A 72,089-nucleotide genomic window follows, 5' to 3' on the forward strand; every position below is an offset into this window, starting at 1 on the left:
ATTTTGAAAAAAAAAAAAAAATATTATTGCAATTTTCAAGTATCGGTATAGGTAGAAATCGGTTAGAGTATCGGCTCAAAGTACAATATGCTCAGTCCTAATAAATGTTATTGAATATTTTAGTTGAAAGCCTACAAATCTGATCACGAGTTGTAGTTGTTGTTGTAGGTCCACTTTATGCACAGGCTAATCAGGACTGGACCTACAGTTTAAAGTGGGATCCGAACCACTATGGCCCTCCACCAGATATCGAACCATGCAATGAAAGGACGTTACCACTACGCCACCGGGGAGGTCCCAATCTGTTCACAAGAACAAAATTCGGTAAATATCCGGGCTCTAATTATGATATGTCTCCATTTGTTACTTTTGGTTCCTATATTTTCCCAGGTTTTCACTTAGTCAAAATTGTACTTTTAGAAAACCTGAGAAAATGGGACTATAACAGCTTTAAAAAAATCTCGCTGGGCACGCCACTGTTCAAAACACCTTCTGCCTCTCACCTATTTGGGTTTTTGATCTGCTTTCCCCTGTCGCTTTTGAAATTAGAAGTACCATTTTTTAAGTGCAGTTGGTAACGTTGTCAGTACATTATTATTGACATCTAGTGGTAAGATGTCAAACTACCTGTCAATAATAATAAAAACCGATAAAAACAAATGAGTGAAAAGAAGTAGCGTAATCTGTCTGTGTTGTAGCTTGTAGACATGTTGTAGACAAATGGTTGACGGTTGAAAGTGTGTATTATTTAGGAGGAAGATGAAATGCAAATATTGTAAAATCTTCTATTTGTTTTCGAAACGTAATTCTATCAATATATTGAAAAAAAAAAAACTCATAAAGAAAGACGATCTGACCAACTTAAATGTATACAAATTCTGCTTATCACTGGTGCTTATCCTCAGTACATACGCATCATTAAGAAAAATAGACAGCTGAAATTAGAATTGCTGTTGTTTCACACACAGATGTAAACAAATTGGATTTGTTCGTTAGAATAAATATGCGAACGCCTGAAAAGCATGTTGCCGCGTTTTGGTAACCTATTTCATATTTTTCCTTCAACCTTCTCTTTGATGCCTACGATGTGTGTGGGGGATATCTGCACTGACTAAGTTGTCTGTGATATCTGTGTAGGCCTATCGGAGGGAGTAAGCTACTTTGGCACTACTAAATCTAAACCTTACAGATAATTGATATAGTAGCATATGACTTGCACAACATGGATATACTGAAAAGGAACTTGCTTTCTATCTTTCATCATGATAATAATAATAATAATAATAATAATGGGATAGAGAAGAAGAAGAAAATGAAGTCAGGGGAGAGAATTTTCTGTGATCCTACGCTAGGACGAGTCCATTTTTCGGACGGTGTTTCATGTTTTCGAGTGAACGTGCAAAGTAAACCATCAAAATACGTCGGCAGTGGAACAGTTTTTTTCGTTATGAAATCCCGGTGAATTTTGGAATCATTTGGTGGTTTTTGTATATAACCGTGTTTGTCGTAAAGGGAATATTAAAAGACCTCTGGAATCTCTTCGTGGGAAAGTCGAGGCGGAAACGCTTAAGAACCAGTTCCAAAATGGCGGAGGATAAGACTGATACAATGGATAATTTACATACAAAAAATGGGAATTTTATATGTGGAGTTGTTGAAGGTTAGCTACAAATGTTTAGCGTGTTAGATAGAATGTATTTTAACCTTATAGATGTTTTTGTGCAGTGTCTCTGTAGTAGTTCGCTGATGATCAGAAGCACGTAATTGAGAAGGTTCATGACCTACTACAATCGGTCAGATGTTTTTCTTTAATACCACGAAAGTTTACATACTTGCTAAATTTTGCTGTGCTAAAAATAATTCCTACTCCTAAAGTAAACTGGACCAATTATTTTATTTTTGAATGCTCTAAATTGATAAATTAAGTTTTTGGATCCGTGTGTGTTACTAGCTGTGGGGGCGGCGGTTTATTCTGCTTTTTTTTTACTGTTCACCATCTGCTGTAATTTGGATTTGAACTTCTGTAGATATTGTATAGATTCTTAGTTTATTTTCTCGTTTAGTAGGAAATAAAAAAAGTCATTGTGTTTCAGAGCTGATTATTAATGCCCGTCATTTGTTGGGAATATGCATAAATATATTGTGCACACTTATCTTGTGCTTTTGCAGGTTTCTATGGCAGACCGTGGACGACAGAGCAAAGAAAAGATCTTTTCCAGAAGTAAGTAAGAATTTGAGTAGCCTATACTCTTTAAAAAAAATGGTAACGATTAGATAAACTGGAAACACATTTCTTGAAATTTACAAGAGAAAAGACGAGAGTGTACTTACGGAATTTGGTACTACTTTACTATACCTGAGACACCTGGGAATCATTTCTTTCGCACTTTTTTACATTGCTAACATACTATTCTGCATTCCGGAACACTTATTTAGGTGAAATAATTGAATTTGTTAGGAAAGTAATGTATATTTCTTACATTTACGAGTACTTACTGTTCTTGTTTATTTCCACACACAACATAGCGATAGCTTACCGTTGATCGTTCCTTGAGCCAGAAAAACCATTGACGTTAGTCCAAAAATTCACGATAGCCCCACAAACCATCACGGGACGAGGTATGCCTACTAGGTTAGGTTAGGCCTTTTGGTATAATTTAACAATACAGGGAATTTCTCCAATTTGTTTGAATTTTCGGTTACTTACTAATTTGGGTCTCCTAATCATGAATCTGCACTTAAAATTTGGCGCTCACGTATAAATTTGGCGCTTATTTGGGGGCAGGTGAATCCGGCCACTTTCTAACATGCCCTTAACAGGTAGTCTATAGATATAGGCGGGGCCGCGATAGCGGTTGGGGGCGGTAGGTCGATTACCCCAGGGGCGGAGCCCGGAACCGGTGGGAAATTCGGAAATCGAGGGTGTGGAAATAAGAACTTAATTTCGATTATTTTGCTATTTCCACGTGTGAGCGCCAAATTTTGACTGCAGATTCGTGATTAGGGGGTCAAAATTAGTGAGTATGCCGAATTTCAAACAAAATGGAGAAATTCCCTGTATTGTAAAATCGCTCCGGCCTTTTAGGTTTGGTTCCATTAGCACTCCTTTCATTCAATTTAGCATATACGGACAATACGAGAGCGTATTGTGCTCTCATGCAGGATGCAAATGGGCGGCAGCAGCAATAGCGTGTCGGAAATAGATTTTCGTACAAAAGCACATGCATTCGCATTAAAATGCATCAAATTTACATTCCCGAACATCAACAACGCTACAGAAAATGATTTGTGTAAGCACTTTCTCCTGTAAATTTGAAGAAATCTGTCTCAGGTATAGGAAAGTGTTGCCCGGAATTTAGTTCTTGTGGACTTTCTGAAGCTGGGGAAAGTGGTTTTTCGAATCGTGCAACTTATTCGGCCTGTAAATAAGGTATTTTTCGACATTCATGTATCTCCGTTGCACGATGGCTCGTGCCATCATTACCGTTGACTACGTGAATCAAATGTTCCATGCATTTGATTACGTAACCCCCTGTCACGCGGTAGTTTTACAAGATGACGTGTGAGCGGTTTTTTTTTTTTCCAATTCAATTTTCTATGTTTGCCTAACCTTCCATGAATGGTTTGTGGATCAATTTTTGCATAAAAACCTTTTGTAAATAGTTTGTGCGGCATTTATCGGTTCATAAGTTTGGAAACACTGCACATCAGGTGACGATACTGCATATGAGCTGATGATAGACAACGTGAGTCAAGATTTGCCCGCCAAATTAGCAACGACCAATAAATAATTATAATGTTAAAAATAACGCTTTTTTCATGGAAAGAAAAAAGTGATCCAAAGTTGAAAAATGTTCTGCTATGCATATGAGGTAAGTAGAAATGAATTTTATTTGAAAATAAACTAGTTAAATGTGTCTCCGGCATATCTAATTGGTACCAAAAAAAATTCCTAATTATATCTGTTATCATTTTACAAGATACATTGAGGGAACAAAGAGGTCCAACTACTCTGGAAGTTGATATGTGGATTCAATGCTAATTAATATATTTTGGTAAAACTTTCAAAGCTTAGATTTGTCTGTAACTCGTTTATTCTGTAATTGTTGACATTCGTACTTACTTATTCTGCATTGTGAAAGATTGTTAAACAAGGAATTTCGCTTTTTTTTAAACAAAATTAGTATCTGTTGTCGACATATAGAGTAATTGTTCGTTCTTTTCTTGCTTCCTGAACACTCAAAATGGCGGGCCAATCTTGACTCGTGTTGTGTTTCAAACTGCAAAGCAGTGTTTCAACCTTCTTAACAGAAAAATTCCCACATAGCCCCAAACATCATTCAGGATAGTATGACCATCCACGAATAGCCCCAGAAACCATTCTGGATCGTTTAACCATCCACGAATAGCCAACAAAACCATTCACGATAGCCCCACCCACCATCACGGTAAGGTTAGGTTACGTTGCTTTAGGTTGGTCAATATTAGGGATGGGCCGATATGAAATTTTGGCCGATACCGATATAAAATTGACCGATACCGATAACCGATATTCTACCGATCCGATATAAAATTAGAAATGGTCCATGAAGAACATGAAATGTTCATTGATCTCCTTAATAAATATGTGTTTCGAGGTGACTGTAGTGCAAAAGAATTTGAATATTTAGACATTTTTTTTAAAAAGTAGGGCATCAAGATTATCCATAAAAATTACAACAAAATGGCAGAATTTTGCACTAAAATGTAAGATATTTATCGATACATCGGATCGGTAAAATAATCGGTAATTTTACCGATAAACCAATACACCGATATGCCTATATCGGCTGATACCAATAGAGTACCAATTAATCGGTCCCATCCCTAGTCAATATAGTGAAAAAACTTGTGTTTGGAAACACTTACCGGGAATTACGTCATCATATGCTTGCAATATCCGGTTCAAGTACATGGATGGAAATGCAAGCAACAGCTTTCGTGCATTGGAGGGACATTATTATAGAAAAATACATGAATTTGCTGCCAAATACATTGAAAAATGCGAGAAAACACTTATACAACCTTCCGAAACTGCACAGAAACTCAATTGCGTAAGTACTTTCTCCTGTAAATTTGAATAAATCTGATTCCCGGCTTTGATAGTTTTACCTATATTTTTGGAATGAAGCCAGCGTTTACATATAATAGGGGTGATATGATTTGTATTAAAACTAAAGGTAGCCCATTGCCAGTAAGAATGGTGTTGGAGAATATAGGACCCAACTTCTGATTCCTGGATGCTAATTTCTTCACTGTACATCCATCCACCTGTTTTTGTATGAATTAGTTTGTTTGCATAGTTTTTGCAGAACTATTTTCCTGTATCATATATACCTACGTACACATTTCAGAGTGATCGATCAGTTGACTTCATGAAATAGATTTGCGCTGTCATTGGTTCTTACCTTTTGCAAAATTGTTTCATATTCAGCCCAAGTTGTGGTTGCTACATGTAATGCACGTTACAGCAACACAGTTGCTTCTTACTGTGTCTTTCTTACAGAAAGAAAATTCGGGACTGGTGACCCACTGTAACCCCCTCTAAAATTTCAACTTTTTTTTTTAACCTGCAGATTTTGATGTTTTAAGATACTGGTAAGTCATTTTAAGATGCGGAGACCACAAAATATGAGAGAGATTTAACCTCTAAATGTGACAACGTCATGTCGAATTTCTGGCAAACCCGCACCACTTTCGCAACTTATTTGAACAAATTTTCGTCATACATACAAGAAATCATCGTAACATCTACAACAATAACATGTAATTACTATCATCATGGAAAGTAACCATCCTATCTTAAAAGATGTTGTTAAATTATCACTTTCACTGTTCTTTTGAAGTAATTTTCGTTACCCACGAAGGAAAAGGGAGGGGAGACTAAATTTTTAAAAATAAAGCTAGTTTGCTATAACCATGGAACCTAATTCTTTGAAGTAAATGATATACATAACTCGAAAACATGCCGTTTGAACTCCTTGGTTGCATTGGCAAAATGTGTCAAGTGCCAGACGAATCACACTGACCATGTACAGGGTATCCTTCAGCGCTAGGTTTTCGTTCTCTCATTACAAATATGCTGTAATTGTTTGTGTCTTGTACTATTTATGCTAAGATAACCTAACCTAACAACTACTGCAATTTTTCGGAACTTCTGTTAGTTATGATAAGAGACCCTAACATGACAAATGAATGCATCCTGCTTTTCCGTCAGAACGGGTCTCTCACAACACTATGGCAACCTTGCATTCAGACGTCAGTCTAGGAATGCCTAAGTTATTTTAGGCTAGCTAGGTTTGCTTTTAGCAGCATAAATAATAAATTTGCAATGTATGCTAATAGAATCAAACCTAACCTAACAACATAGTCAATCCTTCTCTGACGTCATAAATCATACCACATGTAATGCATCTCTGCATGCCAAAAACGACGACATGATAATCTAAGAAAAGTTCAGTTACTGCCAGTGGTATGGAGGGTCACCATCACCAAAAATTCTTGTGCCATATATGTTCATAGCACATTTTACATTTATCAACTGTTTCCTCACCATTCGGTGTCAAACACAATTAAGAATTTTGTCCTTATAAATTTTTACCTAAAATCTCAATTTCTGCAGCTAAAATTTATGAGAATGACAATGTCCGTAACCTGCTTTTCAGGATGCAGATAATGCAACTTAAAACATGTATCCATATTCCATGCACTTCATGGAAATGCAGAAATTTAAGTTAAAAAATGCAGACTCGAACCCAGCTCTAGCATACCATGCAGATTCCCTACAAACTAGAAACATTAATTCACACTTAAAAAATTTGGAATGTTTTCTTATTCTGTATAAACTTTATGAAAAGCATCCAGCAATTATGGAGGTCTCTCTTTTTTGATCTCTAAATCATCTTTCATTTTGCAAGAGACATATTTGAATGGGTGAGGTGAATGTTTTTACATTATCTTAGCATTTTTTCTATTTTCTAGATGAATACTAAGTTTTTGAATCTGGAAAAAACACCATTCCCTGCGTGACTTATGCGAGTTTGTTGGGGGTGATTAGGTTATATTGTCAAATAATTGCAATAAAGGCTGATGCACCATGAGATGTGTCAAATGCCATGAGAAACTTCCACTGAATGTAGGTATTCTGAGTTGTGAAGAATGTACGGTATAGTTTTCATTAATTCTCTGCCAAAAATGTGCAATGCATGTGATTGTAATTTTCATATTCCAAATATCTTACATGACAAGGATGATGAACAGTGGAGAACTGAGCATGATGCTGATCACATCACCTTCACAAGATGGCTGAGATCGTGGTGTGTGTCAATACCTCCATAACCCCATAACACTTCCATGGCATGTTGCAATGTGGAAATAGTGTTTACCAAATATGAGTGGAGAAAATAATGACTTATTTAAAGCAATAATGTTGGTTTGCAACTGCTAATTTACAATGCTCCCCTCTTTGAAATGTTGCCTGTACACATTACCTAATTGTTTATTGTAGGCTGAAGAAATGGGGGATGGACTCCTATCTATATGCTCCAAAGGATGATTATAAACACCGTGCCTATTGGCGGGAACTGTACACAGTCGAGGAGGCTGAACACCTGACGGGTCTAATCACGGCAGCTCGAGAGTGTGGCATAACCTTTTACTATGCCCTGTCACCAGGCCTTGACATCACATACTCTAGTGCAAAAGAAGTGTCATCTCTCAAGAGGAAGCTTGAACAGGTTAGCTTCTATTTGGATTCAAAATGTGATATTCATAAGCCACAAGTTCTGTCTGGAGAGGATATTTACAAGCACACTAACCTCCCAAATAGCTATCTTTATCATGTATTAGCATTACTTGCTCATGATGCCACAAGACTTATATTAGACACAAGGGAATTCTGTGCTAGACCCCCTTCCCCCATGCAAAACATGTCATGGTTTTACAGCTTTTGGAAGTAGTTTTTTTGTTGTTGAGGAAACCAAACTATTTAAACTATTGCCTTGCAGTTCTAAGCACCTTAGAACATTGGTTCTAACATAGGGTATTAAATCTTATGATAACATTTACACAGTATACAGGGTGTTTCAAAAAGAATCATCAGATTTCACAAGGCTATATATTATTTATCAAACCAGGAACTTGGAATTGCTTTTAAAATACACAGCTATACATAAATGTTTACATAAAATGTTCATAAGCGTTCAATGTGGCCCCCTTTTGATGCTCGGCACATGTCCATACGGTAGGAGAATTTGTCTGGAGTCACTGCCACTGGTAGGAGAATTTGTCTGGAGTCACTGCCACTGCTGCTGTGATCCAATTTCGCAGTTCATCCACAGTATTTGGAAGTGAAAGCACGGAAACAGTGCCAACAACGAATACTCTGAGTGGTAGCAGGTTAAACACCATACTGTCGCCAAAATTCACGCTGCACTGTTGTAACAGATTCACATACTTCAAAGTGCAGTACACAGAAATTTTTTTGTTGCGACGTCGCCATCTTGCTTGAATCTGATGCAAGCACGCTGCTGCTACCTGCCAGCAATCATGTGAAACTCACAAATATCCTGTTCCTAACAGTATGATGTGTTTTAGCGAACGGTTACAGAGTTAAATGATTCTTTTTGAAACACTGTGTATATATTTACATTCTAAGAAAACCAAAATTCTTACACAAAAAGAGCTGTAGACCTAGTAAAATTAAAAACCTGACCAAATTTATATTGTCAAGTTCAAACTTAACATCCATTTAACCTACTACAAGTTTCTTGTGAGTATTTTAATACATGTAAAATATCATTGCTATGCCATGAAAAACAGCCTGCTGTTGGCTCGGTGAGGTTGGTCAGTTTCAGAATGGAGTCCTCCTTTAATCCACAGGGCTGCATACTTTTCAACAGGGAAATCTGATGACTGGGCCATTAATGGACACATGAGATTTCAGTTGTATTTGTTACACAGTTTAGAAATGGCTTTCAATTGCATTTTCTTGATGGGTTATTCACACACTGATCACACGTGCAGCATCTAAGAAATTGTAATTAAAGTCCAGTTATCATGTGTAGTTCCTGAAACTGTGAAGTCAGAATTAACAACTAACTGATAATATGGGAAATGTTCTTGTAGACCATAAAGCCATTGTCAATTTACCTCCTGAAAAACAAGTATTAAACTGAATTTTGCTTAATAAATGTGTTGTATAGTTGTGTTTACATGATTTTCATTTTTCAGGTGTCTCAGTTCGGGTGCATAGCTTTTGCACTGCTGTTTGATGATATTGAGCCTGAGATGTCCGAGGCAGATAAGGAAGTTTTCCAGTCATTTGCTCACGCTCAGGTGAGTTCTTGTCAGTTATACTTTCACAACTACTACTTTTTCCATTGTTTTTCTTTTTTGTTGCTGTGAAATAGAGCCACTGAGAAATCACAACTACTGCTGCGTGGGAACAAACAATGCAGTGACGTGGTACCATCTCTGCTTCAAACGTCGTGCCCTTGAAGACTGTGAATCTTCGAAATTAATAGGATTTAACCATTAAATTGTGCAATGTGGAAGTCCGAAATTTTCTAAATTTCACGTAAGTAATTTTAAACCTCGTTTACCGTATCCATCATGAAATTAATAGGATTTAACCATTAAATTGTGCAATGCGGAAGTGCGAAATTTTCTAAATTTCACGTAAGTACATCTCATCTGTTTCTCAGGATCATAATACAGCAGAAAGTGCAGTAAAACAAGTGTGATAAGTTGTTTTATTGTGCTCTTGTGACCAAGCAGTTTGGCTGGTCATCTCATGATCTTTCTACCGAATATTTAGGTTTGGGTCTTGGCATGGACTGTCATGTATGTCCCTTCATCAAATTCATATAATCGTTATTCAGACTAGCATTCAAAAAGACAGCAAAATGACATATATCCCGTCTCACCCTCTTCTATCTGACCTGTACAATAAATATATTTTTGTAGTTCCTGTAGACCTGGGGTATTTAAGGCTGATTGATGGGTATTCAACCACAGAAAATGAAATGCACAAATTGGAAATCTGTTCAAACTATAATTTGTAAAATATTTGACACACAAACTATATTATTTATTTATTAATTTTCAGGTCTCAGTCACAAACGAAATCTTCCAACATCTCAACCAACCAAAATTCTTACTGTGTCCTACGCAATACTGTGCTGCACGAGCCATGCCAAATGTTCAGAACTCAGAGTACCTAAACACCATCGGCTCCAAGCTGGCACCAGAGATTGATATTATGTGGACAGGTAAGAATATGTACTGTTATATGAAGTAAAATGTGTCCGATCCTATACTTTGTTTCTAGATGCTTGAGTATTTTGTTCTTGAATGGTTGTGAAAATAATCCATAAATGTTAGTTTCATTATTTTCACATAAAATGATATTTGTCCTTTTGGTGATACATATTCTCCAGTGATCAGAACGCTACATTTTAAAAGTAGCTTCGCTACAGCTACTCTTCCAAAATATAGCTTCGCTACAGCTACAGCTACATTTACCAAAAAGTAGCTCGCTACGCTACTCCTGCTCGCTACTTCGCTACTTTTTGCGCTACTTCTGCATAAAAAAATGAAAACAACCATATGGGTATTAACAAAATCCCCTACTACTGGTAAATAGATTCTGTTATTAATTATCATGATTCCAGTCATTCCATAATTTTGATAGCAGTGTTACTTCAGTTACTTATTTTTACTATAGTTTTTGAGAATACCATACCTATGCAAGTGCCATATCAATTCAAATTTGATATATAAATATTGCAATTAGGGTGTTACGCAAATTAATTATTACAACTATACACAAATAAAATTTGGTAGCATTAAATATTTATGTTCACATCAACATATTTTTCTTGAGAATAAATATTTCATTTTTTATAGACTCATATGAAGTCAGCATTTTGAATGAAAAGTACCTGGAGCCCTTTGACTACAAAAGGGCCCCAGGTTCGATACCCAACGGAGGCACATAGTGGTTAGGATCCAGTCTCGATCAGTTTATCTATGCATAAAATGGACTCAAAACAAAAACTAGGAAAGATGCCAAGTTAGGAGGATAGATTCTCCTGCTCCTCCATTCCCCACTCTGCTCATCATTCATCATTCTTCCTCGTTCTCACAATTAGCCGAAAGTGGCAGAAAGCGACTATAGATAAGATAATATTTAAATAAGCCATTCATCCTCATTGTCATGATTGAGAGAAGTGGAAGAATAGATGAGGAGGTAAACAGAAGAGGACAAATGGGTGGTGGACTATATCAAAGCGTTCGAATATTAATATGGAACAGGGATGTACCTATGAAACACATACTATGTGCCAATAATTAAGTAAGGAGCAGACTTTGACAATGACAGAGAGAGATAAAAGAAAGATGCAGGCAGTGGAGATAAAATTTTTAAGGAGTATATTGGGGAAGACTAGAAGGGATAGAATAAGGAATGAGGAGATCTGACAGACAGTGGGTGTAGTGAAGCTTCAGGACAGAATAGATAAGGCACAGATGAGATGGTTCGGACACATGAAGAGGATGGATGCAGAAAGACTACCAGTAAGAGCTTACAATGCACAAGGAGTGGGAATAAGACCAAGGGGGAGACCAAGATGTCGGTGGAAAGAGCAGAGAGTGGAGAGTGTTAGGAGAAGAGGACAAGATTGGAACACCGTGGAAAGAGAGGAGTGGTGGAAGACCAGAAGAAAATTGAGAGGCTTGACTTCTATGCCGACCCAGCCAGAGGCAGGAAACAGCGAAGGATGATGATGATGTCATGATTAGCAAAAGTTACAGAAAAGGGACGCAAATGTAGGAGAAATACATAAAATTTGAAAACTATATACAGTCAACTCTCGATTCTACGACCCCGGGTATAACGACCCTGTCGAAGTAACGACCCTTTTCCTGGGAACCGTGAAAAATTTAGAAAAAATTGGAAAAAAAAAGTTGAAAAATTGAAGGAAATCGGCCGAAAAATGCGTTGTTTTTTTCCTCCACGCATTCCCTTTACGAGCGCTCTACTGCTCACAATTAGGTCTGAACTAAAAATAGACACCACCACACCATGCTTGAGTGATATCCAATAGCACTTTACCTCTGCCCTCCCCTCCCTCAAGTGCACCAATGTTACCCCGCACCCGACTGCTGCTACCCAACGTGCCAGGCTTGTTTTGCCACGCTTGCTCTTGGATACACGAGAAGAGAAGATCGAATGTGCTTGGATGTTATTTTAAATCGACTTGACTTGTTTCCTTGTCCTAAGAGCTGCTGAAAACTCGCGGGGGAGGGTGGGAGCAGCCCGAAATGACTGCTGGACTTGCAGTCTTTGCCAATGTGTATGGCAGGTCAAGCTCTTTCATCGATAAATACACCACCTTGAGAGATAAGATCGCAGGAATGTTCGAAAATACAGATGCGTGGTGCCTGGAAGTCTGGCCCATCTGTCCAGCTCTGACCTACAGTTCAGCAGGTTCCCGTGAGTGATCAACTCTTGGCCTTGTAGCCGACAACTTCAGCCACGATTTTCTTGCTGATGCAGGCTGATTACAGGCGAGGGTGGAAAAGGAACCACCCCTCTTCCTTTCCTTTGATGTCTAAAATGGGGCAACCAGTTCTGGATATATTCTTGAAAACGAACAAAAACCATAGAACAAGTAAAAAAAAAAGTGACCCTCTACCCTTTCCCCAGGTTATTTCTCCGCCACTGGTGTGCACGGCAATGTTGATAATTGCAGATTTCAGTTTTATTTATTTATTTATTATTATTATTATTATTATGTAATGCTGTTGTCTGCATAGGAAATATTGCCCGTATTATTGTCTGTTGCATGGTAAAACGTAAAGCAAGGGTCATTTCTTTCTTCTTTACACTGCTGTTAAAAGTTCCGTCTTCGACAGTTGGACAGTTGCGTTATCTTTAAAATGCTGGGACTTTTCTCTTCCGCCACTTGTTGCTCGAACTTCCAGAGCCGGTCTCCTTGTTTTTACGGTTTTGTCTAGCGCCTGCAAAGCTCTTGCTTGCCCATAACAGTGATGACTCATCCAGCGCGAAGGAAAAAGTTATTGTTTTGAATCTCGCAAACGCAAAGCTGTTTTGATTTGACGATAACAAAATTGGATCTCCAGAAAGAAAAACAAGAGTTAAAATAACTTCATGTTCTGCACCTTCTGATAAGCAAATCTGTAAATTTAATTTGCATCCGCTTTTCTTCAGAACCATTCATGTGGAGGAAAAAAAAAAAAGAGTGTTCAATGTAGGAATGATCGCTGAGACTGATTAAAAAGACATTACTCAAGGGGAAAACGTTTGGAGGGGTGGGTGTTTGACATCGAGAATACTCCTACATCCAACATTAAATCGTCGATTAACGTGAGAGTAAATAATGATCTACCATTTTGATATGTGAAAATGCGCAGTTTCATAAAGCTTGTTTTCAGTTCATTTTATGCTGATGGGCTAATCGGGACTAAATATACAGTTTAAAGTGAAATTTAATTCCAAACCCGAATGATTATCGACGGCTTAATGTGTCCTAGAATACGCATTGGGTGAAAACAGATCGCAAGTTGCGCGTTTCCTTTTTCACACTGGATTACAATGCAAGTCAAGGAAGGAGATTGGACTGCTCCCTTGAATGGGGAAGGAGGGTGAATGAAGTTGGTTGAAGCAAAGAAAAGTGACTTTTTTTTACGATGTATTTTACACAGCCGAACCAGAATGAAAATTACAGCCCTGTATTTTTTTTTTTTTTTTTTTTTTTTTTTTTGTCTGGTACCTAGAGAGGTTGTGTTGTTTCTCCCGAGAGATCTAATCTTACCAGTTAATCTTGTAACAGACAATGCTCCAGTAAAGCCCTATAAAATCCAACATTCATTCTGCCCGATTATCTCAAGACTTTTGCTGGCACCAGTCTGACTGGTGTCAAAATTCTTCGAGTTTAGCTTGCAATAAGCGAGAGATTGTTTTCCTTTCCATTGGTCTCTGTGCAAACGGGTTTCTCATGAACTAGAATTGTAAGAATTTCCTGGAAACGCAACGACTGTGCACAATTGAAATAAAGTAACATTATTTTAAATTCTCTTTTGTGAAAACTTTTTCATGTTCTATTTTCCTTCTCACAACACGCATCCTGTGCATAACAGGTTGTATAACTACCAGGATAAATGTTGTTACCATCTCCTAGGCATCTTTGTGTCCATTTGAGCTCCCTTTAAGCTGAAAATTGGTGCAAATTCCAATAACGACCCCTTCGAAATAACGACCCTTTTCCCGGGAACTGTGAAAGGTCGTTGAATCGAGAGTTGACTGTATATTAACTAAAGAAAATTGTCGTTTCTGCAGGAAAGTCAATAAATCGTACATACTTTCTGCAATATGATAAAATTATTGAGGAAACTATCGTGTAAACCTGAGTGTTCTAAACGTATTGTAATTTTAAAATTTGTGAACAAATACCATCGCGAAAATAATTGTAATTCCAGAAACTCTATCATTCTTGTAACAATAATTTCTTGCTGGCGAGATCCTATATACTGACGATGATCAATGCTGTTAACGTACTGAGCCATTTATTGCTGGCACTATTCCCTTGTCAGTGCAGTGGAAAATCCATCGCTCGTTTTTGCACTGCAAGTTGTGTCTTACACAGCAATTAATGACATTTTGGTGTCTCTTACACCATGAATATCCACAGGATTTGTTCAGGGGGTGACGCAAACGAGGCACTTTTTTCCAGTGGTGCAGCAAACGAAGCATGTTTCTCCCCAAAATAGCGATGCAGCTAAAAAAACGTAGCTGTTAGCAGGAATATATTCATATATGTCAGTTAGTTATCTGGATATCTGAATTCTTCAGATACTAATTAAATAAATTACGCAGATATCTATAATCTACAATCTAGATAATCTGTATCTCCATGAAATAGACTGTCTTTATGAACCTCCTGCAAAATTAATGGTTATTAATTTTTTTTCTGATGCTGTTGCCACATTCAAAATTCTCCTCAAAATGCTGAGAAAAAAAGTAGCTGTAGCGAAAAATTCGCTTCAACTACAGGAATTTTGTAGCTTCGCTACCGCTACAACTACAATTTTCAAAATGTAGCGTCGCTACAGCTACAGCTACAAATTTTGTAGCTAGCTACAGTAGCGACGCTACAAGTAGCTCGCTACTTCTGACCACTGATATTCTCCAAATGCAGTTGAGATGTGATTAGGGCACCGTATAGTCTCAAGTTTATGTTAGGTTATATACAATTTATAGAATTGTGGCTGCAGTGCCCTGAAATGTTTTATTTTTTATCCTGATTTAATACAGAGAAGAGTATGTGGTATTGTGAACAACAGTCCTCACATTTGAGGCAGTTTCTTGTGTCTTCCTATGAATTTGTAAATGTAACATCTTTGCCTTTGGGTCATTCCACGTGAAATCATCCAGGCCATGTCACCCACCATCTCCGATTTTGATGAAATTCGGTATACTTATAGAACTTTTGTGCTAATTACAAAAATGACAACTTCTTTAAGATTGGTCAAGGGGTTCAGAAATTACGCGATTTTAAAAATCTATGTGTACGCCACATGCGGCTCCACTTTTAATGACACGCATTAGGCTATAAATTATAGTATCTTCTCTCAGGTTTGCCGTAGACACTTAAAGTTTGATTTCTTTTGCTCAGGATAGTGTAAGTTTTCATTTAAATAAGGTTTCTGATCAGTGTATCAATAATCATGTATTTTATGTATAGTTTCATGTATTTTTTTAGAAAAATAAATGACTAACTTCAAGAACGAATTTCGTGCAATGCCCCCTCTTCAATTTCACCCAAATTTTATCTACAGGTAGCTGAGAGTGGGTACTAATGCTTGATGGAAAAATTGGGATGGGCGGTTCAGAGACAGGGTGATAAAAAAATAATTTGCATTAAAAGTTAATCTTATGAAAAATACTTATGTATTTAGCACAAAGTCTGAAGTACAATATGTTTTGAGGTATAATATTCAAAATTTCTGTTCACTATGTGTGAAGGTAAGCATAGGCGTAACCTGGTGGGGGCAAAGGGAACATTTTACCTATCCAAAATTTATAGATTAATTAAAACCTACAAATAATAATTGCATTGGAACCCTGATTTCAAGTTCCTCGATTTTACATTTCGCTGCATTTTACATTCAATATTGGTGGTCCCAACATAGCAAATTTTCCTCGGTTTTACATTTTCTCGCATTCTAAGTTTTTTCAGCTTGGTCCCCTGAACAACGTAAAATTGAAGTTCCACTCTATCCAAGTTAGTTTCAACTGTCTTCAATTTTTTAAAAAAATTATAATCATAGTCATTAGCATTCCAAGCTTAGCAAATTTTCTTCGAGAACATTCTTCTTTTTGTGCATTTTATCTCGATATGGATTTTTTTTTATACTCTTTACGGAGATACATAATATGAAGTAAGAATTAATAATACACATTTGTGCTGATTGAAGTTTTTCCAAATGGAGCTTTTCTTGCCACATACCTGAGAAAATCTCCTTGTGATGGGGTGGTTGGAACACTTAGAAGACTTGTATTTGTATAGACATCAACAGTATCAAGTAACAAGTTCAGCAATGAAGTACCAATTCCATAGAAATAGTATTAGAGGCATAAATTTCTTATTAATCACGTAAGGTGAAATGATAACAACCCGCAGTACAATGTGTCAGCGATTGCAAAGTACTATACAACAGCTCCAGGAAGATTAAGTATGCACTGTTTTGAACTTAGGCTACAGGTTATTTACAGTGTTCGGTAAGTTACTTTTTACAAGTAACAGAGTTTCAGTTAATCATTTAAAAAGTAACTCTGTTACAGTTACTGGTACTTCGAAAGTAACTGAGTAACTTTACAGTTACTGTGAAAGAAACCTACAGTTAATGATCGTTGATTTGTGTAAAAATTACAAATTGTGTTTCTAGTACATAATCCGTATGTCTTCATATACCTACATTACTACTGCAAATAAATGACGAAACACAGAATCAACTTTGCTTGAACGATTTTAATTAATTAATCATTTGAATGCTGACCACGGTATTTTGAATATGGTGTCATTTATTCCACTTGCACCTATTTCTTTCTCCATTCCAAGTTCAACAAAATCCAAAGATTCACTCCTTCAACGATGACTGTTTCCTAGCTCGACAGTCCACATAAAACACTAAAGTTTTCACATACAAGTAGATATGAATTGAAGTAAAGCATAGCTTCCTTGACAGGCCACCAATTCCAAGAAAATCCTTTTACGTAGCATCCAGAGAAGGTACAGACATATTACAGTTGGTAACAGAAAATGTGAACGGCACAATTTATAGTGCATGAAATTTTGGCAATGCATAGAATACAATCGAGTAAGTATTTTTCGGTACTATCTTCATGGGCGTAACTTGGGAACTATCTTTGGTTGAGAGAATCAAAGTTTTCAGTCCCATAAAAATAGTGTCAAAGATTATTTACTAAATAGCTTTGAAAAATCACAATAACGTAACGCAACTCCCATGCTGCGTTTGGGATCGAACCAAGAACCTCTAGATTTAATTGGGTGATGTAGCTATTCCTCATTCATCTCTCAGATGGTTATCACTCGCGTGGCCTAAATGTGATAAATGCGAGAGGTTACCTTTTAAAGGAATGGCGATAGAAATTAGCTTAGATTAGATATGGGTTTCATACTCTCCATGACTGAACCGATATGGATTGGTTAAGGAAAGGATATTACTTGCCTTACAAATATATGGAGATTGTTCCTAGCTTGTCCTCTCAACTATCACTTGTCTCTTGTCACACACCATCGTCCAATAGTCGTTCCCCACTTTGCTCCTCTCTCACAATCCATAGTCCTTACTCTCTCTCCTATTCTCGCCAACTGCTCACACCTCCTGACAATTCCAACACTCATGCCACATACGACTTCCAAGTCAATCACCCGACCTTTGCCTGATTACTTATTCAGCATTCCTTTCTCTGATACCTGCTATGCTAAGACTTTATACTTCTTGCCCAATACCTTGGGTACGATACGCTCCTCTACCCCCTAAAGAAAATCTTTTGATTTTCACCTAAAGATGAAAGATTTAAAGTTGTATTCCATATCGATCCTTTCTATGGAGAGATTTTTTTTTATTATAAAATATAGTGTACTAAAAATATTGTAATAACATACCATTACCCAGAATATATGTAAATGGAATAATATAGGTCCTGAAAATATAGATATATCACGAGTCCCGATAGAAACAAAGAGAAGAAAAAAATACATGTCTGCGTAAAGCATATAAAAGGTAAACACTGGCATGTGAGTTTGTTATGCTAACTTGACAATCTGCTCGTGCGCGTATTCATTGAGAGGCTTACGCTACACATCTGAGTTCCAATACTACATGATGACGTAGCGAAGTCCGTGCATAAGCATGCAACACTCTGACACCACGTGAGAAAATTATAAAAGCATTGTTCCACAAGAATGGATCTTGTCAAAATTTATATCTCAATGACACACTAGCGAAGTAGTGTAATCGATCCTGCAAGCACTGACACTGTACAACACTGTTGTGTATTTGGAAGTTAATAGTTACAAAATCAGCAACGTTTGTGATACTCATCCGAGTTGCACTTGCACACATATGTCATTATCGATGTAAATTTCACCGTCTCTTATTTTATTGTATCATTTAAATATCGCTGTCGTTTTTATTTATAATATATGTCAACTATCACAATAAATATTTAGTTAGAAAATTTGAAGTTAATCAAAATATATACACTGTATCAATAACTGTCCTTGAATAATAATATATGTACATGAATTTATGTATTTGAAAATAAGAATATAATAGTGTTCGATAGATAAAATCACAGCACTAACATTTGTCCATAAAATAATCCTTGAGTTATCCTGATTCTCATAAAGAGTTCAAGTAAAATACCATAATTTTACTCTTGTTATCATCACTTAATAGTCTTTGCGCATAGCAATGAAGTTTCTTCTTGAACCAAACCACGTATATATGTATATATTAGTTCCTTGTGGCCGTGAAAAATGTTTTTCACTTTGATGCATTAACTTTGCAGCTACAAATATTGTCATTGATGAAAAACGCACAGTAGAGAACTGCATATCGTCGAATTGTGAATGTGAAATATTTAGTTGTATGTAAATATTCCTTCAAATCGATGTATGTATTATCAGCGTTGAATATCGGGTCTCACTACTAATTGACTTCAGTAGGAGTTAATTAAAATAGAATGAAGGAGATCCGTGTTAAACGATTTGGTGCTTATCAACTGATTTCGCTGAACTGCGTAATTAATATTGATGAGAGGTCTAATTGTAATTCATGTTTCCACGTGTCGAAAAATTAAAAGAAAAATCTCAGAAATAAAAATCTTGAGAAATTCTTAAGAAAGTTCGTAGATCAAAATAATTTATCTGCGTCCTTCAGGTGTAAATCGTGTTCATTTCTTATTTCTCCAAGGTTTTAGCTGGTGATCATCTCTTGACGTTGACATCTGTGAAAAAGTTGAACTGAGGACTGTTAACATGGTTTCATAATATTGTTAAAATGTTCATTTCACCGTTAAAATTTGAATTATCTGTGAGGCAATTCAGGTAGGTTTTGGAAAGGAAATTTGCATCATATACCGAACAGGCATTTCCTCCTGATCGTTAGTGTAATGTTGTGTGTGTGAGAGAACTTAATATGTCGGTATGTGTAGAGGTTTTGTTGAGACAAGGGCGCCTCTAAGTCACCCTTATTTTAAGAAAGTAGTACTTGTAAATATTACAAGTATGAAAAATCTTGTAGTTGAGGGTTGTTATATTTGAGGAAGTGGAATTTGAAAAGGAGTACCGATTCAGTCATAACATTTACTCTTACTATAAATTACCCAAATTCTAATTAATGCCATCCTTTACACACCAAATATAATTAGAATCTTGAAAAGAGAAAAATAAATAAATAAATATAACTACTAATAATTACTAAAAGCAATTGAACTTTATATATGAATTGAACGTAATATTGTAAATACTCTTGAGAGTGTTATGAGTGTATACTGTAGACTACTGCAAAATTTAAATTACGTATAATTGATTTCTGAAAATATATGAATACTTAAATTAACTGAAAATATTTATAAATAACAATTGAATTGAATGAAGTACTTTAAATATTACTAAAAAATAATGTATCGAATGATCGTCCTTCTGTTAGTATGATATTGTTAAAAATAACACCATTAATAAAGATTAATTGTAAAATATCCTGTGCACTTGCTAATATTGTCCACATAAATTGAAATACGTAAAATAATATTCTAAGAATTCGAAATCTCGTTGTCCATTATTGACTCTTTCTCCCTTAATGATATTGCAATTAGCCTAAGAATATTCAAGGAAAATAATATACAATTGTGTATACAAAAAAAATATGGAGAGAAAAAAAAATGAAAGTTGACAATTGGTAGTGTGTAACTATATGTATATGCACCTAACATTAAATGATATAAAAATGAAAAGTTAATTCCAATATAGATTCCAAATGTTGTCTCACAAAGAAATAGCGTTCTGAACAGACATAAAATTCCATGTTCCCTCGTATCTTTCGAGCTGATAACCTGAGTTGAAAGAATGCTCTGCCTTCAGTTTATTCAGTTCCCCGGCTAATGTGGAATGTGAGATATCTGCGGTTTAATTTGCAACGTGTTGGTTACTTCATGTCAAGAGAGAATGTTGCTCCTGCCGATGTAGGTAGATATCGTTGCCGCAAGAAACGAATAGAATGCCTAACTTGCATATTTCGTTAGTTGTTCTGTCTTTCTGAATGTAACTCAAGTTTCCCCATTGCTTAAAGAGGAAGGACATTTCCGTTGCACCCTGGTTGAACTTTATCCTTTTGCTGACGACAGATAATTTACCATGAAGACGTTCGAAGCTGATTTTCGATATCGTTTTCAGAATGTGAAATACATGTGAGGGAAATTTTAAGTGGGAATTTTACAAGATGGGAAATTTCTACCATGCGGAAAAAAAATTAGGAAGTACTCTAAGTAACTTGATTATAACATTCAATAAATTAATTGAGTCATATTTGGAATGAAGTGTTCCAAATTAGATGGATCAATGTAATGTATATGTTTAATGAAAGATATTTTACTTCTTCAAGACTGTCTTAATTCATCTCATGACTGTGTCGTGAAATTGTTAATAAAATCTGACAAGTGGCTGCTGATAACTCATGATCGTAACTGTATTTGTAAAATACTACTTATTTCTCCTATGCTCTTAATTGACTTATTACTCTTCATATTAGATTTGAAATCTAGCTTTTATGTAAAGTTATGTAAGAAAAATATACAAAATAATTAAATCTCAATGTAAAATGCGTATAATTATAAAGGTAATCTTAATATTTATATTATTTCCATGTGATACATTTTATTTAAGCTTTATAAATATCAAAGAACTCAATATGTTCACTATTCTCTTCGTTATTATTATTATCTATATTAGAATTCTTATTATCGCAATACTTATTTAGTTATTATTGATCTGTAGCTCATTTAATTGAATAATTTACTGGCTGTATGCCTAGTCAGCTCTTATTATAACTGTTCTCTTTATTTAACGTTATTTAAATCTTATAAAACTGATAATCTCATATTTCTGTCATTTATTTAGTTATTAAAATTATAAATGTAATTAACTTAAATTTAACAATTGAAATATTAAAATGTATACTTGTTTAAACCCTATTTTGACTAACCACGCTAAATCATAGAGAATTTTAATTCTCATTTTCCTTACCGAATGTGTTTAACACATTTTATTCATAAAAAATACTAAAGTCTATTATTGACTTACACTATTTATCTTTTGTAGTTCACAAAATATTATTTCCATCAGTTCTCTGCAGGCCTACAGAAATCTGAGGAAAATTCCTTGCGCGCAATTTATATTCATCACCATTCCCTTTGTTCACTATCCGTGAATACAATAATATTAATTATTATTATTTTTGCGCGTTACTGTACTTGTTGTTCATTATTATGAAACCTCGAAGTCTACGTGTAATAACTAATGATTTTAGTGTGGTAATAACTAGTTTTACACTTCCGTGCAATTATTAAGGGCTAAACAATAATATTTCACATAATTTTAGTGTTTGTTAGTTTAAAAATATATTTGCAAGATGTAAAATTTATTTAGTGCATCAGAGTACTGAAAAGGAAGTTACGTACAGGGTAGAAGGTATGTTCTCACTCATTCACTCCTGACTGTTCCTGTTCTTCAGTCTCATCATCACCATTTACATTCTCATCGCCGCTACCGTGTTCCGAAGCGTAGTATTTCTTCAATCTCTGGATCGAAATTGAGTCTACGATTGTCTGTCCTCGTTTTGTCTTATATTCCACTTTGTACACATTGGGATTTTCCTTTGCTATAATTTTACAAGGTCCTTTAAATACTCCCGAAAAGCATTTAGCGGTGTGTACACGATGACTGCCATCGTATACTAGAACCAATTCTCCTGGCGTAAATTCAATGGACTGATGACGTTTATCGTAGTACTTTTTTGCTTGTCGGTGGCGTTTCTGTAAAGACTCATAAGCTGCTGCACGTGCTTTTTCAAGAATCTTGAATCTCATCTCGTTGTTTACATTCATACTGGGCGTTAAATGTAGTCCGCTCTCCCAGACTAATCTAGGCGTAAATCCATGAAGAAGAAAAAATGGACTGTTCTTCAAATTCTCCTGGTAATTAACATTGTACGACCACACTGCCGATTGCAAGTATAAAAGCCAGTCTGTGTGTTTTGAATTCACGAAGTTTTTCATAAGTCCCTGTAAAATAGCATGTGATCGTTCCAATAATCCAATTAAATTGTGATTAGCTGCTGGAGCGAATTTCAGATGGATTCCACATTTCTCCGATAGTTCTTTAAATAAACTAGCTGTGAATGAAGTACCTCTGTCTGTATCTAAATGAGACGGACATCCGTAGCGTAGAATTACATTTTCAAAAAGGAAGTTAGCTGCTGTCTCACTTGAAGTATCTGCTACTGATTGAGCAATTAAAAATCGAGTACCATGATCGATTGCACTTAGTATATATTTATGGCGGAGCAAACCACTTGGTGGATACGGTCCGCTAAAATCTAAAGCGATTCTATCGAATGGTTTCTGTGAGTTGAACGTTAAAAGTTCTCCATATGGCGCTCCTTTTATGCGCTTATTCTGCTGACAAATTACACACTCCTTGACCATTTTCTGAATATGGTTCTTCATAAATGGAAAGTAAATCCTATCTAGTGCATTTTTGTATGTTTTAGTGAAGCCGTAATGCGCTCCTCCAGCTGGTAAACTATGCAATGTCTCAATGACAGTGTTGCGAAGTGACTTCGGTATGCATAATAATTTCTTAGTCGTAGCTCCCAGTTTATGTTGTCTATAAAGAAGTCCATTGTCCATAATATAATAACAAGCTTGCCTCTGCAGGGAGGGGTTGGGTGGGTTGTTGCCCCCCTCGTCTTCTTTTCCTTCCAAAATATTAATGATATTTCCAAAAAAAGAATCCTCTCGTTGGTGTATAGCAACATCAATTGTCTCATCTAACAATAACAATGTACGTGGCTCTGGAAGCTCCTCGTCTTCTCCCTGTGGATCATGTTCTGTTTCTCTGCTGATAGCATCCGCCATATTTTGTGTAGTCTTACAGTGAATTGGCGTAAAATCGAACTCTGCCATCAACGTGTACCATCTAAATAATTTGTTTGAAAGTTGCGTTGAGGAGCGAATGAATGTGATTGCTTGGTTGTCGGTAAATAATTCGAAATGTCTCCCAAGTAAAAAGAATCTGAATGACTTAAATGCGTATATGATTGCCAACAATTCTTGCTCGATGGTTGAAAGTCGAGTTTCATGGTCTTTTAAAACTCTACTGCAATAGGAAATAGGCTGAAAATCACCGTTCGCATTCGGTTGTAAAATCACTGCGCCAATAGCCTTACTGCTTGCATCCGTGTATACCCTTACTTCTTTTGATGGATCATATGCCATTAATACAGGAGCTGTAAGTAAAGCCTCTTTCAACCTCTCAAACGCAGTTTGCTGTTCTTCCCCCCAGAGAAATTTATTCTTTTTTCCTATCAATTTTTGCAAGGGAAGTGCCATCTCGGAATATGATTTTAAAAACTTCCTGACATAAGATGTTAATCCGAGAAATGTGCGAACTTGTTTCACAGTTGTCAGTGTCTTATATTTCTTGATAGAATCAATGATTTTGTCATTGATCCGATAGCCAAATTTTGAAATTTTATGTCCTAAAGCAATAATCTCAGTGTATCCGAAGTGACATTTTTCTATTGCAAGCTTCAATCCCGCGGCCTGTAAACATTGTAACATTTTCTCCAGAGTTACGAGCATTTCTTCAAAGGTATTTCCGAAGCAAAACAAATCGTCCACATAATGGGCAAAGTGATTGGGATCCAAATTTGAGCAAGCCAGGTGAATGCAACGAGTCATCGCACTTGATGAACTGACGTGGCCCTGTGGCACGACGTTCATTTGATACTGTGACATTCCTGGTATTGTAAATGCTGTATATTTTTTACTGTCCTCGGTGAGAGGAATATTAAAGAATCCGCTCTTCAAGTCTGCCGTACAGTAGTATTTCTTGCCCCCCATATTGTATAATATTTCATTGATGTTATTCACACCCAGAGCGTCAAATACAGACGAAACATTCAATCTGCGATAATCCTGGCATAATCTATAACCCCCCTTTGCCTTCTTTACAAGGATAACTGGAGAGTTAAAGGGTGATTTTGTAGGAGAAATAACACCTTGCTTTAATAAAGTCTCAATCTGATCTTTAATTTCATCACGAAGGTGAACTGGAATCGGGTAGGATTTTAAGTGAAATTCTGTGTCATCTTTTAGTTGAATTCTATGTTTATAATTCGTCGCTCTACCTATATCATCCTTTGACCACGCAAAAACATGTGGATATTTCATTAAAACAGCCAAAAGTTGCTCCTTTTGCTGGGGTTCTAAATTCGGATTCACATCAAACCGACTAGGGTCCGCCCGTGGGTCACTGACGTTCCCTGACTCTTCCGTCGCGAAAACCTGTGCCTGTTCACCAATTTCATCCTTATTCTCATCATTATTGTTACTCATGATTGGCCTATCCCATGTTTCAGCTTTCCCGATAATAGTGCCTTTCTTAATTGTAACATTATAATTTAAAGGATTTGTGATCCAAATGAGATTCGAATCCGGATTAATAATTGCTCTGGCAACCATCAATCCCGTTTTCTCTTGAAACTGTAGGTCCGGTTCCAAGAGTGTCCTATCTTTGTCATATGAATTAGCCAATTTCAATGGAATGCACAAATGCGTCCTGGGTTTCACTTTTATCTTTTTAGCAGCTACAAATTCTGGTTGCAAAACATGCTGTAATAAATGGGAAACTTTGATTGACACGTCAAAAGCTTTCTTATTCTCATTTTTAATTTGGTTTCTTGGAGGTGTGCCGAATCTATGCAATGTAAGCTTATTTTCCTCAAAATCTAACTTAGCCTTTTGTCCCTTCAAGAAATCATTTCCTAATATAGTAATTTGATTAAAATCCTTAACAATTCTAAATGGATGAACAAATGTTTGGTTATGTATAGAAAATGGTAGTAACACAATTTCCTTAACCGTCAGTTGACTATTAGTGACCCCTCTAATCGCAGTATTTATATTAAATCGCTTGGCATTGACTGGTATGTTCTTATCTCCAGTTACCGAAATTTGACTTCCACTATCCAGGATGAACTGTCGAATTTCCCCATCTACTTTCACATTGATGTAAATCAGATCTTCAGAAGGAAAAGTAGACACCGTTAGAGTTTTCCCCGTAGGTCCTACACCTAGGTCCCCGTCATATGCAGGTCTTACTCGTTTGAAATTGCTTCTGTTCTGACGAAAATGAGAATGATTTGTATTTACAACCTGATTAGTATGGTTATTTGGATCATCGCGCCCCTGTTGTTGCTCCAAAAATGTTCGCGGCGATGAAGATGAAAAATGCGAACGCTGAAATCGAGGGTTACCGCCATTACGCCATCGCCCCCTATGCGAGCTTTGCGACTGTGTGTCGAGATTATTATTGTGGTTGTTATGCCAAGTATTTCTATTCTGAGCTCTATGATTACTATTATGATAATAGGTTCTCCTATTGTTTCTATCTCTATGTTCATTTTCTCTAACTGTATATGAGAATGATGACTCAGTGAATGAATGTTTTTTCCGATGTTCTGCAAGTGCATTTACTTTAGCCTCAAGATTCTGAAATTGCGAAACTAAATCTGACTCATGAGACTGGAGTCCCGCGTTCGACTGTAATTGATCAAGGTCTTGTTGCAGTGCATTTAATCTTTCCTCGATCTCCCGATTAGCCTGAGAATAACTTATGTCAACATGACCATTGACCGTGCGCTGCAACGTGATAGCTTGCTGAGTCGGCATGTAGGCTCGACTCGATTCAGAACACGACAGAGCTTTCATTGTCTCACATTCAGTTTCTAGAATTTTACGTTTTTGCACGAGATATTTGAATTGTTCAACATGTTTCAGGTCTCGTAACATTTCATGCACTGAATCATATTCCCTGTTATAAACTTCTTTCATAAAGTTAGGTTGTAAACCCCCGCTTATTTGCTTAATTTGTTCACTAATGTCCATGGCAGGATCTAATTTTAATAACAATAACTGTTTTTCTCTCACATATTTTGAAACAGGTTCATTTTCCTGATGGAAGCGTAATCTGATTTGTTCTTCTAATTGAAAAGTATCCCCCGGTTCCGTAAATTCTTCCACAATTTTAGTTTTTAAAGTTACAAAATCTATATCCTGTGCTTCCTGAGTTCGACTCCAAGTATTGAACCATTCCAATGCTGAATCAGCCAAAAATGCCGGTAGCAATTGCCTTTTCTTTAAGTCATTCCACTCATTAAGAATAGCTAAACTTTCAAATTTGTCAATGAATTTTAATACATCCTCGTGAATGTTACCTTGAAACTGGATAGTTTCGAGAATGTTGGGGTGGATAAATCTAGATTGCGCCATGATTCTATGATTAGCCTATGCGCAGGAAAAATGCTTGATTAGCTTAAAATTAGCACTAAGTTGCTTGTTTTCTTTTCTCATCCCCCCGTGGCTTTGACAGGACATTATTAGCAATTATTTACTCTCCCGGAAATTTGATAAGTTAGGTTCAACAATCGCGTAACAGAGTGACGACAGTACCGAACACATCTTTAAAATATTTAACCAACCTTTATGCAACATCCTAATGTTCACTCATCTTTTCACAAGCCAATCGCCGAATAACCTAGTTAAAACTCTACTCTTATTTATTTGCGCCTTACCGCGTAGCATATTGCTAGGCCTACCTTTGGCTTTCTTTGGTAACAATTGATAATTAACACAACGTGAAGCGCTAACAAGTGAAAATTCCGGCGCCATATCGCACGTACGTAATTTGAAAAGCTAGAAGGCTCTATTATTTTCATCATATTTCGGGATGAAATAGATGAAAATCGCAGTATTTCACGTACTGCAGTGTTTTCTCATCGCATTTGCAAAAAATGGATGAGAAGCCCTAAGCAGCCTCCACCACGTAACGCAACTCCCATGCTGCGTTTGGGATCGAACCAAGAACCTCTAGATTTAATTGGGTGATGTAGCTATTCCTCATTCATCTCTCAGATGGTTATCACTCGCGTGGCCTAAATGTGATAAATGCGAGAGGTTACCTTTTAAAGGAATGGCGATAGAAATTAGCTTAGATTAGATATGGGTTTCATACTCTCCATGACTGAACCGATATGGATTGGTTAAGGAAAGGATATTACTTGCCTTACAAATATATGGAGATTGTTCCTAGCTTGTCCTCTCAACTATCACTTGTCTCTTGTCACACACCATCGTCCAATAGTCGTTCCCCACTTTGCTCCTCTCTCACAATCCGTAGTCCTTACTCTCTCTCCTATTCTCGCCAACTGCTCACACCTCCTGACAATTCCAACACTCATGCCACATACGACTTCCAAGTCAATCACCCGACCTTTGCCTGATTACTTATTCAGCATTCCTTTCTCTGATACCTGCTATGCTAAGACTTTATACTTCTTGCCCAATACCTTGGGTACGATACGATAATTACTCTTTTTTTTTTTTTTTTGTTTGTTTGTTCCTAAAGTGCCAGGAGGTTCACAAAATATATTTAACTTGTAGGTTTTAATTTATCTATAAATTTTGGATAGGGAAAATGATTCCCTTTGTCCCCACCAGGTTACGCCTATGCTTACCTTCACACATAGTGAACAGAAATTTTGAATATTATACCTCAAAACATATTGTACTTCAGACTTTGTGCTAATACATAAGCATTTTTAATAAGATTAACTTTTAATGGAAATGATTTTTTTATCACCCTGTCTCTGAACCGCCCATCCCAATTTTTCCATCAAGCATTAGTACCCACACTCTGTTACCTGTAGATAAAATTTGGGTGAAATTGAAAGGGGGGGGGCATTGCACGAAATTTGCTCTTGAAGTTAGTCATTTATTTTTCTAAAAAAATACATGAAACTATACATAAAATACATGATTATTGATACACTGATCAGAAATCTTATTTAAATGAAAGCTTATACTATCCTGAGCAAAATAAATCAAACTTGAAGTGTCTACGGCAAACCTGACAGAAGATACTATAATTTATAGCCTAACGCGTAATTTCTGAATCCCTTGACCAATCTCAAAAAGTTGTCATTTTTGTAATCAGCATGAAAAGTTATATAAGTATACTGAATTTCATCAAAATCTGAGATGGTGGGTGACATTTTCACAAAATTCTGGATGATTTGACATGGAATGACCCCTTTACTAATTTCAAATAAATTATATATATATATCGTGCAAAACCCATGGTAATGTTTGAACAAATAGCCATGACTTTTTGTTCTTGATGTTTGATTATTATCTCAAGGTGTGTGCCTTGCTTTTTTAATTAGTGTACTTATTAATTTTTACAGGACCAAAGGTTATATCAAAATTACTTAGTGTTGAATCTATAGAAGAAATTACAGAAGTGCTGCGTCGACCACCTGTAATATGGGATAATCTTCATGCCAACGACTATGATCAGAAGCGTGTGTTCTTGGGGCCATATTCTGGTAGATCGCCTGACCTAATACCAAAGTTACGTGGAGTCCTCACAAACCCCAACTGTGAATATGGTGCCAACTTCGTAGCAATCCATACTCTAGCCCAGTGGAGCAGGTGTAATGTGGATGGGAAGAGAGATTTAAGTATGAGTAAGTGTACCTACTTACATTCTTACTTATTGAAAAATAATGATTCAATCAAGCATCAAACCTGGTTGCTTGAGCATTCTGTGTCTGCATTCTACCACATAACTACAAAGCCGACTACTAGTTTAAGTTTAAATTCCAGTACTTAAGTCTGGGCTAATTCAGTTTGATTATTCTAGTTTTATATGAATTGATCTTAGGAGAATGTATGTGTGAACAATACATAAGTATTTCTCTGTTATGACACCTTGTCCTGAAAATTATGTTGTCATTCACTATTTGATTTTTGCTTAGTTTCTTTTGAAAATTCAACATGCTAATTTAAAAATAAAAATTTCTATAAATACAGTATTCATGATAAATATTTTGAATATATATCAATGTATAAATGCAATTCACACTATGAGCACATGACACAATGCAAAGTAGAGCTACATTTGCACTAAAGAAAAACTTGAAGCCTTACTAATTTCTTTTAGTATGCATACTTCATGTGCAGTTTTGTAATTGTTTGTAAAGAAGGTGGTTCACATTTAATAATGAATTTGTTTTCTTTTCTGTATTCTCCCAGATGACTCGGTGAGTGCCGACATAAAACTCGAAACTGAGACTGAGGATGGTGGAGTCGAAGATGTGCCATCAACATTATCACCCAACATGTACCATCCAAAGCAGGCATTGAAGAATGCAATAAACGAGTGGTTACCAGAGTTTAAGAAGCACAAAACAATGTGGGGACCAATCGCAAAGCCCCAAATTGTTGCCACTCCAATGCCCATCATTCCTTCAGTCAATACCTGCATGAGTGTTACCACCACTACCACAAGCAGTTCAACGGGATCCATTCCAATCGTACCTGTAGTGAACGCCAATCAACTGCAGGCACTAGCGGAAGTTTGCAGCACGGTAAGTCTTGTTGTATAAGATTACTAGATATTCAAGTTTGCAGTAAGAAATTTCATACAAGCTGCAAGTCTTGGAAATTTACCAATTCCAATACTGGTTCTGATGTTAGTAGATTGTTATTCTTGGGTTTAAGGGTGACCTTTTCTCAAGACACCCAAATGTTAACTTAACTTCCATGTAGTACACCCTGGACTGCAGACTAATGAGGTTCTGCGCCCTTGACCTATGGGCAGTATAATGATCTGTGTGACTTGGTGTTGTTTGCTGTCCATATGTGTTTGTGATTATCCCTTCATCTATTTCATCTCATTGCTATTGATCATCACCTTCACAATTAGCCAAAAGTGGCAGAAACTCAAAGTAAAAGAAATCAACTCATTCATTTGATGAATATTCTAACATTGGAAATCAGATTTGTCACATCTGTACTGCCTTCACTGGTTATGAAGAGAAAGTACAATGAATGATAGTCCTTTGACCTCCCCCAATGCTCATGAGGATTCACTTGGTAACAGGACTCTTTAGCATCCGTTGTGGTGAAACCCCACGAGGAATGAAAGTAAGCACTTAAAGTAGGTTTGGCAGCATGGACTGTCTCCAATTCTCCTTTATTTGTTGCTTTGAGTGGTGGTCAGCACTTTTATATATTAGAAAGTTTAAGTTGAAGGACATGGGTTGAATTGGCCATACGTTCAGTTTTACATTGTTGTCATTGTAACTTGTTGATTCTATTGTATGTGAGAGAGCTTTAAATGTGAAAATGTAATATGGGTGTAACACAATAGCAAAGAAAAATACAACAGGCATCTTGGAACATGAAAGTAAACAGTAGCAGATGAACTCAACTGAACCAATCATTGATTCATCACTTTCCAGCCACCAGTTCAGAAGTCACCTGGTGTAAGAATCATTCTGTTCAACCACTGTCCTTAAAATTGTTTGAGTTTGTACAGGAAAACCTGGACATGAATTGATCTTCGTTCTTGCAGGTTGCAAATGACAGCATGCTGCAGCCTACACCCACAGCTGTGATGAACTCCTTAGTCTCAGAGACCAAAGTTGTGTGTAATGAAACCTTACCCGGTGTAGCAGTGCCAAGTGACAGTATCAGTGTGTCTGACCCCCCACCAGTTCCTGAACCAATGGATTGCAATCCGACCCCAAATTCTTCTCCATCCCACAGACTAGAGGGGGATGCCGAAGGGGAGAGGAGCGACAACGGAAAGACTGTCGAGGATGTTCCCATGTCAGAAAACAGTGAGAACTCTGTGCCAGTGTCGAATTCAACAATGCAGGTGGAGGTGAGTGCGTCGGTGACAAACGGTGTCAACCAGTCCACAGGTTCGGGCATGATAGTGGAAGGACCAAGTGTAATTGACAGTGATAATACTACGAAAATTGACAACGAGCTTACGCACGAGGACCTTGCATTACTTTGTGATCTCTTTTACCTTCCGTTTGAGCATGGGTCGCAGGGGTTGCAGCTCCTTCAAGAATTCAATTGGCTCAAAATGAATGCACATCTAGTGACACATGCAAACCAAAGTAAAGATGGTGTAATAAAACCAGAGGCAAGTATTTGTTTAATTTTGTTTTTAGTAGAAAATATCATCAAAAAACTAAAATAGTGGTACCCAATTTTAGAATAATTTCTCTTAGAGTTACGGTTGTTACAAGCATGTAAACACAATGTTTGTTGTAACATTTTGGGAAAACACACATTCCCCCATCAGACATTTATTTTTAATTTGATTAATGTTATACAGTATGGCCAGAAAAGAAGTATACTGAAAGTTGCAACATTGTACACAGTCGGTAACTTTTCATATACTTCTTTTCCGGCAATACTGTAATTATAACAGTCTGCAGAAGGCACAGTTTGAGATACTGATATATAATTTATGCATAGTATCTATTTGTGCAATTAAATCAAATATAATACAGTACTTTTTCTTCATGTTTCATGTATGTTTATTTCAGGTTGAAGAATGGTATGAACGGGCAACTAAACTGGATGACATGACAGAAGCATTAAATAGGTTATACAAGCGTTTAACATTCTGTAACAACAGGGAACTTCTTTATGACTTGTATCCCTATGTTTGGGATATGAGAGGTGTTGTTTCACTTCTGAATACTTACGTAAAATGGCTGGGTAAGTTTTTGAAAGGTATAGGTACCATTCTTTCTAAACAAAAAGAAATCAGAATTGAATTTGTAATCATTCATATTGGCTCTTGGAGAAACATTTTTCAACATACTATACCAAATCTCTTATATTGCAAGGAGATTACAGATTATTTCTTCACTGTATTATAATTCAAAGTAGCTGTTTATAATTTATACAAAATTTGGCATATGTGAGGTGTGTTCTCTTGTATCTTTGCAAGAAAAGAAGGTGCAATGAAGCAAAAATTAGTCTAGTGCAACAGGGCTGGTGAGGTAGATTTTAAATGGTTTATTTATCAAAATTGAATATCTAATGCTGATCTGTTTTCACCTGTTCTTCAAGCCACGGAAAAACCCAAAAGTTGGACATATAGAAAAATGAACTTGCCAATAATTATTGAGGAATATGATTATAATTATTTTTTTTTCTGCACATGCACATCTAGACATGCTTTTTAGTCTCGACACTGTCTTGAGAGTTCAAACATGCCATGATCATGGTTTTAGTTTTGTGAAGGTAACATGGTTCCTCCATGCTTGGAAGTTATTACAGAGACTTCACAGGAGTCAAGATAGTTGTGATAGGTGCCTCAACATTGGGAAAGTGTTATATAAATCTTCATTCCAAATCCTTCAGCCATCCATGCTCCAAACTTGCTGAGGAAGCTGGGTGGTATCACTGCAAACAAAAACTGTGGAGAAAGAGAATTTTGGCAAAATAAGAGCCCACTCGCCTCCACATGCCTGAACCACCAAAATGTGCCTGTACCTACTTGAGAGTTAGTGGTTTGAATAAAGGGGAATACATTATGTAGGGGCCTGCAAGAAAATTTCAAATGAAAAATTTAGTATTTCAATTTTACAACTGGGAAGGTGAATTTTTTATATGGGAGAAGTCTCTCTCCTGACATCCAAGTATCAAGTACATTCGGTGCTCTTACTACCCAACCCTGTTTCACTGTTGATGATTTTCTATAGACATTCATTGTTGCTAATGTGCATGGATGTCAGTCTAAGTTATGTTGCTTATACTGTACAGCCATATTTGAACTTGTCATGGCAGGTACTCTGTTGGTGCCTGGTATAAAAATACCTTTGGTTTAAACCAACACCCTTATTACAATCTGATGCAAAGAGATAATCATGCATGATTTCTTTCTTAGGTCTGAACCAATACTGATATATCAGTAGACACATATTTTTAGTAAATAAAAACAAAATTTCTGTACAAAACAAAGTCCATTTTGGGTTCAAAAGTGGTAAATAAAATAAAATTTCCATGTTATAGCGGTGAAAAATAGGATCAAAAGCAGTATATAAAATGACTGTTTTAAAATTATGAATATAATCCTAAATTTGATTTAAAAACTGCACTTAATACACAAAATAAACATCCCTTCTAGTAGTACATTTATGTAGTTACAAGAGTATTAAGTTTATTCCTGTATAAAGGGGTAAATTTTTGCTTCTCAAATATTTACAGCAGAATTAATCAATTTTTCGTGAATTGCATAACTCTCAGAATAATTCAAAGTTCAGAATGTGTTGCATCAGGAAGTAAACTAAATTTAATGTTCGAGTCTATTTCGCATCTTGCAGTTAATTTCGCATCATTTCGTGACAAAACAGGGCAGAAAAATGCACCTTGCACTCTTCAGAAACATGAAAAATGAACATTACAATGGGTTATTTCATATTTCGCGTGTTCGTCAAAAACTAAATATGCATGCCTCTATGTATCAGTATCTTGAAATGCCAATTTGAATTTAATCACCTATACCAGCTGATGTATTTCTGGAGTCTGGTATCTATCCCAGCCCCCAAAAGTTTATGCTAATGAGTCAAAATGCCTGGAAGTGAAGCAAAGTTTGCAGTTTACATTTATATTGCATAGATGTTCTGTGGTCGATGTGAAGGGAGGGATTCTGATTACTGCACATGTGAACCTATAAATATTTCATCTTACTCATAATAGGTTGGTATGGTATAGTTCTAATGGAATATCTTTATGACATTTACAAATAGTCTGATCAACTTTAGCCTCCTCGTTGGTAGTGCCATCATCACCTTATAACTAAGGGGTCCCGGGTTCGATACCCGGTGGAGGCACAAGTGGTTCGGAACCCACTTTAAACTGTACATCCAGTCCCGATTAGCCTTACTGTGCATAAAGTGGACTTAAAACACCAAATCAACTTTAAATTTTCCCCAGGTTCAAATACCTGTATTGGTATCAACGGATGCATCTGTAGGAGTTTTCTTATAATTTTAAAGCAGTCTACTTAGCCTTAAAAAAATTATACTTGTATTCCCAATAATTATAACTCACTTCAAATTTTGCATTTTACATTGGAACAAGGAATTTATTTTGAAGTTCCAGCAATGTGAAGCATGTCTACCAGTCTGGGAATCTTGGATCATGGAAATGTTAGGGGAAATTTACTCTATCAGGAAAAATCAACGTCCCTAGTAGTAGTGCAGTAAATGTAGGTTTTATAAAAATGACAGCAAGAAATGTTGAGTTTGTTGTGGATTAACTATATTGTATTGTAAATGAAATGCTCTTAAGAAAAGTGGTCATGATGTGAACCCTGGCATGTTTGAAATCTGCTACAATAAGCGACTATTCATACTATTTACTACTATTGTTGTAGGGTTTTTTTGGGGAGGGGGTAGATAGTTATCTGGAGTTATGTATTACTAAATTTTTCCATAATTATGTATTGTTATGAAATCAGAAAATATAATTCTGTGATATCGTTAGACATTGCATTTCAAGTATTCCATAGAAATGGCCTCCCTCTACACGTCAGTCAATTACTGTTTTAGTTTCTCTTCATGTTATTACCTTTGCATGTGAAGTTAATATTCTAAAACATGGTAAAGTGGGATTCTAAGCTAAAATGTAGTTAGCCTCTTCTGACATGTTCAAGTACACTACTTGCCCTGATGATTTAGTCGTGAAAAATTATTTTTTTTGGTCTGGAAAACCTGGAAAAGTCGGTGAATTTTGTGTTTATGAAATTGTAGACACACTGAATGTCTTCACTTTTCTTGTGTCTGTTGTGACTCATATATTTTTAATGAACACATGTTATCTCCTCTGTCTAGATGGAAACATGGGCTGAAGTATTTTAAAAGTTTTCTTTTTACACTAATTCCTGTTGTCTCTGCTAATTTTTGCTTTCTATGTTAACAGATTTTTTTTAGAGTAAAAGTCATTTCTTAATTCACAGTAAACCAGTCAACAATGAAACCGCAAGATCACCCCAATTCTTCTTAATCAACACTGAGCATTGTGTGTGAGAGATGGAATTTCAGTGTGCTTCAGACTTCACCAGCTTAGAGAGTTCTGATCTGTGAACTAGGATACAGTAATACTGCATTCAGATTTAGACAATTCTTTTATTTTTAATATATATCCAATTTCATTTGAGAGGCAAACGTAGGGAAAAATCTGCGCTGTGTGGGTCTGGAGTACCCTGAAATCTAGTGCTAAGCTTCTAGACTTAGAAAGAGGCAAGAGAACATCTCATATATTCCTCAACTGCTAATATAATAATTTTATGCTGCAAGAAATTTGTTTTTACTTTACAAAGTAAATATGCTGGCAAGGAGAGTGCCAGGTAAGAGATCTATTCTATTATTTTATATTTATCGTTAAAAAGAAAATTACAACAAAGTACTAGCTGATTTTTCAGGCAGGAGTCAAGACGTTCATTAATATATTTCTTTTCTCTTTTTTGTACAGCCACTGGCCACATTCCACAGATGGTTGCCAGCTACATCCAAGGAACATATACATGTACGCATCTCCTGGTATATTTACTCCCTTTCAGTTTTTCTGCTGCCTTGGTAATATAATTCAGGGTTTAATAGCAGGTTAGATAAAAGAGTACTGGCTGTTGTGGTAGGTAGAATACAAAGCCACATGCGCTATGCGTTGCGAAGGATGGGGCAGGAGAAAGAAGCCATGATTCTTGATATTCTCTTCTAGGACGATGCATTTTTAAAACACGTATAGCTGACTATTGATATCAGAATTTCCCTAGAAAGGATGCGTGGAGATTTTTAATTATCTTGTAAAGAGTTCTGATAACTGCCAAGGTGGGCATGAGAAATAGCATGAGTTTTTGTTTCTTTTTTGTCTGCAGCTGTGTTGAATTAGCTGCAATTGCTGTATGCATAGCCTCTTGTCTAATAGGCAAGAGGTTAGCATAGTCTTGACCTTCCAGTTAGTGAAATCCTGACCTCTATAGTCAGTTTTTTGAAATTAATTTTCTTTCAGATTTGGCTCATAATAACTCTTCCTTTGGGTATCTGCTTCGAAACCCCCCACTACCCAATTTCTAGCACCTTACTGCAACAGAAGATTCCCAACGGAAGAGATCAAATCTGTGGAATTAATAATGCGCGCGTTAAATCTTTACTTCGCGCTGCGTTAGCTTTTTTTTCTTGTAAGCAATGTAGATCTTTTGTGCAGGCCACACAATGTTGATTTTGTGTGCTTATATTTGTTATTGGAATCAGCATTATTTGTTTTTTTGTAAATGTAGTAGCGCATTTAGCACTATTAATCAATACAATGTGGCCTTGGGGTTTGGGGTCCCTGCTTAGATTGCGCTGCGAAATGTGGCTTGCGCAAGGGCGATTCCCCCATTTAAGTTAAGTGGAAAATGTGGATGGGTGTGTTCTTGAAGCAGAAAGCATAATTGGCAGTCAGATGTTTATAGTACACAAGTTACTTCTTTTTGTGCTAAAACAGCATTGTTTAAGGCACTTTACATAATCTTTGGATGGCGTTCAAGAACAGACCCTGTGTGCTGTGTGAATGTGTTAATGCATTTTTCCTAGCACCCTTGTGAAAAAGAAAAAACTTAATCATCCTATTGTTGTTACTCTAGGGTTTTCCAAGGGGTGGAAGGAAGCGTTCATGAGTGGTGAACAAGAGCCCTGGGTATTCAGAGGTGGTCTTACAGCCGATTTACAAGTACGTATGTGGAACCGAACAAATCCAAGCATATTTGCTCATTTTTTGTATGTGCGCGCGTGCTGGTTTGTATTTGGCATTGTGGTTGACGCGCAGGGCGTAACTTCCTTAACTTTGGCACAGTAGTGATATATAACATCTTTTTCAGCATTTTATAGAATTTTTCCTTTGTTTTTTAATTACCTGTATGGATGAGAATCATATTTGTGTTAATAGTGCTGTACAAACTAGTCGGAGAGAATATGGTGGTGCTGTGTTGGAACGCCTGACTAAACACAATCACTTCAAATATTTAATTGGAGTCATTAGGCACATGCAGCGAAGTTTTTTAAAATCGTATACGGCAACTACCATATTCTCTTCAAACCACAACGCCTAATTTTTGCATAATTTTTGTGCTTATAATTTGCATACATTTAATTAGTTTTTCAAACTAAATCACTCTCTCTACTATTTCTAGCGGTTGATACCAGTTGATTCTGGGAACGATTTGTTTATTTACAAAGCACCTGATGTTCCTAGCAACAAAGTTTATACTATTCGGCCATATTTGGCTACAGATGAAACTTCAGTGTATGAAGTTTGTCGCAAAACTTGTGACGATGGAATGGATGGAACCGAAGTGTTCCCTGATTTCCCAGACCTGATTGGAGACAAGTAAGTTAATTACCTATGTATAGTGTTTATGCTTGAATTGAAAGAATTGCTGTAGTATGGTGACATAATTTTAGAGAATTGATTTTTGGAAACTTTCTAAATAGTTTCATACTACAGGCATAACAAAACAGAAAATCAAAGGAAGCTCCAAACTTTTTACGAGTCTACATAACTGGATAATTTTGCCATTCTCCCATCTGTTTTTTTCTGGATCTACAGGTGTCTGGAAATTGCATACAGTGAAATGAAATTTGCAAAAGGTAACATTCATTATCTTCAGTTTCCATTCTATGGCTAGGTTGGCACAAGTCAAACCTCTCCATATTCTGATTTTGCACCACTTCTCTCTTTACTGTGTTCCAATCCTCTCTTAACACTATCTATCCAGTGTGTTCTTTCAACCAACATCTTGGTTTTTCTCTGATTCATCAATACACAAATATGTAATATTTTAGCAAGTAATATTGGATTAGTAATGGATACCGAATCAGAATATAAAAATACATGTTACATAATCAGAAAACTTGCATTTTTCACAACAAACTTCGAATTTTTCATAATTTCCAGGATAATTAGACTGTGAGTCGCGTGCCATTTGTGCAGACCCCGTAAAAGACCAAAATGCTGGAAAATTATCAGCTGGTATCAGCAAAATAAGTCCCTCACCATGGCCATTCGGTGTTAGGTGCAAGCTTTGGACTCTGGCTACAGGTTTGAGTTTCTTGGGGGGCCTGTATATGAGACTGGTGGCCACCCACCATCATGAGGAAATTGGGGAGCTACGACTGAGTAGTGTAAACTTGTCATTGAAACCTATGTCGACTACAGGAAGTCATGGTGCTGACCACATCACCCCATAACTGTTTGGATGATCTCTCCCCTCGACAGGTGGGAGCGCGGATGGCAGTCTGTAGGTAGGCCCTGACCCTCATGGGCTGTTGCACCCCAGGTTATTTATCAGCAAATAACACAAATAAAGTTTGTGTAATTCACAAACAAGTTTAGACTTTTTATAATAATATCAGATAGGGATAATTATTGCAGGGTTCCCACAGACCTGTAAATGACAAGGAAATCAACTGAGTGGTGAAAAGGTCATGGTCATGCAGAAACATCCACAACCCTGGTAAAGTCCATGAAATGTTTCTTACGCTTGCCAGGTTTGGAACTTCCCACGAATTCACTTTTTCCTCTCAACTGATTTCTTGTCTTGGAGAATATTTTATATTAAAATGCTATTTGATTATATTTTCCTGCATTTTTTTTGGTGTTAAGTATTTTTTTATTATTTAATTGACATGCAAAATGGAAGACAAAACTAATATTATTAGTATGTTAAATCATTATAGAGTGGTATGGAAAGTTACTGTAATTGATAACAAATCCCAGTGAACTACATCTTATGGGTTAGGATATCCTCTTAGCTACTGATAACTCAAACTGTTGTTTGTAAATAGGACTTGAATTGTCTAACAATTTGTTTCAGATGAAGATTCAGGCCTCATTTTATCAGTTGTAATCTGTGCTTGCCTCTTCGAGGCTGACAATTTCTCTGGCCACATGGAATTAAGTTAATTTTGATTTTATCCGATGGGAATGGGTATGTGGTAAGTGTTTCTTCAAATAACAAGCAAGCTAGTAGAAAGTATGAGTAAATGTCAGTTGTGGCTAGTTGTCAAGTTGAAGATGCAGTGAAGGTAATAGGAGTGACAAATCAAAGATGGAAACAAATATATCATTCAGTGTGATAAATGTGCACAAATTGGATAATAAAGAAGTGTTGGATAAATGACAATGAAAGCACAAGGCAAAGGAAAGTCATATTTTGTAGGAAAACCAAAAAGATGCAAGAAACAATGGCTGTAGAAGATCAGTTGAAAGTAAAATTGTTTAGGAGCAAAATTATCCTTTGTAAGGTATAAGTACATTTGGTGTTTTTTAATTTGATTTTTTAATGTGTCAGATTTTATTTTTCCTAAGTCAGCACTAATAATTAAACTTCATTAATTTAATCTATTTTAAAAGTATAGGCCTTAAATATATGTTTATTTTTGCTTTGCAGATTGTTGTGTTCATTTGTAAACATGTTTGTCAAAGGTGGGAAAATATTCAATGGTCTATATCTGATGTACATGAAATATATCTTGTTCGTATATACAAATGTACATAGAATTTTATTTTGTGCACTCTAATACAGTTTGAGAAGCTGTTTAGGAAAACTTGTAATCTTTGTCCTTAGACACATGCAGAGATGTCATCTTGTTTTATTCTTGAATTTGTTTCATTATTGTTATCAGAAAATAAAAACTAATAATTAAGGTATGGCTATAAGGGGAAATTGGAGAGACACTTGTAGCAGAAGTCTCAAATGGAGATGTACTTGTATTGAGCACTCTGGGAAAAATATCAAGCATTCTGTTAAAAGTACATAGAAAAAGTTAGAGAATTGAGGGGTCTAGTGAGAGAGGGAGCTATGCCACAAATCTTGAAAATTTTATTTTTTGCCATTTTCAGTCTTCTCCTACCATCTGTCATCTAACATGTGAACTACAACCATGTGGCATAGCTCCTCCTTGTTCTGCAGCAGATTTTCTGAGTTCTTGAATACGTCCTCATCAGCATTTTGAATGAGAGAAGGAGCTATGCCACTTACTGATGGTGTCTGCAATAGGAGTGGCAGAGGTTGTGTTGCAGTAACCGGTGCTAGATTTAATATCAGCCCTGAAGTTAAAAGATCTCATGGCAATAATGCCTTATATTCCTCCAGTTCTTCATGGTGTTTACCAAAAACTAAAATCCACAGAAACAATGGACAATGAAGATCCTCCAGAAGACATATGAAGTTGTCTTTATGTAGATCATATGTAACCCTGTGAACATGATTTATACTCAGGCAAAAGTATTTAAGCCTTGTTCAAAGTATTTGATGTGCTAGATTGATTTTTCCACATGGGTATACTACAACAATATACCACACATGTTCATAATAAATGGTATTTATATTGAAATTCATATTTTTCCTTTTGAATAATTTACCTAACAATATGTTCAGAAAAAAATTACCCTTTGTTATACAAATTATGACTCAACGCAATGCTTTAGAAAACTCAATTTATTTCCATTTCTTGTCAAAGTGGCATCGCTCCCTCTCTCACTAGACCTCTCAATTTGGTGTTGCAAATTGAGTGAGAATCTTCTATTGGTATTTTACCAATGTTCTTATATCAGCTGATAGTGTACAGATAAATCTGTGTATGCTGACCTTGGCAGTGGACGCTTTAGTATTCAGATATCTGGTGTCCAGTTCGGACATGTTTGTAAAGTGTTAAGTTAAAAAATGTTTTAGATTGTTTGGTTTTAGTTTACGTATTACTGGTGCTTTTCTACAGTGCAATTTAAAAATTGCTGTAAATGTGTGGATGCAGGGCAACAATATTTCCAATAGCTCTTGTATCAAGGCATGTGCTTATTTTTATTGTAATTGTCAATGTAATTGTACCAGCTGATTTCATTACATAGCTTGCGGTTCCAGTTACGCGGATGTTGCATCCAGTTTGCAGGAAGATGGACTTTCAGTGCTTGGTGTCCTAGCCGCTGGTCCACGGGTGACTTGACCGTGAAAAGCACTGTGATAGGAGGGATGGACCAATATGAAATTTTTGGCAATGCCAATATTCCTCAATTATTGTTTGTGCCTAGGGAACTGCAACGGATTTTACATTTAAAAATGAAACTGTGTATTTAGACTTACACTTCACACAATATGGTACACTTCTATACCCATATTGGCTGATACAGAATTTTCATCTTTCAAATTGTAGCCCACTCCGGCTCTATATCTTTCTAACAGCCCTCACTATACTTTGACAAATGAGCATGCTGCATTCTGCCAAATAATCCATTTCATCATATGCATATTTACGTATGTGCATTACTGTAGCATAATTTCTTGCTCTTTGTATTCCTTAATGTTCGTTATTTATTCACAGGTTGGTGGGTGGATTTATGACGCTGTCTTCAGAGTTCTGCTTTGTTGTGGAGGATGAAAATGGCATTGTGGGCTATGCATGTGCAGCTCTGGATGCCAAGCAGTTTTACAAGAAGTTGGAGCTTGCTTGGATCCCTGAGTTGTGTGAGAAATACCCCAAACCTGTCAAAGGAGATGGAGAACTGCTAACGCCTGCAGAGGTACATATTTTTGTTTCGTGTATATTAATATCATTTCTTGCAAAAATACTTTCCTGTTCAAATTAAACTCATATTTTGATGATGCAATCATCTTTCATGTGTTGGAGAATGAAAAGGATAAAGTTAACATCCTAAAAGGAAGTGCAGGAAAACCTCATTAATTGAAAGTTCAAAGGACCACAAAGGCAATGACTTCAAGATGTCCACATTTTCCAAGCTGACATTTTTTAATTGGAAATGAAATTAGGGTATGAATTACTTCCATAATGAATTTTTTATACTTGAAAATAGCCTGCAAAATAATATTTAAATGTACTACATAATAATAATCTGAGTTTTAAAGAATTTAGTAAGCTGTGCAATTTTTTCGACTAAACATGTGGCAGAAAATTAGGGTGCACTGTTTATACACTATTCTGCATAGTAATACAATCTGTTTTGTACAGGATGGCAAAAAAGCCTCGCAATAGTTTGAAGGAAAATAGATGAAAATGTTTTCACCTACACTGCTATAATTACAATATGAATTGAAAAAGTCTAAAAAAAATGGTATTCTGTTTTAATTATGCACTGTTTATACACTATTCTGCATAGTAATACAATCTGTTTTGTATAGCATGGCAAGAAAGCCTCTCAGTAGTTTGAAGGAAAATAGATCATGAAAATGTTTTCGCCTACACTGCTATAATTACAATATGAAGTGAAAAAGTCTAAAAAAAAAAATGGTATTCTGTTTTAATTATGCACATCTGTCTGGAGTAGTGGTAATGTCATTGCCTTGTAATCAAGGGGTCCCATGTTTGATACTTGGTGTAGATCCAGTCCCAATTAGCCTTTTTGTGCATTAAGTGCACTTAAATAAAGCAAACTCGACAATAGTCTGGAGATAATCTCACGACAGAATGATGACAGACCATCAGAGCCTACCAGCCTATCTCTTACAGGGTTAACACTTGAGGTAAGATTTTGTGGAAAAAGCAACACTATCTTTCTTGGCACTAGGCAGAAAAGATACGGAGGGACCATGAAGTGTACAATATTCCTTTGTCTCCCACATCCATAAATTTCTCAGACGTAATTTCCTTCTGGTTGGCTGTTTCAAATTCATCGTTAAAGAAAGTTTTCTTTGCCACATCCCTCCTCTCCCCTTTCCACCGAGTAGACCAAGTTCAATAAATGATACAGAATAATTTAAGCATCCAACATGTTAACACTTCCTCAGCTTGCATTATAATCTCCCCTGAAAAGGGAAAGGAACAACTTGCTATTTATTTGCACTGAATGTGTTAAATTATTAGAGCTGATGATGAACTCTCTGCTCCATGCAATTTTTACCGAGGTCACATTAATCAATGCTGCACTCAATAATCGCTCAGTTCAGACTGCTGCTAGCCAAGAGAAAAGATCCAGTCTTCTGTAGAAAATGCAATGGACCCTCCCCACCTCGAAATGATTTCCCCACCTTTTACGTCAGGGATAGCCTTGCAGAGGACCAGCAAAGATATCCATGTAAGATCTTTTCTTTTCCTAAGCAGTGACTCAATGGCACATTTTCAGTAATTTAAAACACTCAAATGGAACAGCAATTACTCATAGCTTGTGTGTGTGCGAACTACTCACAATTACAGAATAAGAAGTATTCTAAAAAATATTTAAAAAGAAAATATTTAAATGAAAATACTAAATTTTAGGGATGGGCAGATATGAAATTTTGGCCGATACTGATAAAGTACCGATATAAAATTTACCGATACTGATAACCGATATTCTACCGATCCAATATAAAATTAGAAATGGTCCTTGAAGAACCTGAAATGTTCATGGATCTCCTTAATAAATATGTTTCGAGGTGACTGCAGAGGAAAAGAAGTTGAATATTTAGACAATTACTTTTTTAAATAGTAGGGCATAGAGATTATCCATAAAAATTACAACAAAATGGCAGAATTTTGCACTAAATTAGAAGATATTTATCGATATATCGGATTGGTAAAATAATCTGTAATTTTACCGATAAACCGATATGTCTATATCGCCCGATACCGATAGGGTACCGATTAATCGGTCCCATCCCTACTAAATTTATTTTACTTAGGATTAGTGAGTATGTAAAATTTCCAAACGACGTTTCAGGAATGAACTGTTCCCTTCATCAGGTTCCTTTTTGCTTAGCGAGATTGCCTCAAGGCCATGTCATATTGAATTAAAAACAAGGATAACGGATATAGGAATAACTATGGTACAAAAGGAGTCCTAAAAGCTTGCCCAAACCTGTTAAAACATCCATACCCACTATCATCCCTAGGTAAAACCACAAGAGAAGGCAATCCAGAACCCTCACGGGCGAAAGTGTATTAACGTGCGTCTTTTAACTTTTCAAGTCGTAATGTTCTTTTAAGAATGTCTTTTTAACTTTTGTGGTTTTACCTAGGGATGATAGTGGGTATGGATGTTTTAACAGGTTTGGGCAAGCTTTTAGGACTCCTTTTGTACCATAGTTATTCCTATATCCGTTATCCTTGTTTTTAATTCAGTATGACGTGGCCTTGAGGCGATCTCGCTAGGCAAGAAGGAACCTTACTTAACGTGAAATTTTCTAAATTTCACGTAAGTAATTTTAAACCGCGTTTACCTCAACCATCATGAAAGAAGGAACCTGATGAAGGGAACAGTTGATTCCTGAAACATCATTTGGAAATTTTACATACTCACTAATCGTAAGTAAAATAAGTTTAGTATTTTTTAAAAATATTTTCTTTTTAAATATTTTGTAGAATTCTTATTATCCAGCATTTAAAAAATGGGATTTGCCCCATTCGTGCTGCCGAAAACATGGTGTTTACAGTGTGGAATCTTCCTTGTCTCGTAGGGAGATAAACATCCCCCCCTCCCCCCATTTATTTTTCAGATCTTACTTGTCGAGTTTATCCTCTGGGGCTTTGAAAGTTTAAATTTAGATATTAAGGGCAGATCATTATCTATCATAATCTTAGATTCCCTGTGTGGCTTTAGTTATCTGTAGGGCCCGGGACTTTGTCCTATAAAACTGTAAAATATGTATGTAATTATGTCGTATAAATTGGAAAATATGTCACGAAAAATTACAAATATGTCAGAAAAATGCAGAAATGTTCCCAGTAAAGCCAAAAATACAAGGCACATCCAGAAAGTAAGTTCCGTTTGGTAATAAAATTAAATTGTGTACAGATACAGAAAAGTTATTTATTGCACAAAATTCTACAACTCTTAAACTACTTTTCCACATAACTGCCGAAATTTTGCAGGCATTTGTCATAGCGTGGCACAAGTTTTTGTATACCTTCTTCATAGAAATTTGCCGCCTGTGTCTTCAACCAGTTGGAAACAGTTTCTTTCAGCTCGTCGTCATTGTTGAAGTGTTGACCGCCAAGGAAAGACCTCGCTCCTAGCGACTTTCATCTGTTCTTACATCTCAAGTCTTTCCTTGGCGGTCAACACTTCAACAATGACGACGAGCTGAAAGAAACTGTTTCCAACTGGTTGAAGACACAGGCGGCAAATTTCTATGAAGAAGGTATACAAAAACTTGTGCCACGCTATGACAAATGCCTGCAAAATTTCGGCAGTTATGTGGAAAAGTAGTTTAAGAGTTGTAGAATTTTGTGCAATAAATAACTTTTCTGTATCTGTACACAATTTAATTTTATTACCAAACGGAACTTACTTTCTGGACGTGCCTTGTATGCACAACAGTACTCTCGAATTTCTCCCATATCCGATAGAGTAGAGTAGGGGCTGTAATATACCGAATGTTATTTTTACTTTTGACTGATTTTTGTGAAAAGCGAAAAAGGCAAAGAAATGAGAACGAAACTTCTTTATTCCATGCAACAATGAGAGAGAACATTTTTCCTCAATAATGTTTGCATGGCTATCAATTGTCGGCGGGATTAAAAAAGTGGGGTATTTTTGTTCTGTACTAAGAAAAGACGACACCTTTCTTCCTCTGTAATTTCCATATCCTGCCATCGACAATATGAACTATCCGTTGTGCTAAAGTTACGAAGAAAAAATTATGAAATAACCGATAATGTGCGAGAGAATTACAAAATTATACAGAAATATGTCTTTTTACAACAAAATTGAAGAAATATGTTGTAAAAACTCGAAATAGGTGAAATATGTCAAAATATGCTTTGTCAAGTTTGTCTATTTCGGCTGATTTTCATCAGCTATGTAAAGATCTCATCCCAATAATAGATCCGAAGCCAATTGAAAAAAATGTTAGAACATAAAGTCCCGGGCCCTAGTTATCTGTATCAGTATTTCTTTCTTACGAAATGATACATGGATTGGAGAAGATGTTTTGTATGATAGCTGTCAGCTACAAGAATTGCTGAAACTCAAGTTTGGTGCTCAACAGGTCTCAAAGATTTCCATGTGTGTATTTTGGAACATTCATGTGCTCCTAACTTGTATTTCGCACATGGCACTAATTAATGTTTCCAAAGTAGTGCCCTCAGTGATGAAAGTACTTCGACATAACGTACATATTACAAATTATTTTTTATTAAAAAAGAAAATGTTTTTTTTTTTCAGCGAAATGCAGGGTTACATTGGAATGACAAGCTCAGAGGCTAATTGCCCGAGAGAGATGAATGATATACCATTGTATGCGGAATGAATCACACATTCAGACGATATAAAATTTATGCACATTCAACGTATATATGGAGGGGGGAGGGGGAATCCCCAAACAAATGGGGTTTTCCCCCCTAAAAGAAGGACATGAAAAGGTCAACATGCACATAGAAATTATCGCATGTCAGTTTTTAAAAAGAAAATAGGAAGCAGAGTACAAATAAGAAGTTAGTTTTGTACTTACCTTTTCTGCTCCAGCTCCGAGGCTTGGTCTGGAGCCATGATGCCTTACTGGTGGCACTCCATAAAGCATGGTTCCAGACACAGGGGCACCTTACATGGTGAGGAAGTGACGAAAGCCACGAACCTCGTACCGCCTGTTGGCTGATGGACTGGGACCTGACGGACTGGGTTGTGCCACTGCTTCGGGAGCTGGGGTTCGAGTGCCTGGCCTGCCTCTGGTTCCCCAAAAGACTTAGAGCCAACTTCTCACGGAACCCAAAGTGCCTCACGTTCTTATGAAATGACTTTAAGAGCAGGAAGGCGTTCAGGATACTTTGGTCGAGAAGGTGGAAGAAGAGCTTGACAGTCCACTTCATGGTCTTTCGTTGAACACCGTAGGAATTAGTCAATCTGAGTCTGTATCCATCTCCTCCAGCTCATCTCGGATTTCATCAGAACGGAGATCACTTGGGGCAGCCATGGTCAACTATAAGCCTTTTGGTGACACAGCAGCCACAGATGACACTATCACACTTCACTCAAAAAATGTTTGGCACTTGCGCACAAAACGAGTGTCATGAACGCACAACCTTCCAGGAGGAAAAGCTAGAAAGGAGTGAAAAGAGCACGCCAATTCTTGCAGCTACTTCCAAATCTATTTTTTAGATAATGCAGGTAACCTTTGTAGCCATTTGTGAAATACTTGTTTAGGATGCAGTTTCAACAACCCCTCTTCCCCCTCCCCAACCCCCACACCCCGCTTGCACCCGCACGGAAAACCTTCCTTTTGACCTCTGGTACCGACAAACAAACTTCCTTCCAATGCAGTTTCCAGGGGTGAGGGAAACGCATTGCTGTAGAACAACAAAGCCGGCCTTCCTTTGTCGGCAAAATTTTTTGCTTGAAAAAAAGATGCAAGAAAGAAGTCACCTTTTTCCTGCAATTTTCATGAAAAAAAACTTGCAACAATCATTTCTGTTAAATACATGTGTTAACAACAATATGAAAAAAGAAAATATGGATTCTAGCCAAAAGTAGCGCAGTTATAACTACGACCTTGACAAAGCATCTCGATCGAGATGATCAGGCACCTAAAGGTTAATAGAACTCTGAAAAACTAGTTTTGTATATAAGTGAGTACTTCCTTTTAGTAAAACAACCACCTTATTTATTTTGAGGACAATATAAATAAAACTAATTTCATATACAAATGGAAGTTTAGATATATGAAATTAGTTTCACTACAAAATTTGCGTGTGTTCAACAAGAATGAATTAAAAAAAAATTAACCTGAAATCGATTTAATGTTTATTATGTATATCAATCACTTTGTATGAAGTTCTTTAAATTTTTTAATCATCAGCAAATCTGTTTCTGTATCATGGGAAGGTTGGTTAGAGTATATGTGTCATTTTGTCTTAAAATATACAATGGCCTCACTGTACATTTCCTTTATAGGAGATAATTACAGCATTCCACTCCTTCAAAAACAATGTACCCGACACCATTTATAGCCATCATCCATCAGTATTGTGTTCTTCTCTTCTGACATCGGTTATGGATCAGAGCGTAGCCAAGAGGCTCATCACATGTTTGCTGGCTGCACTGCGAGCTAATGGTGAGTCAATTTTGTTTTCTCGTAGAGTTATCTAAATATAGTCTTCTAGTGCTGTAGAATGTGTCCCACCAGTTATCCTCTGTCTACAATAAAACAATGTTTACTTAGCATACAGCTAGACTAGGGTACTTTTATGCTTTTCTTTTAGTATTGCATGATACATACAGGAAAACCTCGTTAATACGATATTGGTTCTTGTTGACCGGTGTCAAATCATGTGGTACCCATGAGTCCAACTTTTTCACTTTACTGATCGCACGGAGCTGCCAAATGACAGTGGTATGGTGTGTGCCTAACTCGTCTGCAATGGCACGAACACTTTTCCGAGGGTCCGCTTCCACGGGGTTCCTGAGGAGCTCATCCGAACATGATGTTGGTCTATGGCCGCTGGGTTCATTTTGGAATGCTGTGTCACCAGAACGAAATTTGACAAACCAGCGGCGAATGGTGCGTTCATTTACCATTCCTGGCCCAACTGCACTGTTAGTGTTTTTGGCGGCTTGCTGAGCGGAATGTCCCAGTTTGAATTCGTAAAGACAAATCACTCGCAATTGTGTGTTCTCCATGGTGCACTTTCAGATGACCCTGTTCAGCAACACACTGCCTCCTGACTGTCTGTGTGCTCCAGCCTGTTTGCTGGACGTATACAGAGTTTATGACGTTAGACCTGTGACCTCAGTCAATCCCTGTGTTGTGTTGTTGAGGTGAGTTTCCCACCAGACGTCAAAGCGGACATTTCATTCGCACCAACCCAATACGTTGGAAACGATTTTTGACAACGTTTTTTTGCCGTTATTTCTCTCACGAGAAATATCGATGTTTCTGCACCCGCGCGATGACACAGCCCTCGATCTCCGCAAGAACCGCGTGACTTTGCTAGGTGATGTGAAACCTTTCTTGCGCAACGAACACAGATGTTATTACTCCCGTGCGGCGAGCTTCGCCAAAACCATGCGAAGTTAGAGTTGACACACATTTTTTTCTCGCGTGTCAAATATCAATGTTTCAGCTCACGTATGCTCCTGCTGGGGCCGCTGGTATCCCGCCACTTGACTCGGTGGTGACGCAAAATGTTCCGACAGCCATTGCACTTTACACGAAACCACAAGTGATTTTCATGCAGCCGTTGGAATTATTCAATGTAAATATAACACGTACCGAATTTTTTGGGGCTAAATTTATTGGCGTGAAAATTGAATGTTATACATTCGCTGAAAAACAGTAATGTTCTTTTTATCTTCCCAGAATACGCAACCTGTGTATAACAGGTTGTATAACTATACAGGATAAATGGTGTTACCGTCTTGTAGAAATCTCTGTACCTGTGTAAGCTGCATGCTCTCATTTTGTGTTGAATTTTTAGTTTTAAAAAAATGCACGGCATACTCGAATAAATACAGTTTCTTTAAAACTTACAATATTATTATATAGAACATATAAAGAGCTATTACCAAGAGAAAGTTTTTTTTTTTCACATGAAAAACAGGCGCCATCTTGAAAAGTTTGGATAACTCGAAGTCGTTTAATACGAAGTTGGCATTTTTTGGTCCCTTGAACTTCGTATTAACGAGGTTTTCCTGTATTATTTATTTATTGGGATAAACTATTGAATGATTGTCAACACAACTTTGCACCCTTTCACAGTACTACATTTTAGATTATTTTTTTCATTTGCTGCAGTTTATTGGAGCCACCACAGAGCCTCTCTAGGATTTCTTAATGTAAAATGTAAATTTCTTTTTCTAATTGTGATTTTTGAGGAGATACCAAAATGTCCATTTCCAAAAGAGCACGATTCTTTGAGGAAACAAGGAACCCCAACGGTGTATGGTAAATAGTTTCATTGAATATTTTGTGCAGCATGGCACATTGGAAAAAAGGTTACATCTGCTAAATGTTAAACAATTCTACATTTGCCTCCTTTAATTTAGATTGTAAAAGATATGTGTAAGTTAATAATGTCTTTAAATTATTTAAAGTTGTATACATGTTTATGGAACACTATGTACACTGCTCAAAATAATTAGGGGATCAGGCAATAATAAGTAGGGGATCAGACTAGGGATGGCCAGATCCGGATCCTGGCAGATCCGAACTTAGGATGCGTATCAGTTTGGCCATCCCACATGAGCGCTTCTTTGGAAAGTAAGAATGTGTTTATAACATATTGTTACCTGCTAATATATACAGGGTGTTAATTTTAACGACATATCAAAATAGCGGGAGTGATATGCATGTGAGGAAAATTTGGTCCAAACAAACCATGATCCTTGTCGGGGGGAAAGTTAATGGCGTACAATTGAGCCCCCGCACAGGGCCCCCTTGGGAGGCAGGGGGGCACGTTGTGTTTTTCAAATAGGAACCCCCGAATTTTGTTTCATTTTGGGATTCGCGGAGTCAAAGTAAATAATAATTATGCTTGACATGGGTGCAACAACATGCGAAATAAAAAAAGATATGGCCATGTGTATGTTTGGAAACACGTAAATGTCGTGCATGGAAAAACGGTAACAGGCCCCCACGAAAATACGAAGAATGGCGTGTGCAGAGAAAATTTCATTGCTGTCGATGGTGTCATTGAAGAGTGGAAGAAGTACCAAAAGAAGAGTGCGGAGGGGATAGGGGGAGGGGGCAGCATGCAACGAACAAAGTGGAAATACATCTGCTGGATTAATGCAGATGACAAGGATATGAGGGAAACAAAATAACGAACTGTGCCTGTGCCAGGAAAGTGAAGGGGTAGGGGATGTAAATCGTGTTTCCAGAACTCACGCGAAGAGTATGTTATCGCCACCGACGTTGTCGGATCAGCTGTGTTATCAGACGCCAGCCACACGTAAGGTACAAACTAGGCCATTTGACCTTGCGCTGAAGTCAGCTCTCTGTGCCCGTGTTTGCTTGGGGAAATAGGTGGTTATTGGGCATGAGTGCTTCAGAAGGTTAGTTGACATGCCCGTGTTCGAAGTGAGTGCAGGGTAAAAGTGCAGGTATACCTAGGACGATGGAGCATGTATCTCTGGAAGACAGAATTGAAATGATATTCATGTATGGTGAATGTCGATGGAATGTAGACGATGCTGTCACCGAATATGCCAGACGCTATCCAAACAGAGTGCGTTCGCGGTCGACTTTCGCCAGGGTTGTCAAGCAATTTGCAACAGTAGGAAGCGTGTGTCCGCGACAAAGACTGCGTCGAAGAACTGTCACTGGGGAAAATAATGAAATCGCTGTATTAGCTGCAGTGGCGTATGATCCCCATTCCAGCACGCGTAACATAGCTCGCCAGAGTGGGATGTCCCATGTCAGTGTTTGGAACATACTCAAGAGGCACAAGTTTCACCCTTACCATGTGTCCCTGCACCAGGAACTTCATGGTGATAATTTCCGTGCACGGATGGTGTTTTGTGAATGGGCACGTGGACAAATACATCGAAATCTGGCATTCTTTTGGGACGTTCTGTTCTCCGACGAAGCAACATTCACAAACCATGGCCAGGTTAACCGGCACAACATGCACTACTGGAGTGCCGACAACCCACACTGGTTGCGTGAAGTTGAACATCAACGCCCGTGGTCAGTGAACGTATGGTGTGGCATCATGGGTGACAAACTCATTGGTCCGTTTTTCATTGACGGTACATTGAATGGGCGAAAGTATCGCAATTTCTTGCAGGACGAACTACCGATATTGCTGGAGGATCTAAGCCTTGCACAGCGACAGGCCATGTGGTATCAGCATGATGGTTGTCCGGCGCATTATGCTGCCATAGCTCGGGAAGTATTAACGCGCAAGTTCAATCATCGCTGGATCGGACAACGTGGTCCTGTCAATTGGCCGGCTAGATCATCAGACCTTACTGCGCCAGATTTCTTTTTGTGGGGTTTTCTTAAAGGAATGGTATATCAAACTGTACCCACAACGTGCAACGACATGATGCAACGAATACGAAATGCTTGCACACAAATTGATGCCGCCACACTCTTGCGTTGTGAACAGTCATTTCATGCAAGAATAAATAAATGCATCGACGTTCATGGTTACCATTTCGAGCATTTGCTTGGGTAAGGCATGTATAACCACGCACCACCCCACCCCCACAGGTGAGAGGCAAGGGGACACACGTGAAACAAGCACCCCACAAGTGAGAGGCAAGGGGACTCATGTGAAACAAGCACCCCACAGGTGAGAGGCAAGGGGACTCACGTGAAACAAGCACCCCACAGGTGAGAGGCAAGGGGACTCACGTGAAACAAGCACCCCACAGGTGAGAGGCAAGGGGACTCATGTGAAACAAGCACCCCACAGGTTCGAGGGTAATACTATTTGCATTCCATCCTTCCCATCTCCTACACTTTTCTTGCATCCCTGAATACGTTTTTGTGTTTCCCTCATCTCCATGTCATCTTCATTAATCCAGCAGATGTATTTCCACTTTGTTCGTTGCATGCTGCCCCCTCCCCCTATCCCCTCCGCACTCTTCTTTTGGTACTTCTTCCACTCTTCAATGACACCATCGACAGCAATGAAATTTTCCTCTGCACACGCCATTCTTCGTATTTTCGTGGGGGCCTGTTATCGTTTTTCCATGCACGACATTTACGTGTTTCCAAACATACACATGGCCATATCTTTTTTATTTCGCATGTTGTTGCACCCATGTCAAGCATAATTATTATTTATTTTGACTCCGCGAATCCCAAAATGAAACAAAATTCGGGGGTTCCTATTTGAAAAACACAACGTGCCCCCCTGCCTCCCAGGGGGCCCTGTGCGGGGGCTCATTTGTACGCCATTAACTTTCCCCCCGACAAGGATCATGGTTTGTTTGGACCAAATTTTCCTCACATGCATATCACTCCCGCTATTTTCATATGTCAAGTTAAAATTTACACCCTGTATATACCGGGTGGTCCATTTATAATAATAGTATGGAATATCGCATGTAGAATGCATCCAATCGAAAAATTGCACAGGAAAAAGTTTCATACTATTGAGGGGGTAAGTCAATGCCACAAAAATTTTATCGCCGCCACCCATCCCTTAGGTGTAAATGTGAAATTTCAAATTGAACACCCCCATTCGTTTTACATATTTGGATTCCATGTTGAAAAAGAAGTATTTTTTGTTAGAAAAATTTTGAAAAAAAATTGCAACCTTCGAACATTTATAAACATTTTGTAGTTTGTTTCATTTTGTTCCCTTTATGTAATAACAGTTTTGGTTTCTGTTGAGATCATTGCAAAAACTAATTTTATTCAAAAAAATGTGTGCAAAGAATTTGGCAAAAGAAAATTGCTTGCAATTTGTTTTTCTGTAACAATAAATAATATTAATTTGTTCCAACTCTTTGGTTTCAAGGAACAATTTCATATGAACAACAAAATTAGGTATGTTACTACAAATTAGTTATCATTTGAGGTACACAAATAAATGTTTAAAGAAGCAAATGTTCAAAATTGTAACACATTGTAATGTTAATTTTTCATGCTTGTGAAAGGTGTTTTGTCAGGAAATGATGTGAAATGAACTACAAAATGCGAAATAGACTCTTAATCACGAAATTTACCGTTTAAATACCGACGCAACAGTTTCTGACCTCTGAAGTATCCTGTGAGTTATGCAATTCACAGAAAACTGATTAATTCTGCTGCAAACATTTGTGAAGCAAAAATGAACACCTTTATACAGGAATAATCTTAATATTCTGGTAATGATTCAATGGGTTTTAAGAAGGGATATGTTTATTTTGTGTAATAGTGCAGTTTTGAAATCAAATTTGGGATTATATTCACATTTTTAAAACCAAAATATCATTTTATATGCTGCTTTTTCATGGCTTTAACAGCGAAATTTCATTTTATTTACCACTTTTTGAACCCGAAATTGACTTGTTTTTGTACCGAAATTTTGCTTCTTTATTTACCACAAATATGTGCCTCTAGCAATTATATATTGGATCTGTAGAATTTCAGTTATCGGTATCTGCAAACATTTCATCAATTCACTTTACTTTCTGATACCAATAACAAAATAAATTCAAGAATAAAATGGTTAGTCTTTTATGAGAGTTAAATACTTTTCAAACTGTGTATTACAGTGCCTAAAATAAAATTTAACATAATGTAGATAACAAATATTTTCACACTTTTGGTAAACTGAAGATAAATGGACACACTATCAATTAATCTGTAATGCAAAATAAACATACATCACAAGCCTGTATCCTCAAAGTAGGTTGTGTATAGCAAGTTACTGAACTTGTAATTACCAGTTGTAATTATTATTTTGATATCAACAGGCAGAATATATTGTACTCATTCAGATGGACTTAATTAGGATTCACTGATCAGTTGGAAGATTTTCCATGAAATTTTTATTTTTAAGATATCCTGGTTCTCCAGTAAGTGAGCATAAATTGTTATCATACACTTTTGCTTTGTATTGTTGCTAAGGGTTTGTGGTATTCCATGTTCAGTGCAATACATTCAGATGAAGTGGGAAAGTTCCTCTTTGAGGCATATAATATTTATTAATTGTACAAACTTTTTTTTTTTTAATTATACAATGACATTGTAATTTTTATGTGAGATTATATATTAAAGCATATGATATACAGCATCACAAAATGAAAAGACTGTTACTAGATATGTGCATTTCATATGATGAACTGCCATCGTGAGAATTTAATTTCCAAATTGGCTCCTTTTCAGGTAACTTCTCTTAAGCATTCAAATTCTTGTCCACTTCATCTGAATGTATTGCACTGAACATAGAATACCGCAGTGCCTTCTTATAAACAATGCAAACCAAAACTTGCATTTATACTCACTTAATTGATGCTGACCATGCTGTTAATTGGCAGATGTTCATCACATGGCCAACAGGCAGTCAGTGGTAAGCATCAAAGGGTAATAGGAATGCAGGGAACATAAGTTGCAACTGGTGCATTGTGCCATAAAGATATAGAATAAAAAAGTACTACAGGGTTAAATTCGACCCTGCTGTACCATTTAAGGTCCTGGCATTGATCAAAGGAATCATGTTTCTTTCACAGGCTCTTTTGGTTGCTACGTTGAAGTGAGTGTTGGAGATAAGTACATGCTGGAGTTCTACGGGAAACTGGGTTTCCTTGAACTGAATCTTGGGCCAAGTGAAGAGGTAACATACCTTGGAAGGGCATTCTAATTCTCAAATACTGACAGTATACTTAATCTCTTTGTTGAATGTATATAAACTACATTTCTACAGTGTCTTGTTTTGGTATAAGAGATATTATTCTTTACAGTTGCTAGTCAACTTTAAACACAAAATCAAATAAAAGAAAGTGAAAATCATGTAAAAAAATTGAGGCTAATGATGTGATGGCATGCAGGTACTGTCATCTTTGTCAGTGTAGTAGTAAAAGGAGGAGGGATAAATGGTCAGATGTTAAAGTAGCATAATTAATTTTATTAAATGCATACTATTCTGTTACAACTATGCATGGTGCTTTGTAAGTCTGGTTTTTCTCTAGGATAACCGTTCTTCACAATCTTAGTTTCTTATGCACATAAACTGACTTGCTTTGCCTCGCATGTTCAATGACATTTCATTGTATCTAGTTATATGTGTATGGAAGTAAATGGCAAATCCCAGTTGTAAACTTTTTTTTTTTAACTGTCGAAATGTAAATATGTGTACAAATCATCTTGCATAGGATAGGCCAAAACAATTAGAAAATGAAAATGTTCAGTGTAAATAAAGTGTCCCCAAGTTTGATAATTGGCAACTTGTTGCTAGCCATCGTAGTTTCTAGACCCTTTGACATGTTCTTTGGATAATATTTTGCTAATTTCAATTTTTACTAGTGCAGTGACAAAATTGACCTCTTAAGTGGCATCACTGTTTAGCCTCAGTTTTGTTCTGTGATTGTTCATACGACATTAGTTTATTTGATTTTGTTCTGTTTATGTTGGATATGTGAACATTTCAGAATATGAACTTAAATATGTATTTGTCATTGTGTGAGGAGCAATATTGTTTTAAAATGATCTGTTTCTAAATGTTTTTAATTTTGTATTTTTAAGTCTTTGTATTAATATTTTCTTTTTTTATGTGGAAGTAAGTTTTTTCTTCCAAAAGACAGAAAGAAAGTTGTAAACAGAATCTGTATAAATTGTTCATTTGTATATTCATTTATTTAAAAAAAGAGCTGTCTTTAGTTATTTGCCTTTATGGGCCAACATACGTTATTCTTTCATTGTGGAAAGGTATCTATTTTGAAAATTTTAATGTACAGTATGAAATGTCGCTCACATTGAGGTGTGCATAGTGGCCACTGCATTTGTTACTAAGATTAACACAAAAAAAGTATGTTTGTGTGTGTGTGTGTGCATATGCGTATTTGTATGAGTGTACATGTCCATGAGAGAGAGATGTTAATTGTTGTAGTTGAAGGATGACACATTTTGATGGGATTTAGTTGTGAAATAAATGTACAAAGAGGGTGACTAAATAGTATGAATGCCATATTATGTCGATATTGTAACTTCAATTCTATTTTTTATTAAAAATAAATAGAAAAGGTTTTGTCCCGAAATATGTAGTTTTATTTGTGACTAACTTGCAAGGAACTTGTAAAATCTTAACCTCGTATGTACCATAATTATTTGGTCCTGTTATTTTAAGAAATGATATCTTATTGCCATTGTGTGTATTGCATTATGTACAGGTGATATATTTAGCCAGCCACCACGTGGTTTGCATTTGAAGGTAAACATGCTTGGATTTCAAAACAATGTATCCATTGTTACTATTAACAAAAATGTTGGTTTCCCTCGCAATATTATGGAATAGATCTTTTAAAATTGGGTGCAACACTTCAACCACTGCTTTTTGCTGATCACTTTCTCATAATAATGAGAACAAAGCGCATTCACAACATGCCACAATTAGGGAGTCCAGCGGAAAACACTCAATTTTCAAAATTTCCTGAAAATTTTACATTATTTTTCCCCAACAAGTATCAGCCTATTTTCAACACAACTTTGCATGGTTTTAAGAATTTACCATTGCTACCTACATTTTTTTAAAATTTATTTTTGTCTATGGCTACAGGGGCATGCCAAATATCAATTTTAAAAGATCGATTTTCTTCTTGCTTTAACTTCATTATTTTGAGGCACAATGTATGAATATCATCTGTGTTAAAAGTCCTGTCATTCCGAAGAAAAAATAAATTTCATATGTCGATGAAAATTTGTTTTTGAGCTAAGATTTTTTTGTACATTGTGCCAAGTTTGAAAAGCATGGGCTTGGAAAAGTCTCCTTACAGATAGGTTATACATGTGCATGATTAAATACATATTGGAATTTGGCCTCCCCGATGGCGCAGTGGTAGCGTCGTCGCCTTGTAATCAAGGGGTCCCGGGTTCGATACCCGGTGGAGGCACAAGTAGTTCGGATCCCACTTTAAACTGTAGGTCCAGTCCCGATTAGCCTTACTGTGCATAAAGTGGACTTAAAACACTAAATCAATCAATCAACATATTGGAATTTTGCTGGCAATAAATTTTCTTGGTCCCGGCTGTCCCATTCACACAGAAAGCAACAAAATTTGGTATACCCTTGTTGCATTGCATGCCAGTAACAATTCCAATTACTTTCAGGTCTCCACAGATTCGCCACTTGAATGTATTATATTCAATATACTGCAATATGTCACGCATTACCTCATGTGTTTCCTTTTTGTGAACAGCATACACCACTGGCACAGATGGATAAGCATTACCAATATGGAGCAGTACTGCATTCAAACTTACCTTGCACGAATCAATGAACAATCGCCATTCTGCTGGATTGTGTTCATGGCCCAGCTCCTGAAATAAAGCATTAATATTGTTACAAAACACAATTCCTCCAGTCTCCGAAAAGCAAGATGAAAAGTTACTCTGTTGCGATCGAAACGTGCTGATCTTGACTTTTTTTACCTAATAGATTCCGTTCTTGAAGTCGAGAGCCCAAGATTTCTGCTTTTGGTTTCGATAGATTTAAGTCCCGTACCAGATCGTTTAACTCTTCTTGTGTGATGAGATGTGGTGCACTTGAGAGGGCTGGTGGCACGAAATCGACGTCCTCGTTGCCTGAACCACCTCCTTCAGTTGATGTATCAAATGTACAACTTTCGGGAGCTTTCGGCACAGGTAGCTCTTCACTATGAAGCATTGGCCACCTTGCTGATTCCAAATTAGGATATCGGATGTGATGTTTTGATTTTGAAGAGAAGCCCATTACATGTGTCAAACCAAAGTAACAATCGCTTACATGGTGTTTGGGCTCCCTCCACACCATTGGTACGGCAAATTTTAGCCCACTTAGCTTTCCTTGCATCCAGTTTCGCAAGTTCCTGGAACAAGAATTGCAGCAGATATGTGGTGCCAATCGCTTATCTTGATCGCCTACTCGCCATCCAAAATACAGTTCATATGCTTTTTTGACAACAGGCATTTTTGACTTTTCGTCAGTTCACCGCATATATAACAAAATAAATCGGGGTTATTCTTACACTGACGGGACATTGATACACTGAACAAAGTCTCCTTTTCATACACACCTCACTAACAGAAACCTGCCATAAACGTTAAAACTTTACACAAACTCCTGCAATTGCAAAGCATAACCTTCACGTTGGATAGGACAAAACAGATGAAGCGCTTGTTCGTCAGTGATACCAGCACGGTGATTGTTATGTAACAAATTTATCACTAGATGATCCAGCAAAACGTTTCTTTTTGTAACAATGCGAACTGATAGCGATATCATTTTTATCATGTGCTGAAAAAAAAAACAGTTAAAGGAATTTATAATTGTTTGAACGTAATTAATACACACAATGTATAAAGATGACGTTTTTAAAAAAACTGTACATGATGTGAATAAATTAATTACACATTAGTGTTTTGCATGCAAAAATACATTAGAAAAACATATTTTTTCCTAAGGAGTTTTCAGTTTTGTTTTGCAGCGAGTCCCTGTCTGGGCAAAAGGAAATTTTTTTAGTATTTCTCATAGTACTGTTAATGCTATTTAACAATTTTCTCTCACAATAACAGCAGCAGTGTTGATGTTTTCTTCTATAAGAGCAGGTTCACTTTCCTTTAAAAGAGATTACCTCTCCCTTTAAATATTTTAAACCACCTTCCAACTGTGTTCGGGAAGAGTAGCCTCTCCATAGGCCTATAGCATTGCACAGGCTTCAGCTGACGATATGTTCAGACAAAATCTACAAAATTTCAATGCAGCGTATTCTTTGTCGTGTGTTACTTCTATTAATGAACTGAACATGCCTCAACCTCAACAATTGTCACAGGTGCATAATTGAAGTCAAAACCATAAAACTAGTACTGCACATACATTACACATTAGGCCAACAATATAACATAAAATTAAATTTTAGTGTGAGAAATTGTGAATAAAAAATAATCATTCTTTATTTAACAGTCCACACATGAAATGGTTGTTTATTTATCATGACTGACTGAATAAACATAGATACAAAAAAAATATATATATTTAAATAAAAAAAACAGCATATCACAGTCCATGCTGCCCTCCTTTGTTCGAGGGCAACATGTACTTCTCTTTCTGTTATGATGTATCAGACTTTTTTAGTACTATTATTGCATCAGCTCTATTCATTGTAGCTTGCTTTATAGAATAATTATAACTTACTTCCCTTGCTATGTTGTAAGGAAAAAAAAACCATTAAATATTATACCACTGCTTTCGCTGTGTACAATTTTTCCCTTCATTATGATAGCAAACACCTTTCACTGAATGAGCAATGGGCTTTCGACAATGCAGCACAATTTGGCAATTCAGGAACAGAAGTAGCATCACCCCCGCTGCCTCCGCTCTCGTACTGTCGAAAATTCCTCCATAATGCCACAGGAGCATTCTAATTTTGGTCATGCTGTAACACACTAGTTTTGCTATCAGCTAGTTACCCCTCCTCTTCCTCTCCCCCTCCTTTCTCCTTCAAGGCAGGACTCAAAGCACTGTGTGTTTTTATGCCCTGTCATGAACAGAGTAAGATGGCGAATATACCATCAACATTAGGAAAAAAAAAAGTAATGATCTCTGGGTTGCCTCGACTCTTGTCACGCAGCCTCGAATGGATCTGGAATATAACACTACATGACAGAAGGCGGTGATGCTTGTAGCTCGCGAGCTTCCTGTGCGAGTGAAGCTCCTAATGCATAGGAGTTCGCAGACCCTCTGATTAGGGGGGGCAAAAGTCTTGATGAAAGTTCAGTCTGGAAAGAAAAACCTAATTTTATCTCACTGTTTAAGTTGCATTGCATTTTGTGTGTGTGTGTGTGTGTGTGTGTGTGTGTGTGTGTGTGCGCGTGCGCGTTGGTTTACCCGTGTAAGCGAGGACTTCCATGTGTTAACACATCAGCAGTCCGAGGACATTTTTTACCGACCGTAGATGTGAGGACGTCCTCGGATTGTCTCGACAATATATTCAAGCATCCCAATGCTTTCTCAGCGTCTGGTCCTTTTCCCAGGCGTGGCTCAGAAGGTAGGTCTGGTGCCTGTAGCGATAAACACACACACACAAATGTCCCTATATTAACGGTCTGCAGGCGTAAGTAACACATCTCGGATTTCACACTCCGCTCTCCTCAAGGTCACGAAAGCCCGCCAAGGGTCCGGAGCGAGAGGGGGTGAAGTCCTCGGACTGAATGTCGCGTGCCCGTCACAGTACTTCTCTACCGCCCCCACATCCTCTTCACGCAGGGGACAAAGACCTCCCAGGGTGGACCGTGGACATGTGTTTACTATAATTTCCCCTCGCTTCTGAAAAGAAAGCTTCCACCGAGTCCATGCCGTTTCACGCTTGCCTTTTGGTCATGTCGACGAAACCACTAAGAATGACAATTTTCCAGCTTTACTTCTCTTTGTAATCTGTTCCATGATTTTTTAAAATCATTTTTCCTTTTATACCCTTCTTTGTTTTCTTAGTTTTTCTTTGCTTTTCTCTCAGACGAATATTAATTATTCAATTGGATGACGCAACAAAGAGAACAAAAGCATTCATATCCTACCAGCAGTTTGAACTAGGGATGGTCAAGAAGTTTCCGGATTCGGAAAATATACTATCCGGATTTCGGATTTCCGTTAAAATCCGGATTTCGGTGAAAATCCGGATTTCGAATAAAATACGGATTTCGGAGCGAGAAGAATTACGAAGGCAAGACAGGTTCTGGAAGGATAACGGATTACAGAGGGAAACCGAATTTTGGAGCGAAAACGGATTTCGATCGATATTTTCAATAATTGTCTCATGAATTTAACAATATTCACCCAGGAAAGATAGATTGATTGAGTTGGTGTTTTGAGTCCACTTTATGCACACTAAGGCTAATCGGGACGGGACGGATAGTTTAAAGTGTGATCCAACAGGAAATATAGTAATGATAGCCAAAAGGCCTTACAACAGGTGACGACATCGTTTACTTTTGCTACTTTTTTCTAGACTGGAGGGGATGGAGAGAATTTTAATCAGAAGATCTGGTGAACGGATTACCCATGCACTTTTACCATGTGTCTTTTAAAACACAGAAAGAGGGGAAGGGGGAGTAATACAAGCAGAGAAAAATAGTGGAACGCAAAAATAAGACGTACAATAGCAATGAGAAAAGGTGAAAGAAATGCAAAGGAATTCGGGAGAGGGCGAGAGAATATGTGTGTGAAACTCAAATTTTATATCTGTCAACCCTAATTTATCAGTATTTGGCTCCTGCCCAGCCGGTCAAAATTTTCTGGGGCCACGCACGAAAGAAGCCGACTGCGCTTAGTACATAATATAGTAGATTGCCCTTCATTTATGAAATGATTGCACTACTTTATGTTTTCATTTTGGACCATAAAATAATTGGTACAGGTTAACAAGAAGTTGGTACATGAGATCAGTTTCACAACAATCAGATGTAATCTGTATATTTTTTTGTGCCTATGATAAAAGAGCAGCGGCGTATTAATCATGTAGGTGCACTGAGGGAGTGTGGAATGACATTTTGGGGGTGTCATGTTGAAAATAAGGAAAACATGCATTCTTTAGCCATTACATCAAATACCAATGAACATTTAATAGGCTTTTATGAAAATATGCCAATGAAACTGAAGACTACTAGTGACCTTTTTCAGTTTTGTTTGTTTTGGCCACTACAAGCGCATGTCTTGTAATTTAAGCGAACAAAGCTTGTTTATGCAGGCCAATGACCATATACTGTGTCTTAAAGAAGAAAAATAAATTTTTAACAAAAAAAATAATAATGGTGGAAGAAAGACAACTGCCACTAATAACTGTAGAAACCCCCCCCCCAATAGAGGAAAGCAAATGCGGGTTCTCTTTCAGATTAGGATCAATGTCTGTTGTCTACAATGGCAGCGGTGTTACTCCAATGTGACCACAAACCTATCTCGCGGTACATCAATTACTATCATAGGAAGTCATACATATCGTAACTAGCAGATGCGGAAGAAAATTAAGGGGTGCTAAAGAACCCCTTCGCACCTTCTTCCCCGGGCCACCCATGCATGAGAGCAAGAAAAGTTTCGTCGAAAGCAGAAAGAAATATGTATGAAATTTTGTGTTGTATACCTACGATTTCATTGTTTGAGCTCCGAAGCATGTAATCTCAGGAAGCAGACGCAAATGATTATATTCTTTCAGCGTCAGAAAGTTGCGCATTAAACTGAAGCGCGAACTTGTCCAATATATCAAAATATCGCTCTTGTGTAACTGCTACAACAGATAAGGAGTCATCGAGCAATGTGGGCATGTTTGGCGGAAAGAAAGAACTGTTGTACAATACTACTGCACATTGCTTTTCAGTTAGCCAACTATTCCTCTTTCTCAGTTTGGAATTAGCTGCAAACATATTCAGTAGACTTATAGTTAAGTGCTATTTAAACGTTTAAAATAAGCGTCAGTCAAGATGGATCCAATTCGAAATCCCGATTCCATTCAAAATTCAGATTCCCTCCGAAATCCGGATTCTTCGCTCGATTCTTCGTTTTACTATCCGGATTCCGGATTTGGCTATCCCCAGTTTGAACGCTTGATTCGTAGCTCATTAGGGGCGTATGACAAAAGTCAGGGGTCATGATATGAAGTGAGCCAACCCGCTTTTCTCTCGCTATTTATGTTTTTCTTCCCTCCTTTTCTTCCTCCTTCCAATAAAGCAGTTTTAACCATTCAATTAAATACATAGCGCATGAGTTCTAATATCTCATAGAGGAAAATCACTTTCCTTCATCCAGTTTTCCGGAAAATTGAAATTAATTAATATCATCTATTTTGGACATATTGTATTTTTAGTAATGTATTTTTCATATGCGTGGCATAGAAATCAATTCAGAACGTCTCTTTTGCACGTAAATTATAGTGTAGAAAATTCAACTATCTTTCAATTTGCGAACAGGACGCATGGGCGGTAAATTGTACAAATCAATTGGGTACCCATCTTGAAACATTGGCAGGGGTCTCAAAGCTTGTAGTTAAGCCTCTGTAGCTCGTACACTGTACACTTCCATTTCTTCGTGTTCTAGATCGCTTTCGTGTTTAGGATTTAATTGTTCTTACGATTCTGCCGACAAATCAGGAAGCCAAAAGCATATATTTTTAGTAATTCCTGATATTCGTAACCCTTATAAATATTTTCCAATAGAACATGCACTTGATTTGTTTACCCATCTCCATAATTAGAATGAGTTGCTTCCTTAAAAATCCAACAATTACTCACTCTTCACCTGCGCTGCCCAGTTGCGAACACAGCGAGATGAAAGGATATCTAGACAACTTCCCTTACCTTCAGCAACCACAGCACTAATTCTGACTGGGCACATTTCTCTGTTGGCTGCATATTTACGCAGATAATTTGATTTGGAAGATAAATACACAAATTGAACCACAACTCAAAGCCTTTAGCGTTTTAGTGTGAATAGGGTTATTAAGCGATTTTAAATGATCAGAAAAAGAACCACACCTATTACTGAAAATCACTATTTTTTTTTACTGAACACACTACTTTGATCTGTCTCACCCGAAATTCTTCCTTTTCTTCATGTAACGGATTAAATATAATGCATCGAGTAGAAAAAAGTAACTTGGAACCATCTAGTAAATGAAGTACAAAGGAAATATATTCTGCTTTCGTCCTCCCCGCCAAATTGCACATATGGCGACATTCTGCAAAGGTGTAAATGTTTTTATGTGTATACTTCCTTTCAAGTATTCCCCGAAATAAGACAAATTATTAACGTCGCACAATTGTACAGTTTACTTTGCTGTGAAATAATGCAACTCTTGAAGTTAACAAACTAAACTTTACCTTTAAATAAATCTACCTACCATGCTTTTACCTTTGCACCTTACCGTGAGGGCCACATTTCAAGTGATGTGATCAGGGCCATCCACCGGTTGTTGTTACCCTCCAGGGAAGCACGCGGGTTCGCAGGAAAGGATTAGCTGTTCTCCCCCGCTTTCAAGAAACCTGCGAAATAGCCTGCAGTGCTGAAGTACCCAGTTATTTTAATTCGCCGAATCAAAAAATCAATCCAGGGACGTAACTAAATTCGAAGAACCCTACACCCAGTTACGCAGCGACATTGGCTTGAAAATTTCCATGCGACGTCACCCACCCTGCGAATCATATCTCTGTTATGTTATAGGAGAGTTAAGCTACATTGTGTTCTCCAAACATGCAACTATACCATACTAACTGAAATATTCATATCTGTACAACACCGTGTGTAAAGATCAGCGCTCGTACTGGAAATTGTTAGGTGAGAGAAGTTGTTCTAGCCTTGGGGATTGCTTGGGATATTCTTTATAACATATTCCATTGAGGAGAGGGATACAATTCCCCGAATACCTCACTTAGAGCATTGGTAAAGATACAATAGCAAACACATTTATATCAGCGGGGCCTGGTGGGTCCTAATTAGGTGAAGGGCTAGCAGGAAATACTGTTATAATAGAGAAAATTAGATCAAATCTTACACATACTTATTAGAAACCCCATTTTTTTAATAAGTATGTGTAACTATTGATGTAATTTCACCTAATTCGGACTCACCAGCCGCCGCTGATTTATATACGTATATGGATATACACTAACACAGGGTGTCGTTGTGAACCACCGACAATCTTCCACAGCATGGAAACGACATCAATGTGAACGACATTTTTTCGATAACATTTTGTTCGTTGAGGTCTCATTTTGACAGTACGAGCCCTCAAAATATACCACTTTTATCCTGTATGCTTACAGCCATGCATCACATGACACCAGTGGCGTGCACAGGATTTTGGAAAGGGAGGTGTTATGCATAGCTACTTCCTCTTGGTAGTCATCCCTCATTTTGTCATATTTTCTTACCTTTGACGTTCTCTTTTTTATGAACACTGGGCAAAAGGGGGGTTACAACCCCCCCACCCTTGGGCACGTCACTGCATGCCACTAACTTTTTTTTATCTAATGTGAAACGACAAAATGTATTAGTACACGCTAGTTACAAACAGTGACGTGCGCTGAGGAGTAGCTAGTCTAGCAGAGATAGATCAATCAATCACGTCTCTAATTATTTTCAAATCACAATATTTATTATCTTGAAGCCTCAGTTCATATGCAACATTTCTTACCACGCGCTTCTCGTCCCTCGATGTGATCAGCTGGCAAGGCTGGATACCCTAGCTGGCTCTTCTACCGCCTTACCAGATCCAGGTATAGACAACTGCCCGAAGCGAAAGGGAAGATTTTTTTGCCTGTATCTCCCTTGCCGCCTCGCACCCCGCTCCCATGGTTGAAAGCCCGTGGTTTCAGGTTCTCCAGTCTATCTCCTATAGGACAGATAGGGGATAGGTTTCCTTTCGATTCCTTTGTAAATCCTCTAAAGAACTCAGGGGGAAATTTTCTGCAGTACTTATGTTCTCTGTATTTACACAACCTTTTAAACGTTGTACAATATATATGTATAATATGGGATGTAGTTTTATTTGTATATGAATGGGAACGTACTTGTATTATGTGCAGACAAAAATGTTACGGTTTCTTTTCTTTTTCAAATATGGAATATATAATGATTAAATGACAAATATTTGCTCACGCTCTCTCTCTCGCTCTCGTTTTAGTAGTGCTTTATTTAAATATATTAATAATTTGGCCTCCAATAAAAAAATGGGTAAGCTAAACAGTCATAAATACGGATGTATTAATTTGGGCAAGAAGACTAATTGTTGTTGTTGGTTTGGTTTATTTTACTTCACCTTTCTGCCACATTTGGTTATCGCGAAAATGAGGATGAGTGATGATATAATGAAATTGATGAAGGGACCTCACAAAGAACAATTCAGGCCGGGATTCGAACCCGTGACGAGCGCGCATTCTTGTTCCTATGTGTTGTACTCTGCAGTGAATAATGAAATAATTTGGAATGAAAAATGTATCTCAGAACTAAAAAAGCCAAATGAATATTTTTGAAGAAACTACAAAAAAGTGTGTTTTGTTACCTGTTCATCCCCTCTAATATATTTAATTTTTGCCACCTTCCATCACTTTTTCTAGCTGTATAGATTTAATCGCGGTAAGTAGCTAATGAGCTTATGGAAGTCACGAGGGACAATCATAAACAGAGAACTCTGGACTCCTGATTTCACAGTGCCCTGCAGATGCACTGGGAGGAATTTATTTGTATTTTCCCTCCTTTCTTTAGCGTTGCTATTCCATCACTTTACCTAAATTCTGCCATGACGGTGAACGTTGATTAAATTAAACGGATGAAAAGTTGTTACAAAGGAACACTCATGCACAGGCCAGGGCTCGAACCCGGATCCTTCAGTAACGAGATCGTGAGATGAAGAAATTAGGGAAATCAAGCAATGCATTTTTTTTTGGAAAAACGTTAATCATATGCAAATATGGTGTTTCAAAAATCCAATTGAAATTTACGTACCACTGAGTAAATACGCAGTTTGCTTTACCGATACACAAGTATCCGAATAATTACAGATTTCCACTCATCTTTGTTGTCGGCCGACCTCCGTGGGGGAGTGCAAGTGGCCCCGGATCGGTACCAGGTGGACGCACATAGTGGTTTGGATCCCACTTTAAACTGTGGGCCCAGTCCCGATTAGCTTTTATGTACATAAAGTGGACTTAAACACCAAATCAACCAGCCGTGGGGGAGTGGTTATCACTGCACACTATGACACAACCAGGAGTTCCGGGTTCGAACCCCGACCTCGGAATGTTTTTTTTTTTTTTTGGTGTTTGTATCTTTATTAATTGTATTGTACCGTCTTCGCGATTAACCAAATGTGACAGCGATGCTAAGTAGTATAAATCAAATCATTGATTGATTGTTTCATTTGGTTTGTTTTACTTCGGTTTTGCTACACTTTTGGCTAATCGTCAAGATGGTACGATAAAATTGATGAAGGGACAAACACAAATAACACCCATGTCCAGGTCGGGGTCCGAACCCGGGATCTCTGGATTAATAGTCAAATCAACATGTTTTGGATTTTCGAAAGTGGGTGAGATTAACATGTGCTTCTTTTCATTAGTCCTTCCTCATTTTGCAATCCTTTCCTTTCTTTGATGTTCTATTTTTAGGAATACTGGGCCCTAAAGGGGGGAGGGAGATTATGACCCACACCAACCTCACTTGGGCACGCCACTGATTGCTACCCCAACTGTCAACATCACCGCACGTCACTGGTTACAAACAAGGAAGGATAGCGCCAAGGATATGCATATCTCTTAATAAAAACTTAGAAAATTTGTAAGGTATAGGTATGAAACACGATAAGCAACGTGCGTGAATTGAACGAAATTTAAAATCAAGAATGTCGTTCTGTCAGATTCTCTGCTAGCATGATTCCGCTTCATGTCTTTAGTATGTTGGTAACCATGATTATGCAGTGCATGGTTACATACACACAAGATAAGAATATTATGTTTTTCGAGGGCTGGTAGACCTGAAATAGGTCCTAAAGTAGCAATAGTTATTACGGAAAATAGTTGTGTTGATATCCTCTACACGCAGCCAAATTTGTTTGATGTTTGAAGGGAAATTCTTGTTATGAAAGGGGGAAGGGTAATAATTACGCGATATTAATAACTCGTGTGCAGATTTTTGCCCATTTGCCTTTTCTATTCTTTTGTAGTAAAACGTAGGCTTCAATGTTTTAAGTTCGTTTCATGGCGTTTCTAGTTCAAGACGCATTTTCATCGTGCCTATAAATGCCTAATTTGTGTGTTACTGCCTATTTTGCATGGTCGTGCCTAAAGTGCCTATTCTGCAATTTCTGCTTACTTCTGTTTTTTTTTCTTTGACTTACCCTACAAGAAGGCAAGACTTTGATTAAGTTGAACTGACTGAAATCTGATATTCGACAGATTTGAGGGAACGTCAGATCTTTGCAAATTCCAAATGTCCCTTAATCAGGGTAAGCAAACTGAAAATAGGTTGTTGACTCATACTCCGACAAAACGAAGCTGACCCAACACATCTTCTCCTGTTTTATTTCAACTGGAAGCTTGTAGGAGTCACAGTACTCAGTTGTGTTGTTGTGCTTGTCAAAGGATACAAATTTCTGACGATATCCTTTGTTTCAAAATGCCAAAGGACTAGGCGGCCCAATGTTCCTCGTGCGATTCCTGGGCTCGATATCTCTTTGTCAGTGTCATTTCAGCAATTTCATTTAATCATCCTCCATCCTCATCGTCGCGATTCAGTAAAATGGCGGAAAGCAAGGTAAGATTAGAAGCGTATGAAATAAAGGTTCACAAAGAGTGACATTTTTAAAGGCCGAAATTTTAGCCAATTTTAGTGCAATTTTTAATTTTAGGATGTCTTTAAAGTGCCTATTTCAGTACTTTTTCTTTAATTTTGTAGTGCCTCTTAAGTGCCTATTTTGATCCTTTTCGGCGCCTATTTGCCTGCCTATTTTAGTTATTTCTAGTGCCTACATATTCCCACCCTATTAATAACTATGTGAATTTTAGTGTAAAATTTTACGAAGAATTGAAGGTGTATACATATTCATTTTTCAAAATATAAGGGGCTCGCGCTTCCTAACAGCGGCCCTGGTGTCAAACTCGCTGCCTGCAACATCTCTTGATGCGGCTCGCCTTGACCCTGCCTACATTTCATGCATACAGGACTATATATACACAATAGAAGTTATCCCTGTTTTTTCCTTCATGAAGCAAGCGTCGACTCATCGAAACTTCACCAGATTAACCTATTTCCCTACATTCTTGCATTCCATTCAAAAGGGGGAGGGGGAGTGGCTGCCTATTAAGCGAGCATGGATACTCTCTTCCGCTAACGAGTCAATTGCGAAGGTTTTGCCTTGAAGAAAATTCAGTTTCTGGAAAAGTTTCACACAACCTTGTCGCTGCGTAATACTTGTGGCAGTAAGAAAATGACTATAGAAGAGGAATGTAGATTTCAGTAGCGAAGCGTAGTCTTACGAAGGAGGCAAGCAATGTTTCAGTACAACGACATGCCGAGGGGAAAGATTCAAGGTTTATAGCCTCATTTACCCAGTCGCTGGATTTGTCAAAATATCGTAATAAAGTGACTGTACTAAAAATAAACCATATGATCCGCAAACGTCACATTTACTTTTTAAAAAAAATCCAGGTAACGTTATTCATATGATGTTAAACGTTTTGCATATGCGAACTTTCCGCATACGACTAAAGGGAGACGGATTTTCTTACTTACTTATTAGTACCTTTATTTGTTCATTATTATTTAATATGGTCAAACGGTGACCAAACCGATTTAGATAAAAAAAAAAATGGGAATCATTTGTTTATTTTACGCTGCATGATGTAATTTAGTATTTTTGGGCACCCTAAAAACCGCATTGGAGTAACTTAAACACTAAATAAAAAGTTAAACACAAACAATAAAAAATTCATTTCAAAGCAAAGAAACACAAGCATAGACGATGTACTCACCACAATAAATTTCAAACTCTTGGTGTTGGTCGACCCCCTTCCACGATTTTCATTTTAACACTTATCTCTCTCGAGCTAAATGAAGCAATTTTCAATTGCTCAATAATACACCCGCACTTCACATCAACCGTTCCTAAATACGCGTTCATTCCGATAAATTCACAGCACAAAACACGAAGCAACAAACACTCACACTATCCCACGCGCTTTCCACAACTGCAATGCAAGCATCCACACAAGATCCCTTTGAAAATCTCTGAAACAACAGAAAGTGATACCAACCTATTTCCTTAATTTTATCCGTCACAAAGGAAAGATATATCAGTTTGGAGATAAAAATTACGCGGAGGAATCAGAATCATTTCAGCAGAACGAGTATGTACATTAATATTTAAGTAATACAGTGTCATTCAATGGTGTGCCCGGGGCGAAGGGGGGGGGGTGGGGGTGGATGGTAGACATAACCCCCTTTTGGCCCAGTATATCTAAGAAAAAACGTCAAAGGAAGGAAAAGATGACAAAATGGGGACCGTAAAAAGACCCTGGGAACACCACTTGCGTCATAATAATAGAACTTAAAACATATTCGGGCCTCCCCGATGGCGCAGTGGTAGTGTCGTCGCCTTGTAATCAAGGGGTTCCGGGTTCGATACCCGGTGGAGGCACAAGTGTTTCAGATCCCATTTTAAACTGTAGGTCCAGTCCCGATTAGCCTTACTGAGCATAAAGTGGACTTAAAACAACAAATCAATCAATCAATCATTAAAACATATTCTTGTGCTCATAATATGCAGAATGTATACGATTTACTTCTATGCCATGTACAAATATCAGTAGATAGTTCTTTCTCAGATAGCTTTATTTTCACCCCAAGTTTTATTCAAAAGCAGTCAATTTATTGATTGTAAAATTTGTGAAAGAGCTCACTTGAATTACTGCGTAAATAATTTGGCAGTTGCAAACACTGGTAGCGGTCAACACTTCTGGCGTAATTTGAGCTGGACCGACCAGGAAGCAGGGTGCAGGACCAGATCCGTGAAGACAGCCCCACCCATAACGGCACAAATTATAAGACATTTCCTAAAAATTAGTGCCGAATTAGTGCTACCAAAGTATGCAATCCAAAAAATTAGTGCTACTTTAATATACCAGAAATATGAAAATCATTCTGGGCGAGGCTATCTTCACGGTGGCCCCACCCACAACAGCACAAATTACGAAACATGTGCTAAGATT

General features: G+C 37.2%; 1 protein-coding gene across 2 annotated transcripts; it reads left to right on the forward strand.

The window, feature by feature from the left end:
- Positions 1-1,360: 1,360 nt before the first annotated feature.
- Oga (O-GlcNAcase) lies at positions 1,361-57,399 on the forward strand. Of its 2 annotated transcripts, XM_083126685.1 has the most exons (15): positions 1,361-1,660; positions 2,170-2,221; positions 7,547-7,775; positions 9,271-9,375; positions 10,148-10,310; positions 29,179-29,460; positions 30,029-30,363; positions 31,353-31,934; positions 32,344-32,518; positions 36,284-36,337; positions 37,437-37,522; positions 37,983-38,179; positions 42,169-42,367; positions 48,668-48,827; positions 55,883-57,399. In XM_083126685.1, the coding sequence occupies exons 1-15, from the start codon at positions 1,585-1,587 to the stop codon at positions 56,011-56,013; spliced, it is 2,826 nt and encodes a 941-aa protein (XP_082982811.1). In that variant the 5' UTR covers positions 1,361-1,584; the 3' UTR covers positions 56,014-57,399. The 2 variants fall into 2 exon arrangements, with proteins under 2 accessions (XP_082982811.1, XP_082982812.1); XM_083126686.1 differs by lacking the exon at positions 36,284-36,337.
- Positions 57,400-72,089: the final 14,690 nt, after the last annotated feature.

This window comes from Lepisma saccharinum, chromosome 8 (genome assembly GCF_977018435.1).
Source record: "Lepisma saccharinum chromosome 8, izLepSacc3.1, whole genome shotgun sequence".
Classification (NCBI taxonomy): Eukaryota; Metazoa; Arthropoda; class Insecta; order Zygentoma; family Lepismatidae; genus Lepisma; species Lepisma saccharinum.

What these genes read in the sequence shown, in the direction of transcription:
- Oga (XM_083126685.1), top strand. Translation starts at nt 1,585, where the DNA reads ATGGCGGAGGATAAGACTGATACAATGGATAATTTACATACAAAAAAT. An exon ending in GATTGATATTATGTGGACAG is followed by an intron (nt 10,311 to 29,178) that starts GTAAGAATATGT and finishes TAATTTTTACAG; the next exon opens with GACCAAAGGTTATATCAAAA. An exon ending in AACTGCTAACGCCTGCAGAG is followed by an intron (nt 42,368 to 48,667) that starts GTACATATTTTT and finishes TTTCCTTTATAG; the next exon opens with GAGATAATTACAGCATTCCA.